Genomic DNA, 72,089 nt, shown 5'->3' with positions numbered 1-72,089 from the left:
GTTACACATGATGCATCACAACATTCAGAGGTGTAGGGAAGGAAAACACATGATGCATAAAACCTACATTCAGCTGTGTAAGAACAAGGCACATGATGCATCAAAAACACATTCAGAGGTACCGGAGAAAACACATGATGCCTAAAACATTCAGAGGTGTAAGGAAGGAAAAACATATGATGCATAAACCAACACATTCAGAGGTGTAAAATCAAGGAAGACACATGATGCATAAAAACATTCAGAGGTGCCAGAACATAACTCAATAGCGCAAAAACACATGATGCCTAAAACCATTCAGAGGTGTAAGATCAAGGTGCGTAATCATATTAAATGCATTACATTTCCTAGCACCGCACCACATTGCGCAAACTCACATTAGGCAATTACCATCACATAGATAATCACATTGCGCCTAAATAAGATCACATACCAGCCCCTATCTAATAAAGGGACTAAAGAGCCCTGTGTCCAGAATGTCAGGGCGCGCTGCCAATGGCAGCGCCAGTCAGGGGTGCACCACCGGCGCAAACCTAAACTTTGCAGGTGCCCACTACTTGCTGGGCACCTGAGGACAATCCCAAGCGCCTAAACGGTGCAGCTGCCCACTAATTGCTGGGCAGCTAGGAATTAAAATGGCGACAGGGTCCTCACTGACCCTAGAACAGAACTGCACCAAGATGTAGAAGCCACACAGGCTCTGGGCAACACTGCGCAGAACGTTAGAGCCACACAGACTCTGACCCTACACATAGCCAAACGTTGGAGCCACACAGGCTCTGGAGTCATTAAGGCCTGGGAGCAAACTGGCTCCTGAAATACTCTTGCGCTACTGCTGGGAGCCACACTGGGCTCTGCACCGGCCCTTCTGGGGCCTATCAAATAACCATGGCCCCTGGAGCCTCTCGCGACTCTGAAGAAATGTAAATGTAGATGTAAATGTATTTGAGCTTATATAGCGCACAGCTACCCACAAAGGGTTTCCCGGCGCTTGCTTAGGGAACCCGTTCTGGTATTACCCTGTGAGATAACCCCGGCAGGGTATCCACAAGGTGAAAGCCAGGCATCCCGCCGCGAGGGGCCGTTGTGGAGATTAAGCAAGCTATTGCCCAGAGTTGCAGAGTGTGAACCCGTGAATTGAGAAGGCACCGGAGCGAGAATTATCGAGTCCATGGAATTTTTTGAGCCCAAGACCCGCCGAGGCGGGGAATTGAACCCTGGTCCAGGGCCGATCTCAGCTTCCGGGTCTGCCGCCTCTAACCCCTGAGCCACACTTCTCCACAAGAAACACAAGCCCATCGTTGGAGCCCTGAGGCTCTGGGCACTGGTGGGGCCTGAAACTACCCCTGGGCCACTCTGGCCCTACAAATCACAGGTCTAATGTTGGGTCGGCCCACTGCCATCCGGGGCTGCCCTAGATGCACCTCTGCCTACTGGGTAGTGCCCTGGTGCCAGCACACGCCCCTACGGAGCCTCCCCCAGCCCGTTCACTCACCGGGCTGCTTCTTCTTTGGCTGGGCTCCTCCGGGCAGGCAGCACGACACCTTATGTGTTCGCGGTGGGGGCAGGCACCGGCAATATGCCTCGCGCCCCCTCCGCTCTTCACCCAGTGCTCCTCGTCGGCTGCAGGAACCGCGGGGATCTCCCAAGCGCATGGGGGCCCGCGCCATCACTCATGCGGCGTCTTCTGTCTCTTTATCGTCCCCTCCTCGCTGGGGGACAACAGCACTTTCCTTCTGCCACCCGGGGAGGCGGGGTGGTCTCCCGACCTCCCCACACAGCACCACCTTTTCCCGGGGCTCCCTCAGCACACGGGAGCCCCGCAACAGGCCACGCTTCCTCTTCCTTCCCTTCGGGCTGTAGGGGCGGGACTTCCGGCCCTTCTCCCGGGGCCGCGCAGTCATTGTCCAGCCTGCAAGCTGCTTCCGGGTCGCCGCGGGCAGCGCGGTGGCCTTGTTCCCACCATCACCAGCGGCGCTTTGGCAAGATGAGGGGTGGGCACCCTCGAGGCAGCAAAATAAAAGCGCTACTAAGCTCTTGGGTCAAAAAACAACCGGGGTCTTGACTCATAACTCAGCTAGGCTGAGCCTAATTTAACTAGAGAAACAACACAAGGGCCAATGCTGAGGGACTTCTTTAGGAGAGAAAGGCTGGAGGTTTGAGGGTGAGCAAAAACAACCAGCTAAATTAAATTTGCAACATAGAAAGGTTTAATTTCTTTTCAAATATTTCAAGTTTTGTTTATAACACATCTTTTTAGTGCATGGAGAAGGAACAATTTTTATGTACAAAATATACACCATATACAACAATATCCTGAAAAAAGCATATCCATACTTCAATCATGCATGGCCGTCCAGTCATACCATACCACATTCATACGCAAAAATTATAACAGTAACAAACAAAGAAAAATGCAAAAATGATGGATCCACGTATTGGTCAGATGTCAATTGGAACAATCCCTTTTGATTTTACAATTCTAGAATATTTTTAGTGAATCAACACCGAGAACCCATTTCTCTGGGTATTAATAAAGAGATTTAATTTTAAGAACAGAATGTATGGACCAAATACGGGGATGAGGTGGTCGACGCGTTTCAAACCCCATTCATTATTGGGGTTCTCCTCAGGACCAGTAGGTTCTGAAAAATTAATAAAGAAAAAGTGCTTAGTGGAGGGTTCCATATAAGGTAAAAAATGAGAGATAAAACCCCGTGTACACAACAGCCTACCTTGACCTTTAAACCAATCGTCAAGTAAATCCAAGGCGGCGAGTCACCAAAGGTTTCAGAATAGAGTGCACGTAGTAGCTGTGAATGAAAGGACAAAGTGTGCCACATTTAATACCAAGCGCTCGCTAACACTCATGCAGTCTAACCTAATACGCTCCTGGGGGTGGCTCTTACCTGTGAATAATCCAGCTAGTGGCTTGCCGTCGGGTACAAACTTTTCTTTCTTTTCCCGCGGAGCCGAAATTGCTTTAAGGCTAGAAAGGAAATGGAAAGCGGCAGTCATTAAACTGTCGGACTGGTTCTCCCTTAGCGCTGTAATCGACGTCCTCGTAACATCTGCTTTATACCGCTAAATAGAGAGGCATCCATCCTTGTCTCCGTAGTACAACTTCTGATAGAATCGCCGGTGGTCGGTGTTTGCCCTTCCTGGTTAAAAACCACCCAGGGGATTCTGGGATTTGTAGTTGGCAGACATAGACCAGATCGAATTACGGCGGAAATAAATGCCGGACCGGCATAGCTGCTGTGGAAAAGACTCTTAGGTTCTAGATGTTAGTTTTATATATTTCTGACATTTCGTTCAGACCTTTAAGTGCTGTGTTGAATTTCATTATAAGTAGAGCCTCACGTTGGGATAGTTTAGCGTCCACATCTCCTCCCCTAGGGTCTTTCTCAATTTTTGAAAGCACAGTCCATTTCAGGTCAGTCTGTTCGTGCTTCATCCTAGTCCAATGATTAACTAGTGGAGCATTTTCGACTCCTCTCCTGATTCTGGATTTATGTTGAGTAATCCTGCTTCTCACTTCTTGTGTGGTTTTCCCGATATATACCAAAGGGCACGGGCACACAATGGCATACACCACATTTTTGCTTTTGCAATTTGTGAATGTATCATGCTTCCAATTGATGTTATCAAAACTGAACAAGGATTCCTCGATCGTTTCGTTACAACAAGTGCAAGTACCGCACTTATGATGGCCCTTAGTGGGAGGAAGTCCAAAAAGCCTCTGTAAGGTTGGAATTTTAGCTTTCGATAGGGCAGCTCTGACAATGTGATTCGCTATGCTCTTTTCCTTCTTGTACGCGAACAATGGAGGGACAGAATAATCCTCATGGAGATCTTTCAATAGATGCCAATTGGACATGATCAATTTCTTGTATGAGTTGGCTGCTGGGCAGAATGTGGTAACGCAAACCAGTCTTTTTAAGTCTTGTTTGACTTTCTTTTCCAGTAAGGTCTCTCTGGGAGTCCACCAAGCTCTTTTGAGGGAGTTCTTAAGTAGTTTTTTCGGGTAACCTCTTTGCATGAGGCGATCTTTAAGAAGGCCTGCGTGTTTGAAGTATTCCTCCTTTCCCGAACAATTGCGGCGAATCCGAAGGATTTGTCCGTAAGGGAGGTTTTGTTTCAGGTTGCGCGGGTGGTTGCTGGTAAAATGCAATGCCTAAGGGTAGCTATGGGCTGCCCCTTTGCGCCAGAGCTGGCCATAATGTTTATGGGATTATATGAGGAGAAATTCATATATAATGACAACCCACACAGTTCCCGCATTACTAACTATATGCGGTACATCGACGATGTGTTCCTGATTTGGACAGGGAACCAGGAGGAACTGAATCAATTCGTGGAATGGCTTAACTCTAGAACTGTTGACATTCAGTTCTCGGCCACAGCATCCAACGAATCGATTACATTTCTGGACGTAAGAATAGATTCTACAGCACAGGGACTATGTACCACCTTATTCCGAAAACCATCTGACAGGAATAAGGCATTGCATTTTACCAGCAACCACCCGCGCAACCTGAAACAAAACCTCCCTTACGGACAATTCCTTCGGATTCGCCGCAATTGTTCGGGAAAGGAGGAATACTTCAAACACGCAGGCCTTCTTAAAGATCGCCTCATGCAAAGAGGTTACCTGAAAAAACTACTTAAGAACTCCCTCAAAAGAGCTTGGTGGACTCCCAGAGAGACCTTACTGGAAAAGAAAGTCAAACAAGACTTAAAAAGACTGGTTTGCGTTACCACATTCTGCCCAGCAGCCAACTCATACAAGAAATTGATCATGTCCAATTGGCATCTATTGAAAGATCTCCATGAGGATTTTTCTGTCCCTCCATTGTTCGCGTACAAGAAGGAAAAGAGCATAGCGAATCACATTGTCAGAGCTGCCCTACCGAAAGCTAAAATTCCAACCTTACAGAGCCTTTTTGGACTCCCTCCCACTAAGGGCCATCATAAGTGCGGTACTTGCACTTGTTGTAACGAAACGATCGAGGAATCCTTGTTCAGTTTTGATAACATCCATTGGAAGTATGATACATTCACAAATTGCAAAAGCAAAAATGTGGTGTATGCCATTGTGTGCCCGTGCCCTTTGGTATATATCGGGAAAACCACACAAGAAGTGAGAAGCAGGATTACTCAACATAAATCCAGAATCAGGAGAGGAGTCGAAAATGCTCCACTAGTTAATCATTGGACTAGGATGAAGCACGAACAGACTGACCTGAAATGGACTGTGCTTTCAAAAATTGAGAAAGACCCTAGGGGAGGAGATGTGGACGCTAAACTATCCCAACGTGAGGCTCTACTTATAATGAAATTCAACACAGCACTTAAAGGTCTGAACGAAATGTCAGAAATATATAAAACTAACATCTAGAACCTAAGAGCCTTTTCCACAGCAGCTATGCCGGTCCGGCATTTATTTCCGCCGTAATTCGATCTGGTCTATGTCTGCCAACTACAAATCCCAGAATCCCCTGGGCGGTTTTTAACCAGGAAGTGCAAACGCCGACCACCGGCGATTCTATCAGAAGTTGTACTACGGAGACAAGGACGGATGCCTCTCTATTTAGCGGTATGAAGCAGATGTTACGAGGACGTCGATTACAGCGCTAAGGGAGAACCAGTCCGACAGTTTAATGACTGCCGCTTTCCATTTCCTTTCTAGCCTTAAAGCAATTTCGGCTCCGCGGGAAAAGAAAGAAAAGTTTGTACCCGACGGCAAGCCACTAGCTGGATTATTCACAGGTAAGAGCCACCCCCAGGAGCGTATTAGGTTAGACTGCATGAGTGTTAGCGAGCGCCTGGTATTAAATGTGGCACACTTTGTCCTTTCATTCACAGCTACTACGTGCACTCTATTCTGAAACCTTTGTTGACTCGCCGCCTTGGATTTACTTGACGATTGGTTTAAAGGTCAAGGTAGGCTGTTGTGTACACGGGGTTTTATCTCTCATTTTTTACCTTATATGGAACCCTCCACTAAGCACTTTTTCTTTATTAATTTTTCAGAACCTACTGGTCCTGAGGAGAACCCCAATAATGAATGGGGTTTGAAACGCGTCGACCACCTCATCCCCGTATTTGGTCCATACATTCTGTTCTTAAAATTAAATCTCTTTATTAATACCCAGAGAAATGGGTTCTCGGTGTTGATTCACTAAAAATATTCTAGAATTGTAAAATCAAAAGGGATTGTTCCAATTGACATCTGACCAATACGTGGATCCGTCATTTTTGCATTTTTCTTTGTTTGTTACTGTTATAATTTTTGCGTATGAATGTGGTATGGTATGACTGGACGGCCATGCATGATTGAAGTATGGATATGCTTTTTTCAGGATATTGTTGTATATGGTGTATATTTTGTACATAAAAATTGTTCCTTCTCCATGAACTAAAAAGATGTGTTATAAACAAAACATGAAATATTTGAAAAGAAATTAAACCTTTCTATGTTGCAAATTTAATTTATCTGGTCGTTTTTGCTCACCCTCAAACCTCCAGCATTCCCCACTAAGCTCTTGGGGGCAGAGTAAAGCGCTCACAGCGCTATAAGTACAAAAATAAAGCGCTCTCAAGCGCTGGGGAAGAAATAAAGCGCTCCAAAGCGCTAGATGCCAAAATAAAGCAAAAAAAAAAGTCCTTCAAGAGTCCAGGACCTGAGCATTCCAGGACATAAGGTGGAGCACAGCAGCTCCCAGAGAAGGAAAGTCCATCAGGTGTCCAGGGGCTGGGCAGGGCTCGGGGAGGCAAGCCTTCCCCTGAGCCCAAGCAGCAGCATGCCCCTGGCAGGATTCAAGTCCAAAAACAAGAACAAATTGTAAGGGGACACAGCCCCTTTTTATACAGTAAATTCCTTGGTCTAGCAGGGTGCAGGCAGTGTGAAAACCAGCTAGAACTGGTTATTGGGAATTCCTTTCACTGGCCAGGATAGGGACATCAGACGTACCCCAGGGGGTGGAGCCAGCATTGTGTGGGGAAAACCCAGCCTCATTCAGGACCCTCAAACCAGATGGTCAATCCACAAGCAGTACCAGGCTCACTCCTCCCCTCACATCAGCATGTTAAACACTCCATTCACCACCGGGGCAGACCCTCCCAGACTCTTGGAGCCAGGCTCACCAGCCAGCCTCAGCGAATCACACGCCAGACACAAATTACACAAATATGCCAACTTCTAAAAGTGGCACTTCTCCACTAGACACAATCATGCCGCATATACCATTGCGCAGCATTCAATCTCACGAGTTCGCACATACCAAACCCGACCCTGCACTCCCCACACATCAGGAACTACCATGGGCATATATATTCCCCATTCATTCCTATGGGAGGGCAGGTCACTCTCACCACACACACAGAGAGCTCACGCACTTTACACTGTACCACAGTGAAAAAATGCGCATAGGCCTAAAATCACCAACACCAGGTCACAGAAACAGGCGAGGAAAAAGCAAAAAGACTCGGGGTGAACCTGCCAAAAGGGCCGGGTCCAACATGAACATACTTATGTCTTCCACTTATCAGCTGAGAGATGTCCAGCGTGTTCTTGTTGTTTTAGCAAATATCAATTTGCTATTTGCAATGTGCATCCCTGAACTTAAAGTGTAAGGCATCTAAGCTAAAAAAACAAATAAGGCCTTGCTGAGCAATTCTACTTTGACTTGTGCTTGGGCCATAATACCAACTCTGCAAAAAACCTTAAGTAACACCCCTACAGAAAGGAATGCTAAAATGCACATTGTGTGGTGAATACAAGATGCTGAAGATATACATTTCTAGACTAGAAATAAATCCCTGACTTATAGGAGGGTTATAGCTGCAGACATGCCCCCATGTCTTCTGCCAGTCGTGGCTTTACATCAACAACACTAAGCATGTTGGACTTGTAGTTTCAGTTACTCCATCACTCCGCTGTAGCTTAGTTTGAGTGTTTGAAAAATCAGAACTGTGTGAAAGTCACACACGTTGCAGTGAGGTCCATTAACTGCATATGTATATGCCTTTCTTAGAAGGTAACCACACAGAGCGATGTGGAATCTAATTAACAATGTCAAATAAATCACACCCCATGAGTTGTCAGTAGTGGAACTGTTCTGTGTTTCTTGAGCACAAGCAATTTTAATAGTGTAAAAACACAAAAATAACAAACATTGCCACAGCTACAAACTATTCTTCATGTTTACTATAAAATACTTTAATAAATGTAGATTTGATTAGTTTGTGCTTAACTTGAAGGTGATTTGAATTAGAATTTTCCTAATTCTAACAAAACTCACCAAGCTGCATATATCACAATAACTGATTGGACGCATAGCCTTAAATGGCCAATTCCACTGCATACTACTAAAGACTGATGTCCATAGTCTGTCTGTAACGCTTGTCTTTGAGTATCCACTGCCGGCTCAAGAACAGTTCTGGTGAACTTCAGAGCTGAGGTGGTGCTACGCTGATGCTGAGGTGACAGTGTTGAAGTGGTGTTGCACTGGTGCTGAGGTGGTGCTGAGGTGGTGCTGTGCTGGTGCTAAATTGGTGCTGTGCTGGCACTAAGGTGGAGCTGATGTAGTACCGAGGTGGTGCTGCAATGGTGCTGAGGTGGTGCCGCACTGGTGCTGAGTTGGTGTTGCACTGGGGCTGAGGTGGTGTTGCACTGGTGCTGAAGTGGTGCTGCGCTGATGCTGAAGTGGGGCTGCGCTGCTCCTGAGGTGGTGCTGAAGTGGTGCTGAGCAGTTTCTGCTGTGGTGCTGAGTTGTCCTGCGCTGGTGCTTAGGTAGTGCTGCGCTAGTGCTTAGGTTATGGTGCTGAGGTGGTTCTGCGCTGATACTGAGATGGTACTGCACTAGTGCTGAGGTTATAGTGCTGAAGTGGTGCTGCACTGCTGCTGAGGTGGTGCTGCTCTGGCACTACTGTGAGGTGATGGTGCTGAGTTGCTGTTGCACTGTTGCTGAGGTGGTGCTGCGCTAATACTGAGGTGGTGCTGCACTGATACTGAGTTGGTGCTAAAGTGGTTCTGAGGCGTTTCTGCGCTGGTGCTGAGGTGGTCCTGATCTAGTGCTGAGGTTATGGTGCTGAGGTGGTGCTGCACTGGTGCTGAGGTTGTACTGCACTGGTGCTGTGCTGATGTAGTGCTGGTGCTCAGGTGGTGCTGAGGTGGTGCTGTGCTGGTGCTGAAGAGGTGATGTGCTGGTGCTAAGGTGGTGCTGTGCAGGTGCTGAACTGGTGCTGAGGTTGTGCTGTGTTGGTGCTGAGGAGTTTCTACATTGGTGCTGAAGTGGTGCTGCCCTAGTGCTGAGGCCATGATGCTGAGGTGGTGCTGCACTGGTGCTGAAGTTGTGCTGCTCTGGTGCTGAGGTGATGCTGCTCTGGTGCTGAGGTGGTTCTGTGCTGATGCTAAGGTGGTGCTAACACTGGTGCTGATGTGGTGCTGAGGTTGTACTGCACTGGTGAGGCACTGGTGCTGAGGCAGTGCTGTTGTCAACTTCTGAACACATGTGAAGATTATTGATGAAGTTACTTTGTAAAGTGCTCATAAACCTTTCCCTTTTGACTAGGATGTGTCTCTGAGTCTAATTGGGGCACCTAAGCTCAGATGGCCAAGCGTGAACAGACTTTAGATGGGAGTGAAAAGGAAATTCTGTTGCATCCCTCACACCTCACCTACGACAAGCACTGCAGAGGGCACCAGACATGAGCAATGATGTCATTGTGCACACAGCACTCAAAGCATCACAATGCACAGCCTACAGATAGGATTTGGGCACCCTCCAAACACAAACATTTTAGACAGAACTCATACATTTTGCTCGAGTTAAACTTAGACTCTGGACTTCACAGCTTGTGTTTTCTCAGCGGACAGCAGATACTGTGTGAAGGAAGACAAATAAATATAAATAAGCTGGTGGATGTGAATAAGAACTCATCAGAACATGAGTCTGCTTTGGAGAAGTGAAGGAGCTAACCAAAGTGTAAATAAAGAACCAGCAGCCTGGCGAAAAGGAGCCTGCCCTTCCCACCAGACCTGAGAAGATAAGACGGCAGGACAGGGTAGGGAGAACAGGCAAGCAATGAAGCAGCATACCTCCTCCACTGTAAGGAACGGCGCTGCTCACGAGGAAGCCGTGCAGCAAGCTGATAGCTGGTGTTTGTGATTAGCTTCTTGACACAAAAACCAAGAAATCATTTGAAAGGGTTTTGTGTATCCGAGGAAAGGGAGTATTGGGTGATACTTACCCCAATTGACATGCCTAGTGTACCCCAGCTGGGAACTATGATGGCAGGGCAAATACTGTGATGATATTCCACAGGACCCAAACTCTGTGTTCCTGGATTCTTCCACTGTAGGCTGTCCCTTTGGTTTTACATTACTGAGGAAGACCCGCTAAGATATATAACCATTAACACGTTATCAGAGGGTCAAAACGTCAATGTCCTACGTCAGCTATCCCACAAATACAAAAAGGAACAATATAAGGATACCTTGAACTTCATAAGTGTGCACATTAGACTATATGTGTTCTATGTTTTTATGTTTTTATATGTGAACAATGTGAACTTTTGATTATTCACATGATATATGTCAGTTGAATCTATTGTATTATGTGTTTTCTGTGTGTTATGGACTGCTCACCAATACATGCACTTAATTGATTAATTACCTGTTGTATTGTGGTTTGTGAGCAATAAGAATTTCATTTTGCAAAGGCTTGTAATGCATGAGAATAGAAGCTCTCGTACTCTGCCTGATAGGGATCATTATTTGACCCGTAAGATTCATGCTTAGTTAATAGCACGTGTCACAATTCTTGCCACTATAGTGCCACCCAACAAAGCCACTGATAGTTTTATATTTTATGCCCAGGTTCTGAGGGACTCAGGGCAACCCCATTATATTTAATAGCCAATTAGGAGACTGAAAAGAAGAATGATCCAATTCCCACAGCTGCTAAGCAATGGGAGGGCTCCAAGCACTTTTTGTAAACAATAGTGTCTTACATAGACTTGACCCTAAAAAATAGTGGTGGGACTTATTAGCAAGTGTAAATTACAATGAAGCCCCAGGAAGTGAGTCAGAATACGTAGTCTAATGCCCTTATAACAGTTCTCAATTATTATGTGAAACAATAAGTGAATATAATCATATAAAAATTTGAAAAGAACATGTGGCTGCTGTTCAGCATGGCTAAAGGTTAGTGGCGTAGAGGAGAGTGGCAAGGAGTGTCATTGAGTAGAATGGCTGAAAAGTGGAGTACAGTGTCGTAGAGTGGAGTGGCATAGAGTGTCATGTATTGGAGTGGCATAGAGTGGAGTCGGATCGAGTGGCATAGAGTGGAGCGGCGTACAGTGAAGTAAACTTGTGTAGAGAGCATTGGTGTAGAGTATAGTGATGTATTGTGCAGAGGGATAGAGTGAAGCTGTATAGATTTTGGTGGTGTGCAAGCAGCGTCATAAGATGCAGTGGCATAGATTAGGGTGAAGAGGTGTAGACTGCAGTATTGCAGTGTGGCATAGAATGGAGTTGTGCAGTGTAGAGTGGGGTGACCTAGATTGGAGCGGTGTAGAGTGGAGTGGCGAAGAGTGCAGTGGTGTAGAGTAGAGTGCATTGGCAAGAGTAGAGTGATGCAGAGTAGAGTGCAATTGTGCAATTATGCAGAGTGCAGTGGCGTGGAGTGGTGTAAAGTGGAGTGGTGCAGAGTAGAGTGGAGTGGCATATATTGGATTATGCATGGGTGGTAGCAAACTGTCATTATAGACAACACATTTGAAATTGAAATTACCATTACATTTGCACAGATATACAGGTTTACTAACAAACCTATAAGTTTACAAATACTTGCACAGTTCATTAAAATTTTGCGTGCTACAAAAAAACATTTCTTCCCTTATAAACATAAATCCTCTCACTTTGAAGTGAGAGAAAGAAAAGTAAACACCAAGATCCTTGGGAGACAACGCCTGACATTTGACCTCTGTCTTTGAATGCACAGCAAATGTGACAAGATAGGAACAAGATTTTCTGGCATGCTTACAGAAAGGAGAACTCCTGGAAGAAAGCAAGGAGAGGTAGTGTGAAAAGGCCCTACTCTTTGGGCGAGGATGAACTCACTCTTGATAGCCTTTAACAAATATAGGCAGAAAATAGAAATCCAGAAAAAGATACAAACCACAAAGCCAATGGTAAGCAACCTGCGGAATGTGTTCCCAGGGAAGCTTTCTGCATGTCTCCATGATGTCTTTAGCAAACCAGACTGCTTCTGGTAAGCTCGGTCCTAATAGACGAGAAGACACCAAAAGGAAGGAGGGTTTGAAAACATTCTGAGGCTGTTAACCTTTTTCGATGCAACAGATTTGCGCATACGTCGGATTCGGCCGCGGCAAAGCGATTAAGCACACAATATTGGGGAATCTAGGAACTACTGTGGTGCTGGGGCACAAGATGACACCTCTTAGCCTCCTTCAGGTAATGGATGCAGGCCCCTCTCTAAAATTAGTGAGCAGGCCTCTGTTGAAGCGCTCAGCTGCCGACTTTAGCCTTGCATTACATATTTTCACAACTGAGTTCCTCCCATGTATCTTTTATTCAAGCCAAGGTGAACGAGATTTCTCTATGTTCACAAGTCGCCAAAGGGAAGTTCATCATTTCCTACACGCGCAAGGACACTACCGTCCATGCAGGTGGCAGGTGACAAAAAGAAAAAATACAAACACACAGGAAAAGCCGAAGCCAACTTCGAAATAAATACAAGAAAGCAGGCGAACAGAGCGACGGAGAGAGGTTGTACTGGCTCACCAGGGATACCGCAGACATGCTTCAGCACAGACTGCTCTCCCTATGGGCCACATCACCTCGTTAAATGGTACAGCCACACCTGCGCCCCTGGCTGGAAAGAAAGATAAGAGGCCGAATCATAAACAAGCTGGCAGGGTTGCGGAGGAAATATGAGAGAAAGTGAATGAAAACCCCGAAAAATAGATATATTCTGGCAATCATGACAGCTGATGGGCTAGCTAAATGCCTGAAGAAATGCATCTCTGAGTTCAATGCCTGGTCCAGAGTTCTAAGCCGCTTCTCTCATGGTTTGTTTTCCAAGAATTTTTCTTTCAAAGCAGTGACCTGTTTAAAACAATATATATATTAAATTGTTACTGACCGTTGGATCTAAATTATCAAGAATGTATGAGTGAAAATGTTACTCTTAATATGTACTTTACTAATACTTTTTTGGGAAGGTGCATATACACGCTGCATGATCATCCATATAATTTGGTGTTGACCTATTTTTTAACATCAGCTTACACCAATGTATCCAGGAGTATGCGGCATGGATTTTTTTCATGCTAATGGTGTACACAGCCTGCCAATGCGTTTTGCATCCTACTCGAGCATACAACCCTACAGTGGCTGTTGGCGACCTGTGTTTGAATTGAAAGAGTCCATGTTTTCTTAAACATAAAAGCATACTGGTAACGAAAACAGCATATGAATTTTAGGGTCGCTTGATTTCTTCACAACGGAAAACGTCTTGTAGCATGACGTTGTTGTTGCAAAAGGTAGACAATATACTAGCCAGAAAAAGCAGGTTCCATGGCAGTGGGCCCTATGCACAAAAAAAAGTTACTGGTGGAGCTTTGCACCTACACCTGAATGGACTTTAACAGTTTTTTCTATGCATAACAATTTCTAGATGGACAACTGGAAAGCTGGGACTGCAGATCCTTTCCAGGACCCACATTACACATGGGATGCACTGTTTCTGGTTGCACCATGGTGCACATTTCAAAAGGTGCGCCTGGCACAGACAGGGCAGGTGCAAATTCACGCAGCCTTGGGGGTAGCGCATTCTGTGAAATACAGAGCGGCTGCTTGAAAGCTGTCGGTGTTTCACAGTATAGTCGGCAATCTGCCTGCATTTAATAGAGGTTAGATATCCCCTTGCAGGCGAGTGCAGTGAGTGTCCGTCCCTGCCTGAAGAGGGATGTCTTAGGGGGTCTTTTGGACGCCTTTTAACCCTCAGAGAGGGCTGCCTCCAGGGGGCGCATTGCCACAGCACCACCCAATGGCATGTTTGTGCCAACATCTGTAGTACGGCACAGGTGCGGAGGCAAAGCACTTTTCTCATTTTCATGGGGCCACTATCTATGTAAATGAGGGGACATCCTATACTATTGCCTCTCTTCGAAGTCTTAACGAATCTTAGCTTACAGCCCCATGTCATCGGATTGACCCTCTAATAGAGCCCAAGTCATGCGCTGATTGCGACATTAAGTTTTGGTTCACAAAGACGAGGGCCTTCACAAAAATTGAACATGTCTCTCGTGAACACAAATCGGCTCCTAAAACATTTACAGGACTACTTATCAATACCCGCTCTTTGATAAAACATAATGTCGAATTTGCTGAACTAATGTCTGCCCACGAAGTGGACATGGCTTTTGTTACAGAAACCTGGGCTAATAGCACATCAGAAGTTGATCTGGCTCTAGCTATACCCCAAGGCTTCTCAATCATAAAAAATAACAGAACATCCAAACGGGGGGGGGGGGGCGGATTAGCAATCATAGTGAAAAACTCTTTGGATGTTAAAGGCTCCCCAGCAGGCAGCAGCTCAGACTGTGAACAGCTTTCCTTTCGCATCATTTTAAGTAACAACTACACCTTCCACGAAACACTACTATATAGACCCCCCTGCTCGACAAACAAGTGCAAATTCGAAGACATTTTAAGCCCAATATTAGAAGCTAGCACAGACTCTGAGGATTATTGTATACTAGGTGATTTTAATTATCATCTGGAAAATCTAGAAGACCACAATACACTATCACTTACAGAGGCAATGGCCAACGCAGCATTGGAGCAAAAAGTCATGCACCCGACACATGACGCTCGCCACACTTTGTATGGGATATTTACATCTAGCCCTCACCTCAAAATAACAGAAGTGCTGCCAGTGACGTGGTCAGATCACGTAGCCATCTTTTTCACGGGAACCACCTTAAACCACACTCCAAACCCTCACAACCCCCATAAAATACTCAAAAAACGCAAATTAAAGAACATTATTCCCGATTAGTTGCAACATACCTAAGCGTCCTCTTATCCCGACCTGAAACCAGAGTCAAACCTAGTGGCAAAATGTTTTCACAACTGGGTGAAGTCCACAATAGACCTGCTGGCACCGGAAAGGAGTGTCACTAGTAAGCTCACAAAGAAATCAGATGCCTGGTTCTGCAAGACCCTGCGCACACAGAAGCAGATTTGTAGAAAAGCCGAGCGGCGATGGAGAGGCAACTATACTACTGCAGACAGAGAAATATATGCCCAATCACTGAACACTTATAAAAAAATGATAATGGACAAAAAAAGTAAATACTACTCAGAAAAAAATAAAACAAGCGGGCAATTCCAGTAAAGAACTATTCTCAACATTAAAGGAACTTATCAAATTCCCAGAACCACTAGTAACAGACACCAGTGAGGCTTCCTGCAATCAACTTGCAGGATATTTCAAGGACAAGGTGCTCACCATCTTTAAGTCTCTCCCAGACGAACATGATGACATAACAACCATCTCCGCTTCAAAAACTCTACCCCCCAAACTCATCCTAGACTCCTTTGATACACCAAGCATTGAATTAACCACTCAATCTATCAAATTTATTAAATCTGGAGCACCATCAGACCCATGTCGACCCATGATTTTTCACATGGCACCAGAGAAGTTTAGCGAACAACTTAGCCCACTTTACAAAGAAGTAATAACCTCTGGCATCTTTCCTGATGCATGGAAAACAGTGTCAATCCTGCCTCTATTGAAAAAGGCCAACACAGATCCCAATGAACCCAGTAACTACAGGCTGATAGCCAGAATCACTTTACCAGCTAAAGTACTGGAAAAAGTGCTCAACTCTCAATTAACAGCCTTCATCTCCTTGGCAGACATACTGGACTCCTCCCAGTATGGCTTCCGACAAGGGCACGGCACAGAAACCGCCCTGGTCATGGCAACTGAAGAAATCCGGGCAATTCTAGACACAGGAGCCAGAGCCGCCCTAATCCTATTGGACTTGTCGGCGGCTTTCAACACCGTGAACCATGTTATACTAATCAAACGGATCGAAGAAGCAGGAGTCAAGAACTCTGCCTTAAAATTGGTCAAATCCTATCTGAACAACAGAAACCAATATGTCCGGATCGGCAATTTACGCTCCCTTGTGGAGTACCGCAGGGCTCCGCACTGATCCCTACGTTGTTCAATCCTTAGGTAATGCCTCTAGCCTACATCATCAGGAAACACAGGTTTAAATTAATATCTTATGCTGATGATACCCAAATTGTGGTATCAATCTCAAGCAGCCCTAAAGACACAGCAGATAACTTTAGACAATGTATGCACCACATAAACCTATGGATGGGATCGAATTGTCTGAAGCTAAACAGCTCTAAAACGGAGGTTCTGCTATTCGGATCAGACACTTCCTTTTGGGCTCAGAACTGGTGGCCACACAACATGGGTGCGCTCACCCCACCCCAATTTAAAAAGTGAGGAACCTGAGCGTCATCTTTGATGACAAACTGTCTTTTCAACATCAGGTCAACAAAGTCGTATCAACAACATTCCTGACGTTCCAATCCATACGAAAGATACGCACCTTTATTCCTCCAGAGGCAGTAAAAATGCTGGTCACAGTTTTAGCACTGGTTAAACTGGACTACGGAAATGCACTATATTTAGGCATCCAAAAACAACATCTGGCCAAGCTCCAGCGGGCTCAAAATGCAGCTGCCAGAGTAATACTGAACATCGCTAAATTTCAGCGCATCTCAGAAGGCTTAAAAAAACTCCATTGGCTTCCCATGAAAAAGAGAATAGAGGCTGTCTGCCTGGCATATAAGGCACTACATGATATGGGCCCAGTCTTTCTGAAACAATATCTTACCTGGTACCACTCCCCCAGACATCTCCGCTCAGCACAGAGCAAACTTCTTCAAACGCCAAAATACAGGAAAGCCAACTGGGGCAGAAGAAGCTTTGTCCTCGGGACAGCAAAACTATGGAATTCTCTTCCAATAAATATCAAGAGCTGTCCAACAATATTTGGATTCAGAAAACTGTTAAAGACATGGCTTTTCTCAAACTAACCTATTCAATCTAACTGACCCATTCCAGGAAATCAGGCCTTTCTTCTGCTGCTATGAGCACCTAGACGCCCTGGGGCATTCGTGCGCTATATACATCTCTCTCACATCACATCACATATTGAAGATGTACATGGATCTTAGCATAATATTAATTTTTACAACCTGGAATCTACCACACATAGACAGTTGCAATTTGGATCAGATGGTGAATTCTCTATTAACTTTATGCAAAATGGGGAGTAGGTTGTCCCAAACTGTTAGACCTGTCAGCCTTAAGTGATCTTCCCCTAAACCTTTTGCCTTGCTCCTCCAGTTTTGCTGATCTCGTTTTTCTTTTAAACATGGTGAAATTGGCTTACACCCAATGAGCACATTTAATTTGCTTGTAATTCCCTATTAAAGTGGTACAACATGTAACCAGGGTATGTAAATTAACTGCTACTAGTGGGCCTGCAGCAATACTTGTGCAACCCACTTGAGAAGCCTTTTAAACTTGTCTCTGGCCTGCCATTGCAGCCTTTGAGTACAGTCTTAAACTGCCATTTTGACCTGGCAAAATAAACCTTTTGCCAAGCCTTAACCTTTTTTTGATACATATATTTCATTCCTAGCGTAGGTCTGAAATAGCCAATAGGGAAGGCTGCAATGTATTTCAAAAGTTGGACTTTTTTTAACTTTTACGTATTCTGTGAATGAAAAACTCTTAAATTGTTTTCTCACTACTGCAAGGTCTACCTCTCCCTAATGATAACATTGGGATGCCTTAATACATATAATAAGTGATAACTCTCAATTGGGAGCAGATGGGGCTATAGAATGTGTTGCCTAAAAAAATTGTAATTTAAAACCATTGTAATGGTAAACTCAAATGTTCAGTCACTGTTCTGAAAAGGACACTTTTAGAAAGTTAGCATTTTCTTGTCCCAACCATTTGGTGCCTGTAGCCTGTGCCCTGGGTCATATGGCTAGGTGTAGCCAGCAGTTGGTATTTATGTACTTCTTCCAGACAGTGACACAAAGGGAGAATACATATTGGCAGAATGGGCCATCTCTGATTTGATAGGGGGAGCTGTCAGCTGCCACCCTTGCACATCACAAAGACCCTGCCCCAGCACACTAACAAAGGGTTTGACACCAGCCGATTGTGCTCCCAGACAAGCTGGGGCCTTGGCAGGGAGGCAGGAAATTCCAAATAGAACCTTCTCCCACTTCAAAGTGGACACCAGATATAAATAGTAGACCCTGAGACCCAACTATTCAGTACACTTCTGGACCAGTGGAAGACTCAGAAGGACTGCTGTGTAGCTCTGCAAGAAGGCCTCTGCGGCCCTGTGCCTGAATGAGAAGGACTGGAACTGCATCTTGAACCCAGGGCCACCAGAGGAATTCTAATGGCTAGTTTGCCTGCCTTCTGATCAGAGCATCAGGGACAGAAAAGGCTCCAACCACCTTGAGCCAAGCACTTGGATTCTGCCTGCTATACTATGAGTCTTGTCCCTCAAGTAGTGCCATGCCAGTCGTGGAAACTTGGAAGTAGGCCTGTATGTGATTTGCCAGCCCAGCTGAGGTCTCTTGGGCAGAATCGACACAAGGTGATGCATCTCCTAGAAGCCTCGCAGCTGAACTGCTACTGCCCAAAGCATACGCGATGCTCAACCTCGCATCACAGCCTGCAGCATAGTGCAGGACTTCATATCACAAGCCTCCATCAATGACACCCTCGAGGACGACGCAGAATCTCGCATCACAAGCCTCGTTGACAGCTCCAATAGAAACCACCACTGCACAATGCCTCCTCAACGCAGGACCATGCATCACTGCCCGCAGCTCATAGGCACTGCCGCTGCACAACATATCCTCAACACGTGATCTCCCAAACACCCCACAACCAGGATTTAAGGTACTTTATTCAGCTGGCCTACCTGGGTCCCAGTATCTGGCCTGCGCTCCATTGCGGTTGCCATGAATTTATGACTTTGGTCTGCCACGACTAGATAACCACAGTTGCCTTGCGATTTTAGGCACTATTTTCACTTAAATCTTCAACATTATTGCATATCTCTAGTTCTACTGATTGGATTTGTATCTTTTTGGTGTCAAAATGTTTATTATATTTTATATTTTATATTTTAGCGCAGAGTTTTTCTTGTGTTGTGTTTTCCTTTATTACTGTTGAAGTGCTGCTTAAATACTTTACACATTGCCTCTAAGTTAAGCCTGTCTGCTTATGTGCCAAGCTCTCAGAGGGCTAAGCACAGGTTAATTTTGAGTTTGCTTGGGACTTCACTTTGACAGGAATTGTGTATGCTGCTTGAGTAGGATTTCACCCCCCCACCTTGAAAAGAAACCCCATTTCCTACAGGAATCATGTTATGCAAAGCTTGATTGAAGAGGACCTACTAGGTATGTGAGATGGGATGCTAGCCATTGAAATGGTGAAGCTTTTGTTGCTGAAGAAGTCATCAGCATCACCTCACATTCAGGCCAATTTATTTTGTAAACTGAGAATGAGGAGAAGGACTTTATCACCTCCATTAGGTCATCAGGTTTGATAGGCTGACCAGAATATCATCGGCATAGTACATGGCCTCATGCTCTCCCACCACAGTGTTTTTGCCCTTAATATCAGGAGTCACTCGAATGCCAACCGCCAGAAGTTCCAGTGCAAAAAGAAATAGTAGGGGAGAGTTGGGGCAACCATGACTTGTGCCCTGGGTAATAATAAAGTATGGAGAAGCTGTAGTGTAGTTCCTATATTCCCAATAGGCTCTGTGCATTGGAATAATATATCCTATAGATTTGACGTAGGACTTAGGTCAACTAAGTCTCTATCAAATATATTAGACTTAATTGTGAGTGCCAGCTAGCTCAGAGGTCACTCGAAACATTTTTTGAATTCACAAGAAGGGATTAGTTTCTGACAACCGCATAAACATGACAACTTTGTTTCCCCAAGAATAAAACTGATCTTCAGAGTCATGGAAACAATAGATAGATATTTTACTCAGTCAATCATGCATGCTTCATTTCATCAGAGGTGCAGAGAAAATAGAGAGACGTGCGTTTTCAATAAAAGGGTTTATTGAACAGTCTTCTTTCTCATGCAAGTAAAGTGAACTGCTACAATCGTAATACTGGCTGCAAAGTATAATGCGTACAGTAAGAAGAGTATTATGAAATAATACCGTAAAAGCATTGTATGGTTTCTAAACCATAGATAAATACATACATAAATAACAAAGGCTAAAAGTACTCAACTGTTGCTTCTAAAATACGCCTACCCTAAAGTACCTAACCCAAGTCTAGTACGAGGGAAGAAGTAAGTGAGGTGTAGCATAGGTTTAGTTTTCTTTGTCAAGAATCTATCCAAGATTTCTCTTAGGGTCTAATCAACTCTGTACCTTGGTTTTGGAATGAAGGAGGTCTGGTATCTCTGTCTCGGGACTTGATTTCCCAACACCCCACGAGGGGAGCTTGGAAACACTGGAGCTGGATTCTCACCGAGAGAAATGCGCCCTCTCAATCAGATCGTCAGCTGGAGGGTCGGCTTCCTTCGGCTCTTGCTGTAGCGAGCTGCGTCGGGCAAGTAGATAGTCAACCTGCTCAGAACCACTGTGTGTTTGCTAGGGCAAGTGTAGGCATATTTATACTTGGAAGGTGTCTAGTTTGACGTAAAGTCGGACATAATATCATCAAAGAACCCCAAAGGAATGGTAGTTCTTTGAAAACTCCATGAATTCTTGAACAAATCAATATTCAAGCGAGGGGATGTCCCTGACTGCTGAAGACGAGTTTTCCAAGAAATCGTTGTGGCTGTTATGGAACGAGTGGAAGTAGCCATGCCTGTATTTGAACATAATTCCAAAAGATCATGCAATAACTAGTGAAAGAAGGGAGATATAAAGGCTGGTTAAAGGAAAAGAAAGAGGGAGATGGAAATTAAGATGAATTTAGAATATATACAAATAGATAGGGAAAGGAACCAGGGAAGAAATATGTAATCAAAAAAATAGAACAAAAAAGGATAGGAAAGAGAGAAAATGAAGAAAAAACAAAAAGACATACCACAAACATACAATGAAAACGGGAGTGGTGGAGCCACATAAGGAAGACTGCACAGCCAACGGGAAACTCCAGGGCGAGAACGGGAAAAAGGGGAAGACATCCAGGCTGGGTGAATGTCATAGATCAGGGAACCACAAAAACCATACCTAGTAGTAAAAAAGAGAGTACATTACATAAAAGAAAACATAACAATACCATTTTTAAAACATGACAGAAAAGGAGAGAGATAAATAACGACAAGGTTAACCAAAACAATCAAATCAGCGACAAAATGGGTAACTTCCATGTCCCTCTCTCTACAGACAATGCAACTTGAAAATATGAAACAAAAGAAGAGAAAAATAGATAATGACAATGTTAACACAGCAGTCAAATCAGCGCAGAATGAGTAACTTCCATGTCCTCTTCCTTACAAGTATCCAAAAAATGTTGCAATAGAACAGGATCTTCATAGTTAGTGGGTTTTTTTTTTTATCCTCATCTGCCCGACACAGGTCCCTTAGATGCGGAAGAAACCAACCAACCATCTCACTGCTTTTGGGAGCAAGGCCCTGAGAATTGAGCCGCTTCACAACTCAGCAGAGAATTTTATGAGGTGATAGGAACAACCATACATCTTGTGACGATGTCTCAAGACAACTTCGTGCCAAAATATTCAGTATATAAATGTCGAATGTCGAATTCTGGGCAGACCACAATACTGAACTGTTGAGTGGGTGGGCTTAATCATCGGATATTGGGGGAAAAAAAAAAAAAAGAACCCCAAGGAGAACTCACTTCCATTCTGTCAAAAGCTTCCAAAATGTGAGATTTTGGGCTATGCATGATCTTCTCAGATCTACCTTTGAGGTTTCATATAATGAGTTTAGCCATGCTGAGTGTGTGGGAGGGGTAGTGTCCACCCAGTGCATGCAAATCTGCCGTCTTGCCAGCAAAATGGCATAAAACAGAAAGGATCGTGCTGCCCCAGTTATGTTCTGGTCTAAACCGAGTATGACAAATGGTAAAGATATTGAGATGTCTATTTTGGTAATTGAGTCCAAAGTAGCTTTGATCTCTGTCCAGTAGGTAGCTAAATGGGGGCAATCCCAGAACATATGAGTGTCAGATGCTGAGGGCAGTTGGCATTTGTTACAGCATTTCCCCTCTTGAAATTTGGATAGACGTAAGGGAGTGAGATATGCCCGATGTAAAGTAAATAGATGGTTTCGTCTAAGCCAAACGGGTTTTACCAATTTATACAAAAGGGTGAAGGATTCTGACAAACTGTCCTCATCCATTACCTCAATTTCCCTGCCCCATAGCTGTTTTGGGAGGAGAAAATCCCCATCTACCTCCTCAAGTATAGACCAGTACCAACAAGCCACCTCTTTACCTCCAATCTGTTTTTCAACTAGTTGTTGTTCTAGAGGGTTAATACTTCCAGAATTAGGGACTTTCCTGATTAATTCTCTGACCCAACTACTAATTTGTATGTATTTAAATCTTGACAAAGTCGGGCCCACTTTATCCCTAAGGACTTCCCACGGTGTCAAGATACCTCTGCAAAGTAGGTCGCCCCATCTAGAAAGCCCAGCTGTTCTTAGGGGGGTTGCCAAAGAGTCCTGGAGGCATGGTGGAAGCCCGGGAGAGTCCCAAATTGGTGCGTGAATAGAGTAATACGCCAATCCCACTTTACGCTTAATTTGTGCCCATGTCTTCAGTTGCGTTAGTAGAGTCTTCAACCTCACTTTCTTGAAAAACTTTTGTTCTCCAAACTTGAAAAGAAACCCATCCAATGGAAGGTTTGCCCCGACCAACATAGCTTTAAATAGCTTCCCATTTGAGGTAAGGTCTGGTGACTTCAGAAGCATTCTTGAATGGGAAAGCTGAAACGCCCAGGAATAATACTGTAGATCTGGAAGGGCCAGTCCACCTTTTTCTCTCCTCCTCCTCAATTTTTTCCAAGCCAACCTCGTGGCTTTGTATCCCCATATGAAAGAGTTTATTTCTTGTTGGCACCTAAGAAGTTGTTTAGGGTCAAATGCAATGGGAATTGTGTTGAAGATAAAGGTCAATTTCGGAAGGATGGACATCTTTACGATGTTGACCCTCCCATAAATTGATAGTCTAAGCCCTACCCAGGATCTTAAAAGGGCCCTACACTCTTTGGCCACCAGGTCTAGGTTAGTTTTTACTAAAGCATCAATATCTTGTGTAATTTTGACTCCAAGATAACGTATTGAATGAATTGAGGGCGTCATCCCCACACCCGGATTGGCTATATTCCATGTCATCAACTCGGTCTTATCGGCGTTAATATCATAGCCAGAAATACCTCCAAATTCTTTAGCTTTATCGACCACTGTGCGGAAAGCATTTGCTGGATCACTGGTGTATATTACAATGTCATCGGCGTATAGCCCGACTTTCCTTTCCCACCCACCAAATTTAAATGGAGAAATTCTTGGGTCATCCCTAAAAGATTGTGCAAGTGGCTCGATGTATATATTAAATAGTAAGGGGGACAGGGGACACCCCTGTCTTGTCCCCCTAGTAATCAAAAATGGCTAGTTAGTGGTTTTATTTGTATAAGTCACCTTAAAGAGGCATGGGGGAAACAAACCATATCTGGTGTTCAAGCGTCGAAGTGCAGGCCTCATGTCTAGAAATTGCTTCTGACGATCTGCTGTAGCTTTTGCATAATCCTAAGCAAAAAACAGGTTAGATCCTTGCCAAGAAATATTTCCCTTAAGCTTGACCACCTGTCAGACCGTAAGTAAGTCAGTATATTCCAAAAAATATAGAATGCCTCATCTTGGTTTAGTTGATGAAGAAGAAGCTTGTGGGGCACGACCCAGACGATGTGCTCTTTGGATGTTTAGCGATGGAGATTCCGGGATACTAAGAAGCTTTGGGAGAAAACATTGAAAGAAGGTAATAGGGCCGAGGCCCTCAAGTCCTGCCACAAGGCCATAGATGTGTAGGTTGTTGCATCTATTTCTATTCTCAAGATTTTCCACTATTTGCTTTAGGCGGGAAATTTCCTAATGCATGCAAGGCACTTGGTTGAGAACAACTTGAACAGAGTCAACTCGATTTTCCAATGAGTAACTTTTTGCTCAGTATGAGCCTATTGTCTTTGAGACTTAGGAGGCGTGCATTTGTTTCTGTCATGTAAGGTTTGAGAGCACACATTTCTTCGAGAAGCAATTCCATAGATACAGATGATGGAGAACTGGTAGGAGAAGGTGGGTCTTTTTTAACATGTTTACTTGTTGCTGACGGTGATACAGAGGGTAATTTAGATACTAGTTTAGGCGTAATACGAGGGGTAAAAGATGGTGCACCCCCTGTTGCGGAGGAAGTACAGCTTGATACCAACTCATCCATATTGTCCTGTAGAATACTGAAAGGGTTATAATCCACCAATGTAGTAGGATCAGGAAGAGGAGCTCCACTACGAGTAACTCATGCTTTTGCCATAAACCATGTACCAATAACACTAACACCCTTGTGTATATATTAAGAGGAGCGACAAAAATTGATGAAGAAAAACAGGGAATAAAAAGAAATTCCCCCCAAGTCAGTCATTAGACTTCATAACATTTTGGAAAAAATCGAACAAGATTATGCCATGAAATGCCTGTAGAAAGATATCCCTTATCAAAAAATATTTTAAAAACGTGGTGGTGAGAGTTGCGCATTGAGGCGGTTGTGTCAGCAGGAGAAGTGGAATGATATGAAGACCGAGCGATAAAACGCCCAAAATGGTGGCCGCAAGCTGACTGGAAGAAGAAGCCGGCAAAAGGAGGACAAAGCATTCACCCCAGATGAACAGGAATGTCGCAAAATGCGAGGGAAAACCTAATCTTCACTCGCTGGTAGTTGGGGTCGCAAAACCCCAGGTGATGCCATCCCGCACTGCCATGGAGCCTCACGGAAAGGTGACCATCTTCATTGGCGCAGAAGCCATGCCCCTTAAAATAAATTTTTTATAATAAAACAATTTACAAAATATATTAAAATGTAATTACTTCCCAGCCTACTCCCCTATCAACCCACAACCTGCTCTTAAAAAAAATGACACAAATAACATAAGTAATAATTAATTAATAAGTATTAATAACCAATTAATAAGTAATTAAAAATAAATTATTTATCACAATTAACAATATAAAATCTTAAATACATAAATAATAAATAATATATATTAATTAATTATTATTAAATTACTTCACACCCTACTCCCCTATAAACTCAGAACCCACCCATAAAAAAATGACACAATTAACATGTTAACCAATTAATTATTAATTATTAAAAACAAATAATTACTAATTAATAATAAATTAATTTCCACAATTAACAATATAAAATCTTAAATACATAATATGAATTAATAAAAATAGTAATTCATTATAATTAAATTACTTCCCACCCTATTCCCCTAAAAACCCACAACCCACTCCTAAAAAAAGACACAATTATTTAATTTACCAAATAATTATTACTAATTAACAACCAATTAATAACTAATTAATAATACATTAATTACCACAATTAACAATGTAAAATGTTTAATATATAAATAGTAATTAATCAAAAATATTAATAAATTAATTATAATTAAATGATTCCCACCCTATTCCCCTATAAGCCCATGACCCGCTACGGAACAAAAACGCAAAAATTACTTAATAAAAAAATATTAACTTCTAAAAATGTAACACATATTAAAAAACAAATGCAATACTTACACAAAAAAATAGAACACATACATTTAAAATACACATGTGTTAGGCATGGAGAAGCTGTCTTTGACATTGGCAGGGGAGGGTGCTAAAAACTCAGAGCTTTGGCAGCCTTTCTTGTCCCTGCTTGCCTCAGAGTTCCGAGAGGTTACATGCCCTCGCTATTTGCGCTTGTTGCGCCTGTTGAATGTGGACCAGTAGGGGACAGATTAGTGAGATGCTATTCTTGATGGAGGGGGTAGTGGACTTGGAACACGGTGATAGGTGGGAGGTGGGGGGGGGTGGGGTGGTTGTGGGGGGATTGGGTTGTTTTGGTTTTCTTTGTTCTTGATAAGGTTTGTTCGCATCTACAGCGTGCCCAGCCTCGGATTTGGCTTTATAACAAGACATGGCTCTGTTTATTCTATTGTATGAGCTCCCTATCGTGCAGTGTACCAAGAATGAGAAGCCATATGGACATGTGTTGTTTATATATGCGTTCTAATATGCCAATAAAGAGATGTAATACTAAAATTCACACTAAAATGCAAAACACTAAATAAAACAACAATATTTTTAACAATAATATTTAAGCAAACAATATTAATTACTTCAATATTTTTAAAAATGATATTACTTACCTTCTACTCGATATTCTTGTCAACGATATTCTGGCAGTCCATATTTTTGTACTACGATGTTTTGCACTCGATATTAGTGCAAGTCAACATTTGCAACTCAATATTATTCCTGTTCACCCAAAAAACACCTCAGGAACATCAGGTGACAAGTCCAAATACATCCTCAAAAGCTGCATATAGAATAAATGTTAAAAATGTTCAACATAAATAGTCCAAATTATAGTCCTAATCTAAACTAAATTTTTGAATTAAAAGTTCAACAGAACAGTGAAGTCATTCTCCTTACACAGATGGGAGTAAAATATCCTGACCTTCTACAGGCTCAATCTTCACAACCACAACAAACCCCTCCTCAAATGATGACAAATGGCCTCCCAGGGCAGAACCAGACACGCCTTAATGTGCCCTAAGACATACTGGCAAGGTGTGGAATCAGTTGTAGCAGACATACTGGAAGACAGTATAACAAAATGTGTGTTGGGTAGGGATAGAATAGACAGCATATCTGCTATCCAAGATGTGAAGAGGCTACACAGTTTATATTGGTGATCAGTGTGTGCCTATCAAGTTTCACACAACCAAAATAACCTCTGAAATCCAAAGACAGTTGCACAAATGGTGTTTACTGTGGTGTGGTGGTTGAACTGCTATGTAAAGGCAATCAGTGTCACTGAATACCCAAGGAAAATGGGTAATACCATAGAAGTCATTTACCACCCATTGCTTTCTGCCACCGACTGTGTCATGGCAATAAACTGCTGCAGTGGACTGGTGATGCCTTTCAGTAATTATCACAAGCAACATAATTGGCTTGCCTGTAAGATGCCCTGGGTTTCCCCATTGGCACTCTGGCCAGGAAATGGAGAACAGACAGTATTTTGATATGTCTTTGGATGGCCTGTGAACTCACTCCTTCTCTCAGTATGCAACCATGTGAAGATCACATCCAGAGGAAACGATATGTAGCAATGACTGTTTTCATGGACATTCCAAAAATGTTTAGCATTACTGATAAATCCTCTCTCTCTTCCTCGAATAAATGTTCCTCAAAAATGTGGGCAAAGCAGCAAAGATATTCAACAACATGTTGAACCAACTTTTTGTATATGATTTGCTTACTTATACGGGCAGCTTCTTGTTGAACAATGCTGCAATTACTTTTTAAGTGTTGATGGATATTGCATAGTCCTGAATATTCACTCCCTTTCCCCAATGCTGTATCAGGTGTTTTGAATGTGATTTTATACTGGGTGCAATATGTTTTGTAAAATACCTATTATTCAAATTATGTCTATTTATAACATGGTAAATATATTTAAAATATTGTATTATGTACATATTTTTTTTAAAAATTACACATAGTTTATTTTGTGTATTTCCTCCTACGTGGGATTAGTGCTACTGCCTATCTACACTGTTTCAATGAGAGCAGGAAGACTATCTGGCTACAGTAATTGCTAATACTCCGAGGGCGAAAGAGTGACAGAGTGAGCAGCCTGTTGGCCTGGCAGTTGCAAGCGGATACTCTCAGAATCCCAATATTAGCCATTAAAATAGCCTACTCAGATTATTACACAACTTTGTCTGCAGCTGTTCATTAATTGGAGTTGTCCCCCTGCAAAGGTACCTACAAACTGGGCCTGTTCCCAGAGCAGAACTACATTGGCCGATCTTAGACGACCGATAATGATAGATGAAGTCTCCAGAACTATAGACAGATGGCATTATATAAAACCCTCGGAACTGATAGACTTGCCACAGAATTTTATATCACATACAAAGCCTAGAATGCCCTGAAGCTCTTAAAGATGGCTTGAGGCTGCTAAACAATCTAGGAAAATGCCTGGATCAATGAGGGAGGCACTGATAGTGGTACTTCCTAAGCAGGTCCTGGATCCTTGAATGTATGCTCATATAGACCCTTATCCCTTCTCGACCTGGATTACAAGATCTTAGAGAAAATACTTGCCAACAGACTGATACCAGTAAGTGGGATGTGATACACCAGACCAGGAAGGTTTCATTCCTGGTAGAAATACCTTCCTCAATCTGTGCTGTTTGTTCCACTTGATGGAAGGGGCGGCTTCAGAGGGCCCACTACAGCCAGCAATATCTTGTGGTACGGAAGGACTCAGACACCTTGTGATGTCTGTACCTATTGATAGGGTTTAAAAATATAGGCCTGGTCCGGATTTTAACAGGTGGGGTTAGTTGCTGTAAATGGAATTGATAGCAAGGGACAGGTAATCCTGGGCAAACTTCCTTACTATATCCCGGGGCGCAAAGTAAGGGTATGCACTGTTGCAGAGCATTTTACACCATTGAGCCTCTATCATTTCTACTCTGTAGGGAATGAGAGTAAGAGACATATGCCGTTGTACGCAGATGATGCTGTAATTTATCAGATGCTTCTCATGATTTGTCATAGATAATTAATATGCTTATGAATGTACTACCAAAGGTTTTGTACCTATTCAGGTCAATACCTTTGGAAATTTATAAAAAAAAGGTTACAGTACTAACAATCAATGTGTGGCAAATTCATCTGGAGCCCAGGTAGACCTAGACGGGCAATGACATTCATGACACTGCCCCTTGATAGGGGGGCCTGCCAGTGCCGGATTTTTTTTTCTATTATGTTACTTGTTTTTTGTTAAAAATGAGGGTAATGATCACGGGGGAGACGGCTGCTAATAGGGCTATTGCCCCTACTGTTTTTGAAATGTTATTAGGCCCAATAGCGAAGCAATGTTAATTTATTGAGTTGGATGGCAGTTATTATAAGCGCACGCGTTTTAAAGTATTGATTAGCGCATTTGAAGTTTGTAAATGAACTTTCAAAACAACTGCAATGCTGAAAATTTGTTACTATACACCCTTTAAGGCCTATAGGCTTCTACCAGGTATATTCTCAGAATGAAATGTCATTAAAGTGGCAGAGGAAAGGGGTTTTAATTTTGGGGGATTTCTATCTGGAAAATGGGGGTTGTAAATCATTCGAGGAAATAATGGCCCCGTTTGCTTTTCCTAGAACCTATTTTTTTAAGTTTCTTCAAATTCGCGATTTTCTGGCTCGCCTAAATGTGGGTATGCAAACAAATATGGTGGTAGAAGGGGTTAGAAGACAGATTAAAATTGGAGTTCTATATCAAATATTACTTTCGGGAAGACCAGATGATCTTGATAAAGTTAGGTTGAAGTGGGTTACTGCTTTAGGAGACGCGGACATTGAAATGGAGGATATGCTTATGTTGGTGACAGAATCATTAATGTCTGCAATTTTAAAAACCCTATTTTTAAAGACCTTATTTGATTTATAATATACCCCTGCACAGTGGCGTCACTAGGGGGGTGCGGGGGGTGCGGACCGCACCGGGTGACACCATAAAATGGGGGGACACCGTGGTCCATGTCAACAATAATCTTGGCCGGCGGCCAGGTTAGGTTGGACATACAGTAATATTATTTTGCATTTTGGTTTCACGGAGTCCGTGTCACCAGAATGCAAAATAATATTACTGTCTGTTGAACCTAACCCGGCCGCCGGCCAACATTATTGTCCCAAGTAGGCTAAGACGTCAGCGTCCAAACATCGATTACGTTTGAAACGTCACTCACGTGACGTGGCTTCCGGACCCGCCGTTTTTATCACTGCTCATGCCTGTCCCCTCCTGCAGTAGCCGGGCCGCGAGCCCCAACAGTTGCTTGTAATTAGAAACCCGTTCGATTGTTGGGGAGCGCCTGACTCGCCTCAGCCTCTGAAACCCTATCTGCTCCCCCATCAAAGCTCGGCTCGTGTCCCCGTGATCCGAGGTCCTGGCCAGCAGACCCCGCGCGGAAGGAAGAGGAAACATCCTCTGGCACACCAAGCCCCCTGGTGATGTGGCGTGGCGTGCCTGCCATAATGGGCAGGCTGCACCTTTCGCTTCGCTGCACAGTAAGAAACAGGATGTTGTCACTTATTTTATATAAGACAGTTCTGAAGGAGATGCGTGTATTTGATATTGTTACACACACACCCTGCAGTCGTTACACATGCGCACGTCAGAAGTATTGTAAAAATCAACACCACTGACAGCAAGGCAAAGGCACTGTTGTGATAATTTCACAATGAAAAAGTGACCACTACCAACTTTGATGTGGTTGCATCAGTGATGAAACGCCATCAGCAGTAGGTGCGTTGTCAGACTGTCCCACAGGTCCAAAGTCACACAAAAAACGCACTGGAATCTGTGACCTAAATATGGAAAACTTGAAAGCTTGTAATGCAGAATAATACCAAAGGGGGTGTATTACAATATCACTAGGAATATCGAGCTGCATAAATAAGCATATATATTGCTTACCTCAGCAATATCAACATATTGCTGAGGTAAGCATCTATTGGGAAGTTAACATGGATTTATTATTTGAACTCCACATATACATATACTTACCTAAGATGACATAGTGTAAGTCGACATTGTGGAGACAATATATATGCTGGTCGATATTGAAACTTGTAGTATACAATGAGTTCCGTGGCATGCTCAAAGGGCCGAAGATGTGACGACAAGACAGCACAAGAGCGTACGTGACAGGTGCAATGGGGCAACGTATCAGCGGCCAGAGGTTATATGACCAGAGTTGAGGTACACTGCCCGTGAGTCGTGACCTGAGGCCAGGTTTGACAGGGTTTCATGGGCCTTGGCAGTTTAGGAGATGAGGCAATGTTTAATATGTACAGGTGGTTACAGATTGTAGTCCTCGCTTTTTAGGGTATAGACTTATTTTGATCATAAGTTATACATCCATTTTAAAGCGCACTGAGGCCGAGGGCATTTAACTGCTAAACACTCCACGGCCTCAGAAATCTTACCAGACCCGACACCAAGAAAGGGGAGGATGGATTCCACCCTTGAGATCCATGCGATGCGGGCAAGAGGAATCATTTCAGGAAAACCAAAGGAACAAAGAAGTCCCTGCAGGCTGAACTCTGGCTAACTGACCGGGAAGTGAACCAGGGTTTTGCAGCGCCAGGTGCACGCTTGTCTTCCTCTGCAGCTGGTAAGTGGCACCCCCATTCTTCCCTTTGCTGTGTTTGAAAGTATGCCCTTTGGGGATTACAACCTATGCTCCTTGTGTCTGAGCCTGCGATATACCCAGTAAACTGCTTTGGTCTGTAGTTGCGCTATTGTGTGCAAGGTTAACGTACTGCCCACTGACTATGTGTTGCACGTGGGTGTCATGTTTCCATAAGTTACTGTGCGCATCTTTCCGAGTCCGTGCAGACGTATCATGCTATGCCCGGAAACAGTGTAGCCCTGAACGGGCATGTAGGGTTCTTGTGCTGCCAGTAAACCTGTGTCTAACTGGGCATGGGTAGACTGGTGCCATGCGTTGTGTGTATGCACATGACACGCAGGTGCCATGTGCATTTTAGTCCCAGTGTAAAGCCTTGTATGGGTATCTGGGGGGCATCATGGATTCATGGGGTAAGTTGTGAGGGGGTGACACCATGAGTTACCCGCACTGGGTGACACCAACCCTAGTGACGCCACTGCCCCTGCACAAATGGCAAAATGGGGGGGTGGTTATGAGGGTAAATGCTTTTGTTGTAGGGATGATGACGCAGATAGTTTACATATTTTTTTGGGGTGTGTTAAACTTCAAAGTTTTATTGCGGATATTGAAAAGTTCTTGTCATTAGTTATTAAAACGCCTTTAGTTATTACACCGACTATGATGTTACTGGGGAAAATTCCTACAGACAGGGCGGTGGATGTATTATATCAACATCGCCATTTTTTTTTTTTCTTCAATGACAGTAGCCCGGTTGTGTATAGCAACTGAGTGGTTACAGGAAAATCCACCTGTCTTTCAACAATGGCGAGCCAAAATGTATAGTTTATACAAACTGGAATAGAGTCGCTTTTCAGTTAAGGGATCTAGGAGAAAACAACTGGGTCGGAAAATTTGGGGTGTTTTACGTAATTATTATGAGGATTGATATTTGTGGATATGAATGAATTATGTAGAATATGATTGAAAGCCTACATATTTCTGTATTTGCTTCTCTCCCCTTTTTTCTGCTTGTCCCTGCCCATGTATGCTTAGTGATATTTATTATGATGATCAGTGCTGATCTATTTATTTATTTTTTCTTGCTGTATTTTTAATGCCTATGAACTGCAATTAATATCTTTCTTCTGTATATTTGTTTTTTTCGCTGTGAAATTATAAATAAAAAAATTAAAATTAAAAAAATAATAATTAATATGCTTGTTGAATTCGGTGAAGTGTCAGGCCTAAAAATAAATTTGGACTAAAAATAAATTGGATTGTGCCTGTTCCAGCTAAAATATAGCGATATATCATAAGCCTAGGCCATAGTCACGAGGTTGGAATGGAGGTTTGATCCCTTGGAATACCTACAAATAAACATATACCATGCAGATGATAATCTCATTATTCTAAATGGGATATGACAATCTATATCATTTCTGAAAACCCAATGATTTATTGCTGAGTTTTATTTCCTTGTACGTCAACTGCCGTCTGACTTAACTGGAGATGGCTGGCCCAAAATCTGTGGCATGGCACAGGTGCTGCCTACTTATTCTAATTTTATGGTTTTGCTTTCTCATAATTGCTTTGCTTTAGTTTTGATTTACCAGTAGGTCACCAGAGTTCAAGTGAGCATGAACTGGCGATCGGGTTTGCTGGACCCCGGTTTGCCTTCATGTTTGCCCAATCATTGTTTCTCAGCCAGCACTGACTCGCGTGGCTGCTATTGAATAACAACATGGCCACGCCCCAAGCTGGAACTCAAATTGATGCACAGAACGGGTACACGAACAGCAGGCAAGCCAATGGCACGCCAAAGACAAACCACGTCAAAGGTAACCCCATCTGTGGCCAGACAGCGGCCAGTGCCAGAACCCGTGGTCAATTTTTTAGCTATCCCAGAGACCGACTGTTACAGCTCACGCCCGAAGGTAGGAACCCTGCCTGTAAGATATTTGATTTTAATCTAACAGACTCCATACATGGTTCCCTATTTGTATACTCATTTGCTCACCTGAAGGAATTCTTGGGGAAACTTCCCCCCAACCCTAACTGTTTTCCAGAGCAATCTGCTAACACAGCTACCACATTAAGCGGCTCATTGTTGAACACAAATTCCGTGATAAAACATAAGTATGCCATCTTTTAATATCTGGACGACCATAGCACATATATTTGTTTCTGAAGAGAAACTTGGGCTAATAAGTCATCAGGCCCAGATATAGCAGCCTCCCTTCCACCAGGATGCGCAGCCTTTAGATTGGACAGGGGCGAGAAATGGGGTGGGGGCCTGCCTATTTTGCATAAAACTAACCATGATATTAAATATAAAACGTTTGATCTAGCAGAGGCAGAGGCTCTCAGATTTGACTGTAAACTGAATGATCAAACTAGATTTCACTGATTTTGTTCTAACAACCACAAGGTCCTAAAGCAAAATTCTTGGAAGCTATTTGTGAGCTGTTAGACAATTGTGTTCAGCTCTCACATTTTACAAGTTTAGAAGCCTTCAATTTTCATTTGGATGAGACTAACAATAACGAGGCAAGACAACTAATTCACAATATATCTAAACTTGATCTCAAATAACTTATCACCCCTCCAACAGATAATGCTGGTCACACTTTAGAAGCAATCTTTACTAACTAAGCAGACTTTCAATAGAAAGCATCTTACCTATCGCATGCTCAGATCACTCACGGATCTCTGCCAAGAGGAAGACGATGGACAGAGGATCAGTAAAAAAATGTCCATCCCTGGCATAAATTAGATAAACATGAGTTTGCTGTAATTCTTGGCACATCCTCGCCGAAATATGAGTGGGAAGATTAACGTGCCTGCAGATAAATTTTCCAGCTGGATTGAGAAAGCAGTAACAGTGCTGACTCCTATCAAACTGTTTAGAAGCCATATAAGGATTCCAACAACAGGAAGGTATTCCCCTCAACTCAAGGAGCTAAAGAAACTTTGCAGGAAACAAGAAAAATATGGAGGATTCATTACCTGGAGGCGGAGAAAGCAAAATATAAGAAGCTTACGGAGTAGGCAGATGAAATAATAGCCGCAAAAAAAAATTTATTTACAAAGAAGATCCAAACTTCCAGTAATTCGACGAAGGAATTATTTAAAACTGTTAAACAGATCTCCTGTCAGCCAAATGCAAGTTTCTACTCCAATTTTCTGCGACAACCTAGCAGACATTTTTTAAGAATTAGGTATAGGATGTTTATTGTATCTTCAATGTAGAAATTCAGGAAAACAATCCTAGCCTGAGCACCATACTCCCCGCTAACAATTCCCCATCCTTAAGTAACTTTCCCCCATGACAACCAATGTGGTGGCTCAGATGATCAAACTCACCAAATCAGGTGCTCCTACAGACCCCTACCCGGTAACCATTTTCCATATGGCCCACAGCCTAGCCCCTACACTTACTATTCTAATTAATAATATTCTGACCACAGGTTTCTTACCTACAAATTTGAAAAAAGTTTCAGTCCTTCCTCAAATAAAAATACCTTAGAATCCAGTATGCCGAAGATGAACCACCCTATTGCCAGACTGCCTTTTCCAGCAAAAAGTCTTGAAAGCATCTCAATACAGTGCTCTGCAACTTCTTCGAGCAGAATGGGATTCTGGATGGCTCACAGCGTGGCTTCAGGAAGTGTCATAGTACTGAATCATCCCTAGTAGCAGTAACAGAGGAAATTGGGGGGGATAATGGATTCAGATGGCAAGGTAGCAGTGTCCCTTTTAGACCTATACCTAGCTTTTAACACCGTTAGTGACCTGATTTGATCTTTCGGTTTCAACACAGTCTCATATGCTGATGAATGCAACTTGTAATCTCCATCCATAACAACATGGTATAAGTAGCCATGAGATTCTGAAACTGTATGTCAACCACCGTCAGCTGGATGAATAATCAGTGTACTCCTTTTTGGGGCAGACACACCGTTTTGGAACTCATCATGGTGGCATGTCAACTTTGGCCCCCTTCCTTCTCCTGTTTCCAAAGTAAGAAACCTTGGAGTGAATATGGATTTGAAAATCACCTTCGAGGAATTGACCAACCATCTGATCTCATCCTACTTCTATCGTTTGAAAGTCTTTAAAAAAGTGCTACCTTTTATTGCCCCCAGACCTTCAGACTTTGGTGGTGGTTTCTATAATACTATCATATTTAGACTATTGCAACGCTATCTACCTAGGCATATAACAAGGACTGTTAACTGAGATTCAAAGACTGCAAAACGCAGCCACTCGACTGCTGAAAACTAAAGAAAAACGAATCCGTGGCTAAGGTGCTCAAGGAACTACACTGGATGCCATCAAGAGCAGAGTGGCTTTTAAAGCATTGGTCATGCTACCTCCATTCTTTGGAACCAAATGCCTTTTTATCTTAGATCAAAGGCAACTTTCAGAAAGCAGCTAAATACCTGGCTGCTTTCATCGACTGTGTAAACTACTCTTGTATTGTCCTACAATTGTTTCTCCAGTTGGTAATGAAGTGCAGACCTAGCGCCAAGACACCTTAGGGCTTCCGCCGTCCTTTAAAAATATAAACCAAATCAAATCTACCTTTTGTATCCACTGAGAAAGGTTGCAATAACTAAGATGCTGGTTCTGCAGAGGTTTGTGTATATTTATGAGCAGTATTCCTTGTTAGGATAACTAAGGGGTTTTTAGAGATCTGAACAGTGCCAGTTAATCAATCAAAATGTCTTTATTCGTCAGGAGCTATGAAAGCAAAGCAGCAACAAAAAAATACAAAAATGTAACATTTCATCAAAGGTATAGTCTCCTTCAATGGGAGATAAAATGCACATGTACAATTCACAGTGCAAATGTGTCGCAGATATTGAAATTAATAGTGTTTCCTAATAGTAAAAGTCACTCTAATAAAATGTAAAATTGCGCGGCAAATTTCTAATGATCCTAAACACTGCAAAAACACAAGCCAATCCTTATAGCGTCTCAATTTTGTCTTTTGTAAAATGGGAAGCAGAAAGGAAAACGTCAGGGCTTACTGCAAAGTGCAACTCAATATGAAGTGACTTATGCTTTGCATAGAAACGTTGTTGCAACAACATGGAAGTAGATAGTGTTGCCAGGCCCCTGACTGAGGAAAAGCAAATTTAAAGTGCAATGTGTAAGATAGTAGCGACAACTAGGGTTCATAGTCTATTCTAGGCAGGATTCCACACTCCTTGTTGTTGACACTAAAGAGTATCTAACTAGTGATTCTGTGGTCTTGGAGTTCTCAAAGCATAAGTTTATGCAATGATCCAATTAGCGCTGTTTGACCAATTCATTGTATTGAAGCCCAATTTTCAGGGTATTTTTGTATAATTCTGAGAAACCTATAATCGCGAAAGTTTCCCTCAAATAAGAAAGCCAAGGAATCAGGTCTGCCCTGTCGAGCGGCAAACAGTCAGTAAGACAAGTTCTCTCAAGACCAGACTATGGAGCTCCCCAACATTTAATCCACAGTAACAGTGGTGCAAGCCCAATCAAATCCTCCAAACATGACATTCCAAGCTCCTCATGACAATCGAGTGTAGCAATGACCCAAAAGTCTATGAATGAAAAGTTTTTCGACTCGTTGAAGGACCCCCGCATTGCAATGGCCCCATTGCACTGTGGCATCTACCCTTACAGAAATAAATTTGCTTTTATAAATATGAACTCAACATTTCTTCAATTGGTTTATGCTTTAACCTATGTAAAAATCGGCTTATGGACTCAATAGCGCCCAGTACAATTTGATCTGGGGACGGGCAGTAAGAGAGTAGCTCTGCACAAAAAAGCTTTGGGGGGACTTGGACCCCAAATTATGAGCTATTTTACACAGCAACCCAATTACAGTGGTCCGAGGAGATGGCTGTCTACCACTCTTAACTTTGAGAGAGGAGAAATCCTACATGAGTTACAAGGGTGTTGAGGGACTGGCTGGTGGACCCAGCAGCCACAGGTCCTGACCTAAATAAATGAATGGAGGCAGTCACATTTTGCTGGCATAATATACATACATCTGAAGTGGCAACCCTCTCCATAATCAGCGCACATGCCGATGTGGACTTTGCCTGAGTTTGGGAAAATAGCTTCTAAACATCCAAAGAGATAAAAAAGACGATAAAAACATTGGGATAAATACAGTTAAAAAAGAATTAAATTGATACAGAAAGCCTATTTGAACGAATCAACCAAGACCATTTTAAATATTTTGAGATGCCACAAGCTACAAGGGCGGAAGTGTCTGTTAATAGAATACGTAGGGCCACTGAATATTGGCGGGTGCCAAATGATCTGCACACTGGTTTGATCCAATGCTTCCTTGGGTTACAATAGTCTGGACATTCAAAAAGGATGTGAGCAACCGTCTCCACCCGCGTGGAACATAGGGCACAATAGGGGGAATGCTGGAGGTCGATTTCCATCTCGATAGCAAATTGCCTACTGGTAGGGTGCCCACCCTAAACCTAAAGTACAATGACTTATCAAATGCGATGGAAACCAAATCAAGATAGGGTTCGTAGGCCACCACGTCCTTGATTCATAAGAAAGCTGCGGTGGAATTGCAGTGTCGTGGGTTGCTAATGAGTTTGGAAGAGACCCAGTCCCAGTACAGTTTCTTCAGGGTGGCTTTGGGTGGGGCCGAGCGAGTGACCCATACTTCGCCCAATCCCAGCTCCCCCAAGAGGCTTTTGACATCCCTCAACCACTTTACCGTGTGCCAACCCCCCATGGCCATCACCTCGGACAGGCCCTCAGCGTATGAGGCAAGTTCGGGGACCCTCCACAAACAAGCTCACAACAACAGGGGCCGTAGTCGTGCCTGATCCACAATCGATCTACATCCCAGGTCCAATAGTACGGGAACTGTGGGATTGCTCAAGGGGCGAGCCATCAGTTCTTTCAAAAATGTGCTCTCCACTGTGGCTAATACCTCCAAATTACAAGTGCCCCACAGCTCTGCCCCATATAGTTCAGCGGAGACCCCTCTAGCTTTATAGATATCAATAACAGGGGCCATGCAATGTTTTGGGGAAGAGCAGTGTTCCCTGAGTAACGCACCGCCCACCCTTTTATGGCTGAGAAGCATTTTATTAATATGCGGAGTCCAACTCATGGAGTCACTAAGCCGGATTCCCAGGTAATCAAACTCTGCTACCTTCTCCAGTTGTCAGTCATTCAGGACCGGTGGACGCCCTAATTTCCTAGGGGGATTCATGACCAAATATTTGGTCTTATCAATATTGATCACCAGTCCCCTCAGGGAACAGAACTCCTGGAAGCGGTTGAGAAGCTTTTGCAGGCCTTGGGGGTTCTTCGAAATGAGGAGAGTATCATCTGCAAAAAGCAGAGTAGGGATCCGGATGCCCACAGGGAGGGTGCATCGGCCGGTTGTTTTTGTAAGTGCTCCACCACCCCATTCACATACAAAGAGAACAGGGTGGGGGCTAGCACACATCCCTGGCGGACACCCCTGCACACCGGGATCCTATCGGTCTTTTCCCCCCCGTACCCCACCGCACCTGCGCATAATTCCCTGTGTGTAGTTTAATTAGGAGCGACAGAATATAGGGGGGCAACCCCATGTTCTGCAGGACCCTCCACAATTCCTCCCTAGGTACCAGGTCAAAGGCAGCCTTCAGGTCTATAAAGGCCAAGTAAAGACTGCCTTTGCCCAGCACCACCACCTTCCAGTGCAGGAGCATTAGTCTGAAGGCCTGTTCAATAGTTCCAGTTCCCGACCGGAAGCCCGCCTGGAAGTCTGACAGAATCTTATTTTCATCCACCCATTGGAGAACCCTCCCCAGGATCGCCTTCCCTGCCACCTTCTGGGAGGAGTCAATAAGACTTATGGGCCTATAGTTGGCAGGGCTGTCCCGACATCCCTTTTTGAATATCGGGACAACCTCCGCCCCTTTCCAAGAGTCGGGTACAGGATCTCCCCCCAAAATTGCGTTCAATAGAGAAGCAACCAACTGGCCCCATTCTTTGGGGTAGGCTCGTAGCAGGTCGCCGGGAATCCCATCTGGGCCTGCAGGTTTTAGTGGGACCAGGGTCTTTATTACGGTTTCAACCACCCTGGCGTTGAAGGCATCGGGGAGACCAACCATTGCCTTGACCACCGGGGATAAGGAATCGCTGATGACCCCATCAGGCAGGGAATAAAGAGCCTCAAAGTGGTTATACCAACTCTGAGCTGGAATATTACAAGTGACCAGCGTGGCAACCGGCCTATCCCTGTTCCTGACCAGGCTCCAGAAACCCCTGGCGTCCCTCCCTATGCTAGCTGCCAAGAGGTCCGCCCAGAACTTCTCCTCCCACTCCTTTTTCGCTGCCCTCAAGGTCCGGTAATAATCCTTCCTTGCAAGCCTGGTAGCTACTGGAGATTTAGATTTAACTGCTCCCACCAAGGCTTTTTTCATAGCCCTGCATTTTTTTGTGTGCCATCCCTGTTTGATAGGCGGTTTCTCCCTGATGTTAGCTCCCGAACACCTACCAGGTAGGATAAATAAATTACTTAATTCCCTGGTTAGGTTACAGAAGGTCAACGAGACCTCCTCAAACACTTGGGAAGACAAATCTTGTTTATTCGAAGCTGCAAGCAGGAGAGACCCTACGGCTGCCACTTTCTCTGGGGATAAGGTAAATTTAGCCTACTTCAACCGTCTGCCACAGTTAGAAATAGTAACTGCCTGGGGGTTGGGGGCCATATGGGGGAGGGGTTTCTCCCTACGCTTAAGCCACTGAGGGGAGAGGACAAGAGAGGGGAGATTGTGGTCACTCTCAATTGTCGACTTGATCTCCATATCCCTTAGGACACCCCATAATCATACATCAAGCAGAATATAATCTATTCTAGATGTATGATTTGGCCTATTGTAGGCGTGGGCCCCTTTCAGATCTGATTTGGACCTCCCATTGACTGCCCTTAAGTCGAATTCCATATTGAGGGAGTTAATCTGTAGAGCCAATTGAGTCCACCTCTTAATGGGGGGCAAGGCCAGAGCGGGGATCCCCCTCCTTGAGTCCTCCTCATCTGTGTCTAGTACATCGTCCGTATCAAGGGGCTCGAACGTACAATTGAGGTCACCCGCCACCAAGATATGGGATTTAAGAGGGCGCTGCCTAAGCAGTCCTTCCGAGAGAGCAATGGTGGCCAATTGTGTGCCACCCTTCGTTCCTCTAGCGTAGATGTTAAAGATGTCCAAAAGCAGGACACCCCGGGAATCCTTTAAGGTGATGTTAAGGAGGTCGGCAGAGTTGGTGGGGTGCTCCTCCACCTTACACTCTAAGGAGATCTCGACCCAGATAAGGAGGCCACCCGAAGCGCGTCCCTTCCCTGCCACCGGGGAAACAGCTGGGACAAAGTGGATTGAATATCCCACCTTGTGACGAGGCTCCCTGCACCAAGTTTCCTGGAAGATACAGATGGAGTAACCCTCCACAAGGGTATTCCAATCCGGCAGGCCCAACTTCCTATCAATACCCGCGACGTTCCAGCTGCAGATCCTAAGGACTGGATCCGCCACAGCTAGCTCGCGGCGGAGTACGGGACCATCTCCACCCTCCAACTGATCCAGGGCTCCTATTACACTGCCCCTGCTTAATCTCCCATGGGACACGTTATCTCCCAACACAATAATAGGGGCCACCGGGCTGGCGAACGGGATGTCGCCGACTACTAATGGCTGAAGGGCTGTGCCAACGACACCTGTACTCTGTGCCCGGGTAGCCTCCCTATGGTGGACATTGGTTCAATATCCTGGAGGGCTCCAGTCAAACCCAGGCCAGGGAGCACATGGGTGAAACTGGGGATCAACAGGATTATCGGGAAAAGATGGACTATTACTCCAACCCCTGCCAGAATATGGACAAATGAAGATTGCAACAGGCCTTGGGTAGAAGTAGGTCAAATCTACTACACCAATGCTGGAACCCCCAATTATATCCCTGTGGTTGCAAATAACTTGTGCTACTCTACTGTCTTTGAAATTAACTATCAGACAGTCCCCTTCAAATTGCTTGTTGCCGTAACCCAGCCACCCTACTCTTCTTACTCCCAAGATCAGCCTGTCAACACCCCTAGGAAGTGGTCTGTTGGTCTTTAACCAATGTAAGGTTTTGTTTTTGAGTGCTTGGTGAGATTCGTATTGTTCATCCTTCAAGATTGGTACATTTGTAAGGATGGCGACATACGAATGGCAATCAGGGGGCAGATTAACCGGGGGGCACTTTGGGGCAGTTTTTGGCACAGAAACTTCAGAATTAGTGGCTCTGGATATACTAGTGGAGGTTGAGACTGGACGTGCCCGATCAGGACCCTTGCCAATACCCTTCCCCTTCGATGTGCTCATGATATTGCCAGAGCCCTTCCCTCCCGGCGGCTTGGCCTTACTAGACTTCGTCGCCGGTGCTTCAGGGGGTTTGGGGATACTCATAGGTGCATGGGAAATCAGGGTAGTGCTCACTGGGGTATCCAAAACGCATACTGCAGGAGCATTATTAGTCGCCTGCAGAATTACTGTATTTGCTGTGGGTGTTGTTGAGGCAATTGTCTGCGGGGAATCCGGGATCGCCCATTTGCCAACTACCCCTCCCTGTCCATCCTCCCTCATCCTAGAATGCAATTTGATGAGGGTTTTCAATGAAAAAAGTTGTCCAGGGTTACCTGTTCAAACCTATCCACCCTTTCCCCTAACCCCTTTATTCTGTCAGCTATCGGGGACAGTAGTGTTTTCATCAAGTTTTCAATTTATGCTAGTGTTACCGGATCGTGACTTGCAGCCAGTTGGCAATTAGAAGGGGGGACTACACATGCTTCCTTAACTTTAGTACCGGAATGGTGGCCCCTTTTTTCGGTGATGTTATCCGTAACTAAACCCTCCCCCATTGTGTTTCCTGTACCCCTACTTCCAAGCTTCTTTGGTCTCTTGTATAGTTTGAAGAAGCTACCTTTACGCGGGCTAGCAATCTTTTCCTTTTAGCAAGTGACGGGTTCTTGGTTGCCAACACCGGTAAGGCCAATGGGTGTGGAGAACCAGAACCACTTGGAGAGGATACAGGGCATGGTGAAGGGGCTGGGACATCCTGAGAACACAAGTCCAGTCCACTACCAACTACTGGAGTGGGAATGGATGGTGCTACCAGGTTCTCCAGCCTGTCGATACTATCCCTCAGAGAAGCAATTTGTAGCTGGTCAGATGTAGAGGGGGTGGGGTAGAGGGGAACTGAGCTGCATACTGGTGACTTAACCTGGGCTAGTGAGCCCAGAGAAGAGCGCTTGGGTGGGAATTGTTCATGTGAAAGGTGGCGCTCTGTCATTACAATCTCTTTCTCAATAACTGCAGCTACTCCTGTGATAAACTGGTCCATAGTTCCTATAATAGTACTGGGCCCCACCTCTCCCCCTCCCCTCAAGATTTTCCCCGAGCGTGTGGACATTAGTAGTAACTGTGGGGGTATAGCGACACCCTATACCTGATAAAGTCCAAGCCTTGCAGCCAGGAGTAGCAGATGACAGGGGGGTGTCCCTGCCCAGCCTTGGCCAGCCCCGGACTGCCACAGACTGCCCGCCCTTTTCCCGGGCTTCACCCGGCGTCCCGTGAGCCGTTGAAATAGGGGGCGTTGCAGGCAGGGGGCGTGGCTACCAGGGGGCGGGCCGCGATGTTCCTGGTTGTGCAGGGACTCCTGGGCAACAGAGTCCCTGCCGCGCACCACCCCTGAGGCTACTGCTGGCGCCCCGGCTCCACAAGGTTCGCAGGCACAGGTTTCAAGTTCAGCCCTCTGTCCTCAACCTCGAAGCGGCACCCGCGAAGCGGGTGCAGCGAGATACAACGGCGACCCTCGCAGGAAGGCAAACAGAAGGGTCCAAGGTCAGTATCCTTATTCCGCCTTACAGCCAGTAATGTTCGTACATAGTAAACAGCTTACATTTCAGGGAATCATGAAGGAATACAGGATAGGCCCGGGCCAGTTTTTGATGTCCAGAGCTCTAATGCACACAATATGACACGACTCTGGGCATTAGCACACTAAACCACATGTTTAAGAGGTTTTGCAACTACTACTGATACACAATCTGTGGAGCGACCTTACACTCTATCCGCCTTTCGCACAGCCAAATCCAGGAAGTACTCAACAGACTTCATTCTCAGTTAAATCATCAATTTTTAATCCTTGTTTAATCCATATAAATCCCTGTTGTTGGATACATTTCAACACGTTTCTTAAATTCATACAACTGCTACTGAGCGACAGCTGTGGCAGAAAATTGGCTACCCTACTTAACAACACACTTACTACAACACAACACATAACTAAATATGCAGCTCAAAAATCTAAGTGGTCAGAATGCGTCAGTCGGGCACTGACAGACAAACAATGAGTGTCTTCACTGGAATATATCCCTAAACTCCAGATTCAAATACACACTTTACTCACCTACACCAGACGTATCCTACCCCAAAACCAAGAAGCCAAAAAGGAAGTCAGTATACTGCCACTGGTGCTTTCTTGCAGAGGGTGACTTCTACCATATGGCACAGTTGTGTCCAGTAACACATGTTATATTTCACCCTGGCACTCAGGGGTTACTGGGTTCAGACTGTATCAATCAGAGCTGTTTACCACTGGTGACCATGGACTTATCATTACTTTGACTTTTCAGATTTGGACTCAAAACTGAGCACTACGTACACCCCGTTAACCCATAACCATCGCTGTAACAAATTTGGTCAGTCAAAGACTTAACTCATGGAGGTGGGATGGGGTTAGTGACTCAGATATTAATATCAGAACAGTAGAAGCCAATAAAGGAATTTTCAGCCAATGCCTATTCTTTAGAAAAATACATTTTCTTAGTTCACACACCTACAATCTAAGCAGAATATCGCAGGGAGGGGGACATTGCTTGTGCTCATAATGCTTATGCGAGGAAAAGAAGAGGTTGTTTCCATGAGAGAGCCTTAACCAATGTTTCTTAGTGGAACAGTCCTCATTTTGGTTGTGGGGGATCTTCTCTGTGGAGCACAGGAAGCGGAAATGCGTCTTGGAGCTAGGGGCTTGGTCGAAGATCTGTGGATGATGGTATGTCTTCCATGCGAGCATAGGTTTCATTCCTTGCCCACTTTGTTTGGCTTTCCCCGTATTTTTCAGAACTTTTAAAATATTATGGTTGGTCATGGCTGGCAGCGCCTGCATTTCCAGAGTCTCGGCAGGCAAAGCCCACCAAGAGTAGGAGACCAGGACCCCACTCTAGCTGGAGCGACAGGAGTGTGTCTGATGTGCTGTCAGAGTTTACCCTAGGTACCCCAAATACTAGTTCAGGAGGCAGCCGTAGAGTTTCAGTGTACTCAGCCAAGCAGGTCTTGCAGCTTGGGGCCTTCACTGGCCCACATACAAACCCACCACACAAAGAATCTACCTGCAGATCCCCAGATGGTCAACACCAGGTGCACTAAGTCATGGTTGGAAACCCCCAGTCAATGTGGTGCACTTTGGACAATCTTGTTTCTTATTTCAGGCATCAGATCTTTCTGCTTTTGGTGCATGAATAGGGCTTACACCACTATAAGCCCTCTACAGACCGACGAGGTGGCTGCAGTCACTTTCTCCAAAAGTAAGGCAGCATAGTGTGCACCTCTGACTACAGAGTCCAGCTCTGAGTCGACCTCCACGTCACTGAAAAGCCACAGTGAACACGCATGATCATCATGCCGTAATGAAAGTTGAGGAGAGCTCCCCCTGCAAGTACATGGACTACACTCAGGCCATGGTACTGTGCTGAGGGCCCCCCTGGAGCTTGTCCCCACCCCGCCAATCGGGAGGGCTGCGGAGAGGGGGCGCTTTGTTACACCCATGGATCATGCTGAGGTGGGTGGGGTCTGTGGTCCAAAATACTGCATTTTGGTCACGCACTGCAGATTCACGCAGGGAGATGTCGTTATCTGCCCAAACACACCGTTTTCATCCAGATACTTCGACTACGGAAACTATTCAGAAAATTAGAAATTACCAGAGGAATCAAATAGCCTATTTCTGATACCACCTTGACTCCTCATTTTAATGACGTCCTAAGAGTATACCTGGCAGTCCGTTAGATTTACTAAAGTCCTGTGTATCGGTAATTCCAAGTTGGGTGGGAATTAAAGTGCCCACTACCGGGGCACTTGTAAGGATACCTTAAGTAGATTGCTGTTTTCTCACATTTCCACGATCAGCAGCTGAACCATCGTGTAGGTGATTTCTGAAAGATAATGCCAAGTGCAGGTTCAATATTCCAATGTTAGGAAGATTTCTCTAATGTAAGAATTATGGACAGCAATGTAAAAAACAATGCATTTTTATTACAGTTATAAAAACTCCACATAAAAATTTCCCATCACCGGCGTGCAGGCAAAAAAATAAAAAGGCTACTGGCAATTCCTGATAACGCTATGATGTCAAGGAAACAACAGACAGCTGGAAGGTGGGCAGAGAACGATTATTTCCCGTAAATGGCCTACTAATGCCTAATGGAACTGTGGGAGCCTGGGCGTGTTGCGTAATTGCTATAATGTGTTTGAGGCCAAGGAAATGTCTGACAACCACCGTGGCCAGATTGCGTACATGTAATTACTCTTCGAGCGACCCTTTGCAACTAGAGAGGTTTCGTTTGTTTCGGAGACAACTGTGTACAGGGCAGTAGCTACAGAACAAACAAAACGACATTATACTGATAAGCATGAAACCTAGGGTAAAATCAACACTTGGTATCTCGTAAAATCAATACGAGCAGCCATGCACTTTTCTGAAGGTAAAGTAGCTGCAGTTATTGCAATTTTAAAATCAATGAATATAAGATCAATAGCTGTGCACCCTTTCTTCCTGTCCGGCAAGCCCGCGCTCCTGGTGCTTTATGGTGGAAACCAGTGTTTGGCACTGATTACAAGCTAATGTTTCCTAACAACAAAGATTAACATGAAAACGTATTCACGGACGGCAGGCAATGACATGCAGAGCCCACGTCAGACTCAGGCGTGTTTCTTGCCTTCACAGATTAGTGGCCAGCAAACAAGGAAGCCGCACACGGCTTCATGGAAAAATCTATGCAAGAGCCATAAACCGCGCGCGTGGAACAGCTGCTCCGAGAACGCAACGCACTGACTGTCCGCGTGGCGCAGTATGGCGGTTAGATGAGGTAGCAAAAAAAACCAAGAGTAACCTGCTGTGTGTAGGGGAACAGGAGCATACAGTTACAACACGGATGACATCTGCATTGATACGTGTCTTATACGTGCTGTGTTCCTGCAAGGCTGTTAGGATAAAAAAAACACGTTTATGACTAAGGAGAAAAATATGTTTCTGAGACTGTAGGGGTCTGCTGTGCCTCGTCTAGGCCCCAGTATCATTGGCAGTAACACACACTGGACAGCAGTTACATTGCATGGGCGGGAAGACCCCGAGCGGTCTCCCGCGGGTTTATTTATCCCCTCGGCGCGGCCCGCCCCGAGGGGTGTAGGGATGCGTGACAAATGGATACAGAGTAGGGGAGAGCCCGAGTGGCTCTCTACATCCCTCCTTCATTTTAGTCCGACATCAGGACACCAGGGTCTTCTTCATGGAGATGCGCAAGCAAAGTCTCGGAGTCTCTGACTGGGACCCGGCTTGGGTCGGACACAGTAGCGTTGGCTGCGACTGTTAGGAGATGCCACAATCCCAGTTGGGCGTTCTGGAGTCTCCTCGCCGTCTCCGGGCGGGCAAGTTGCACTTGTGCCTCCCCATGCCCCCGGGCTCGATGGCGGATATCCTTCCGCTGCCGGACTCCGAGCCGGTGATGACCCCGAGGGATCTGCTCTTGGTGTCATGTCTTGAGAGGCGCCAATCCCAGAATCAGCCTCCGGTTCAGCAGCTCTTTTGAAGCTGGAGACATTGCGTGTGACTCGTTGATTTTCTATTCGGGCCGTCACCATTGTCCCCTTGACCCTTTCCACAGTCCAGACCTCAGGTTCGTAGGGTGTTGTAAATTTCCACCCGGGATGTCGGTCTTTGATCACCACCGAGTCCCCTACTGCGATCGTTGGTTCTTGCGCGCGACAAGCCTTACTCGGCTTCCGATTGGTTGTTTCTCTTCTTGCCTGGATCGCCTCGTCGTTCCTCGGTTCCGGAGCCCATGCTGGGCCCGCCGGTATGCTGTCTCTTGGTGCCCTTTTGAACAACAGGTGTGCGGGGGCACATTTCGTGGTGCTGTGAGACGTTTGGCGATATGCCCCCAGAAAATGGTCAAGAGCGGCTTCCGTACTCTCTCCGTTGTCAACGGCGATGCGCAATGCCCGATTAAGAGTCCTCATCAGTCTCTCCACCTCCCCGTTGGCTTGAGGCCACAGAGGGGTAATCTTTCTGTGTCGTATGGTGAGGTTCCCCAGGTATTCTTGGAATTCCCGCCCTTGAAAAGGGGATCCGTTGTCTGACTTGACCTCGGCAGGCAGGCCCATTAATGCAAAAATCCGGTCCAGAGCTGTCTTCACCTGTGGAAATGCTGTCGACGAGATGACCTCCACAATTGGGAATTTTGAGAATGAGTCCACGACTACCATCATCTGGCGGCCATCGGGGAAGCTACCGAAATCCACGCTCAGGTGCGTCCACGGGGTGTTAAATGGTTCCTTGGTAATCACGGGTGTGGGCGCGGGGTCTCCTCCAGTGATTGTGCAGGCATGGCATGACCTTACCATCTCGTCCACCATTGCGTCCATGGCCGGAAACCAGACCTTGTTTCTCAGCCTCGCTTTGGTCTTAGCCATTCCTTGATGTCCCACGTGAGCCAAGGCGAGGATTCTCTTCTGTAGACTTTCGGGTACCACGATCAGGTGACCCCTAAAAACGACTCCTTCCCTCACGCTTAGCTTGTGCCTCACCTGCCATATCTATTGTCGAGCGGGACCGACCTCCAGCCAGATGGTTCGGGCTCCGTCCATGAAGTGAGCCCAGCTGTTGCCTTCAAGTGCTTCTTTGACCCTGGACAGGGTGTCGTCCTCTTGGGTCGCTTGAGTGAACTGAACCGTCTGCTTCAGAGTGTCGTGACAAGTAGTCTGCAGGATTGTGGGCCCCAGGACGAAAAACGACTTTGAAGTTGTAGCCTTGTAGTTGCACAGCCCATCGCTCGATGCGCGGGGGAGCCAGTCGGGTCGAGCTTGCGAACAGTGGTATAAGTGGCTTGTGGTCGGTGACCACGGTGAACTCTTGACCGCACAGGTATAGATGAAAATGCTGACACGCCCATTTAATGGCTAGCGCTTCAAGTTCAATTTGCGCGTAGTGCGTCTCAGTGTCGGTCAGCGCTTTGCTGGCGTAGGCAACTGGCTTCCACACCTCGGACCCATGGTGTTGCATGAGCACTGCTCCGAGCCCTACCGGACTCGCATCGACGACAAGCTCTGTTTTGCGTTGGGGCTGGTAGTACGCCATCACTGTCTTGTCGAGCAGGCTGGTCTTAATGTCATTGAAAGCTTTGTTGGCTGCCACCGACCATTCCCACTTCCGGTCTTGGCGCGTGAGGGTCCTCAGGGGCTCGGACATCACCGCCAGGTTCAGGATAAATCGGCCGCAGTAAGTGGCCATGCCTAGAAAACTCCTCACTTCGGTGGGGTTCCGTGGGGTGCTCGCTGCCCGGATCGCCTCAGCTTTCTTCGGGTCTACCTTGAGTCCTTCTCGTATGAATGTGTACCCAAAGAAGTCTATGCTTTCTTGATAGAAGGAGCACTTTGATTTGCCCCAGGTCAAACCGCAGTCCACCAGCCATTGCAGTGTCGCCCGTAGGTGTGTGTGATGTTCCTCAAGCGTGTCCGAATATACCAGAATATCGTCGCTGAGGTTTATGACGCCGCGCAGCCCCGACAACACCTCACGAATTACGTTCTGGAAAACCTCGGCTGCAGAGGATACTCCAAAGCTGATTCTTCGTTAGCGACGTAGCCCTATGTGAGTCGAGAAGGTGGTTATGTATCGACTTTCTGGCTCCAATTCTAGCTGATGGTAGCCCGCATTCAGATCGAGCTTGGAGAACCACTTTGCGCCGTTCAGGTCGGCCACTATGTCGTCCATGGTCGGGGTGATGTGTCACTCCCGCTTCACCGCCATGTTGGGCAGCCTCATGTCGACACACAGTCGAATCGCTCCAGGTTGTTTGGGTTTGGGGGCCACGACAAGGGGAGATACCCACGGTGTGGGTCCGGATACCTTCTCTATTACTCCCAGTTCTTCCAACTTCCTGAGCTCTTCCTCCACTTGCGGTCTGAGATTGAAGGGCACGCGCCGGTGCCGGAGGGCTATAGGTCGTACTGATGTATCAATGTGAAGTCGGAATTTCTTCTCTTTGAGTTTTCCCAATCCTTGGAAGAGCTCTGGAAATTCTCCCAGTAGAGCCTCGGCATGGGACTCGTGCACCTGGTTTGCGAAGAAAACGAGCTTTATATCTTCTGCCGTGTGACAGCTGAGCAGGGTTCCTTTCTTGCCTTCCGTCACGTGGAATCTTGCCTCTGTGGAGAGCTTCCCGCTCACAATGGTAGTTTGGATTACACCTCGCAGTGGCAAGGGGTCAGTGCCTCCGTAGGTATAGATTCTTGCGCTTGAGGGTGCGAGGGGTGGTTTTGGCGATAGTTGACCATATTGTTCGGAGTCCATCACATTTACTGAGGCTCCAGTGTCTATTAGAGCCTGTACGTCGGTGCCATCTATGGTGACGGAGCACATGGGCGGTGGCCTTCTCTTAGTTCCTGCCCGGTTGACATACGAGATGACGAACACCTCCTCATCGTCGTCGTCTTCGTACATTGGACGTCTCCCCTGAGCCTGATCGTCAGGTGGTGGTGCCTGTTCGTCCAGTGATACCTGACGGACGCGCTGTGACAGGCCTCTGGACCTGGGCGCCGTCACTCAAAAACATCCTCCTCGGCATACTCTTGCGTAGTGGTTTAGCCGCCCCCAATGGGAGCATGTCTTCCCTTTTGCTCTGCACGTGGCCTCCGCCGGGTGATCCTCCCCACAATATCCGCACTGGTTCTTCTGCGTGGACTTTGGCGCTTGGCATGGCTGGGCGGGCCTTCTCTGGATGGCGTCCACCTTTTCTTCCTTGATCTGGTTGACAACGGAGTGGCCACAGGGGTGTGCAGGGCCGCTTCCATCACTTCCGCTCGAGCGTCGGGCAGCTCGTGGGATCGGGCCAGGACTAAGATTTCGTCCATGGAGATCCCTGGTTGTCGTAGGATCAGTTTTCTCAGTAGCTTTGAGCGGCAACCTACGATGATCTGGTCTCTGATCTCTTCCCTTGGCTCAGTGAAGGGGCACGTGCTAGCCAGCCGGCGGAGTCTGGCATAAAACATGTCGACGGACTCTGATTTGGTTTGCCATGATCTTTTGATTTTGAACTTTTCAAAGTCATTGTTGAGCTGTGGGTCAAAATGTGCGTTGAGCGCAGCGACTGCTGCATCATAGTCGTCCTCCTCTCCTGTGTTTGGGAGTGTCTCAAACAGATCGTAGATTTCTTCTCCCCCGTAGTATATGAGGAGCGACCTCTTGACGGTTCCGTCGGTTTCACGTGTCCCCTTAAAGTAGTGGTTGAGTCTCCCAAACCAGGCTTTCCATCTGGGACCTGCTGTCGCCGGGTCGGCGGATTCGCTGAATGGAGGCAGTGGTGCTAGAGCGGTGTAAGTGTTCCCTGGAGGTGGGGGTCTCAGCGCAGGACCAGGGTTGCCTCCTGCTCCCTGCTGTGCAGCCACTGCTGCTCCTGGCACCGGGTTGCTCATTGTGGCGTTGTGGCCAGCTTAGGTGTCGCCCTGTGGTTGCCTGCGTCGACGCCTTTCTCTGGCCGCCAAGCTGGACGCACGTGGTTTCATTGCTTTGCCACTTGTCTCCTGTGGGCGTGCAGGGTCCTCGTTCTCTCTGACGCCTCAGTAAGGCCACAATGGCCAAAAGGGATACAGTGCTTGCCCATGAGTGATTTTGCCAATGCTTTATATATTTTTTCTTTTGATGTTCGGTGTGGCCAATGCTTGTTTTTCTTTCTTCAGTGTGCGAGCTAGCCAAGGCTTGATTGCGGCCCCGTCTTTCCCTCGTGTGTGAGAGGTGTCTTTGAATTCCTCGAGTGTCTCTCTCTGGTGCCGTGCACGTGGGAGGCTTTTCCTCTGTGCTGGCATGAATGGTGCAGGCACCGTGAGAGGCAGCCTTGCCTCGGGGCCTTTGACCCGTGTCTCGTCTTTCCCAGGCTTCTTGTGGCCTTGCGGAGCAGCTGTGGGGCGTTGGACGCCCTAGGAGGCGCCAGGCTTGCAGGTAGGCCTCGGACGGGATACTCGGCAGCTCCGGGGCGGGGAGGGACACGTGTCGCACTCACCCCAGCACCAGGCCGCCTCCGGGAGCTCCGCCAGCTAAAGAAGCTCCCTCGGGAGGGAGACGCGTGGGCGGGCTCAGACCGGCCCGCAGGCAAACAACAGCGGGCCGCGTCAGGTGTGCACTGCAAGTCTGTTCTTCTTCCCCTCACGCAAACAGCGCACCGGAGCAGGTCAGCCGCGGGTGGGCACTGCGCGCTCCGGTGTAGGCAGGCACGTGTGGCTCGGTACCGGCCTCGTCGCCGGTGTAGGGGTCTGCTGTGCCCCGTCTAGGCCCCAGTATCATTGACAGTAACACACACTGGACAGCAGTTACATTGCATGGGCGGGAAGACCCTGAGCGGTCTCCCGCGGGTTTATTTATCCCCTCGGTGCGGCCCGCCCCGAGGGGTGTAGGGATGCATGACAAATGGATACAGAGTAGGGGAGAGCCCGAGTGGCTCTCTACAGAGACCCCATGCCGTTAACGCGCATCGCTGTATTACGTAATGAAAATATTGTGAAAAAATAGAGTGTTTATTGATATATGATAAAAGTAGTAAGGTAGTCAATTAATTGCTGGTATGAGTACTACAATCATTATTATTGCTAATGATAACAATCACGATATGGCAATTACTATTTCAAATATTATTAGATGCACAGCCAAAAGGGCTAAGTTTTTCTATCCTCCCTTTCTCTTCTTAAGTACAAAGAGCGCATTTGACGGCATTCACTACAGATAAGATTTTGGTACGCAACAATAAAAGGGTAGGGGTACAAAGTTAAATCTCACACGATTATGCAACCGACATTATACCTTCAATGACACCGTGTAGCATAGATTAATTCAAGTCATATGCACTATGACAGCATTGAGAGGGCATTGAGTTTTTGTACTGTAATGGAAATATTCCCACAAATGTCACAGGAGGTTTTGATTCTAGTAAAGACACAAATGCAAAGATAATGACACTAAGTCTTTGTTGGACTTGGCCCTTTTTGCAGGGTTATCCCTGAACGTTTTGCCTTCCTCCTCTATTTTTTCTGACCTGTTGTTGGCTGTTTTATGACTCTGGGCACTTTACCACTGCTGATCATTGCTAAAGTGCAAATGCTCTCCCTATTGTAAATTGATGTATGGATTAGTGATTCCATGATTTGCTTATTTGGTTTACTGGTCAGACCCCAGTACAGTGCAGTGAGTGTGCCCAGGGCTTGTAAATCAAAATGCTGCTGGTGGGCTTGAGGCACTGGTTAAGCCACCCACAGAAGCAGCCTTGTAAAATGTGTCTAAGGCCTGCCATTGCAGAGCCTGTGTGCAGTCTGGTATTGTAATGCTGACTGGGCAAGTGCACCCACTTGCCAGTCCCAAAACCTTCGCGTTTCTTCATATCAGACACCCCTATGGTAGTGCAGGGTGCATTGTAAATATAAGGTAGCACAAGCCCTGATGTGTGTGGCATGTTCTATTAGTGAATTACAGCCATTTTCGTTTTTCACCTTTGCAAGGCTATCTGTTCTCCATAGGCCAGAATGGGAAGTTAGATTATTACATCTTATAAACAGAAGGGGGATGGGAGCACACTGCTTCACCTCCCAGCACAGTTCGCCCCTTTTGCATCCTGGTAAATGCAGTTCAATTTAAATGCTTACCTGAAAGTTTGCAGAGTGTTTCACCAAAGTTGGTGCAGGTTAGTGCTGGTAATCTCTAGACACATGTGTGTCTGGATTTTATCCTTCATCAGTAGAGATAAAAATAAATTCCTCTGGGGTTTGCTGAGAAAGCTGCCATAATCCTCTCAGGTCTCTGTACCTCTCCCTGGCACACAGGTGCATCTCCAAGAGCTCGTCATCTCAGTGGCTCAAGGGAGCCTTTTTAAACAGAAGGGGGATGGGAGCACACTGCTTCACCTCCCAGCACAGTTCGCCCCTTTGCATCCTGGTAAATGCAGTTCAATTTAAATGCTTACTTGAAAGTTTGCAGAGTGGTTCACTAAAGTTAGTGCAGGTTTGTGCTGTTAATCTCTAGTCACATGTCTTTCTGGATTTTATCCTTCATCAGTAGAGATAAAAGAAATTCATCTGGGGTTTGCTGAGAAAGCTGTCACAATCCTCTCAGGTCTCTGTACCTCTCCCTGGCGCAGTGTGCTCCCATCCCCCTTCTGTTTGAAAAGGCTGCCTTGAGCCTCTGAGCTGACGAGCTCTTGGAGATGCATCTGTCCTCCAGTGAGAGGTACAGAGACCTGAGAGGAATGTGGCAGCTTTCTCAGCAAACCCCAGATGAATTTTCGTTTTATCTCTACTGATGAAGGATAAAATCCAGAAACACATATGTGTCTAGACATTAACAGCACTAACCTGCACCAACTTTGGTGAAACACTCTGCAAAACGTCAAGTAAGCATGTAAATTGAACTGCATTTACCAGGATGCAAAGGGGCGAACTGTGCTGGGAGGTGAAGCAGTGTGCTCCCCTCCACCTTCTGTTTGAAAAGGCTCCCTTGAGCCTCTGAGCTGACGAGCTCTTGGAGATGCACCTGTCCTCCAGTGAGAGGTACAGAGACCTGAGAGGAATGTGGCAGCTTTCTCAGCAAACCCCAGATGAATGTTTGTTTTATCTCTTCTGATGAAGGATACAATCCAGAAACACATGTGTCTAGAGATTAACAGCACTAACCTGCACCAACTTTGGTGAAACACTCTGCAAAACGTAAAGTAAGCATGTAAATTGAACTGCATTTACCAGGATGCAAAGGGGCGACCTGTGCTAGGAGGTGAAGCAGTGTGCTCCCATCCCCCTTCTGTTTGAAAAGGCTCCCTTAAGCTTCTGAGCTGACAAGCTCTTAGAGATGCACTTGTGCGCCAGTGAGAGGTACAGAGACCTGAGAAGAATGTGGCAACTTTCTCAGCAAACCCCAGATGAATTTTTGTTTTATCTCTACTGATAAAGGATAAAATCCAGAAACACATGTGTCCAGATATTAACAGCAAGTCAAGTCAAGTCAAGTCAGAGAATTTATATAGCGCACTACATACCCGGAGGGTCTCAAGGCGCTTAGAAAGGGGAGGAGGATTACTTGTCAAATATCCACGTTTTAAGTTGCTTTCTGAATGCTAGGTGGTTCTGGGTAAGGCGAAGGTAAGCGGGGAGTGAGTTCCATGTTTTAGCAGCCAGGTATGAGAAGGATCTGCCTCCCATGGTGGTCTTATTGATGCAACTTACTTATTGTTTTGTTAAATTTATCATTATTGCAGAGAAGAAACTAAAAGTAATAGAACGGGTAAATAACTGTATTGCGATATAAAATACTTAAGAAACATAATTTAAGATTCATTGGAGGCAAAGTGTTAAGCTAGCTTAAGGAACTATGAGTATCATTTAATATAGGCACGCACATTGCACTTTATTATCGCTTGTAAATGAAAAATAGAAAAAAAATGTGTATTTGTAATTCCAACTGCTAACATAAGTCACTTTAGGTAAATGCTGCTATAATAGTTCTTGCTGCAAATTAAAAGTCATTTTAGTAAGTTTTATGTATTTTAAGTATTGTGTAATGTTTTAATGTTTTTATGGAATAGTCATCTATTATCGTATTATTGGTGGATCACTTTAAGATGTTAATAACTCTGTGTCTGGTATATGCTTGTTTTTCTTGGTGGCTCTTATTTTTCTTTGCTTGTAATGATTTTTATTAATCAACAAATAAAATGCTTACTTACTTACTCTTGGAGATGCACCTGTGCGCCAGTGAGAGGTACGGAGACCTGAGAGGAATGTGGCAACTTTCTCAGAAAACCCCAGATGAATTTTCGTTTTATCTCTACTGATGAAGGATAACATCGAGAAACACCTGTGTCTAGAGATTAACAGCACTAACCTGCACCAAGTTTGGTGAAACACTCTGCAAAACTTCAAGTAAGCATGTAAATTGAACTGCATTTACCAGGATGCAAAGGCGCGAACTGTGCTGGGAGGTGAAGCAGTGTGCTCCCATCCACCTTCTGTTTGAAAAGGCTCCCTTGAGCCTCTGAGCTGACGAGCTCTTGGAGATGCACCTGTGCGCCAGTGAGAGGCACAGAGACCTGAGAGGAATGTGGCAGCTTTCTCAGCAAACCCCAGATTAATTTTCGTTTTATCTCTACTGATGAAGGATAAAATCCAGAAACAGATGTGTCTAGAGATTAACAGCACTAACCTGCACTGACTTTGGTGAAACACTCTGCAAAACCTCAAGTAAGCATTTAAATTGAACTGCATTTACCAGGATGCAAAGGGGCAAACTGTGCTGGGAGGTGAAGCACTGTGCTCCCATCCCCCTTCTGTTTGAAAAAGCTCCCTTGAGCTTCTGAGCTGACGAGCTCTTGGAGATGCACCTGTGCGCCAGTGAGAGGTACAGAGACCTGAGAGGACTGTGGCAACTTTCTCAGCAAACCCCAGATGAATTTTCGTTTTATCTCTACTGATGAAGGATAAAATCCAGAAACACATGTGTCTACAGATTAACAGAACTAACCTGCACCAACTTTGGTGAAACACTCTGCAAAACTTCAAGTAAGCATGTAAATTGAACTGCATTTACCAGGATGCAAAGGGGCGAACTGTGCTGGGAGGTGAAGCAGTGTGCTCCTATCCCCCTCCTGTTTGAAAAGGCTCTCTTAAGCCACTGAGCGGCCGAGCTCTTGGAGATGCACCTGTGCGCCAGTGAGAGGCACAGAGACCTGAGCAGAATGTGGCAGCTTTCTCAGCAAACCCGAAATGAATTTTCGTTTTATCTCTACTTCAAGTAAGCATTTAAATTGAACTACATTTACCAGGATGCAAAGGGGCGAACTGTGCTGTGAGGTGAAGCAGTGTGCTCCCACCCCCTTCTATTACATCCTATAATCCTAATGACTCAGAGAGCATGGTAGAAATTCGAATTTAGTATGCCTGAACTCAGAATGATAAAATACATCTTTTAGTGAAGTCGGTTTTAACCTCCTGTGTTTGAAAATACCACTTTAGAAAGTAGGTATTTTCTTGTCTAACTATCCAAAGCCTGCCTCTGCTTGGTTGTGTATTCCTTGTCTGGCGTTTGAGTGAAAGGGCTGGGGGATTCCAGGAGACAGAATGAGTCAGGCCAGTGGTGAATAGAGAGATCTGCATCTAGATGGGTGGGAGGAGTTGCACCTGGGACCTGAATAGGACTGTGCCTGCCCCCCACAGTGCTGGCTACACCCCCTGTGGTGCGTCTGATGTCTCTGCCCTGCACAGTGAAAGTGCTCCAGGGCTGTGCTTTCCCTCCACAATGCTGGCTCCACCTCCTGTGGGGTATCTGATGTTTCTGCCCTGTACTGTGAAAGGAAAGAAGGAGTCTTGTAAACAGAGTGCTCCAGAACTGGTTTGGACTGGCCAAAGGCCCCTCTGCCCTCAGAGGACAAAGGATTTTGGGGTATAAATATTGGGACCCTGATCCCAAGAAATTAGATCACTTTTGGACAGACAAGAAGAAACCTTTGCTGAGGAGAGGAACCTGAAGAAAATGAGGAGAGACTATCCCTAAGCTGAAGTGCTGCTTGGGGGACTGGCCTGCAGTGGCTGCCTGACTGCCAAAGAAATGAGAAAGAACTTTGTGTGCTTTATTTTCAACTTGTGAAGGATCTCCAAGGGCTTGGAACAGAGCTTGCCTCCTGCTGAAGTCTTAGGGACAACAGACTTTAAACCCCAGCTCCCCAGAGTTCTTTGGAAGTGCCTGCTGCTGTTTTGGGGCCTTCTGAGGGACTAAGTGTCGCAAGGAGCTGGAAGCGCGACTCAAGAGGAAGAAGCGTGTCGCGGTCGCAGCCGCTCTCGTCCGACTCCGAAGGAGGATGTCGCCGTTGTAGCTGATGCATTGCACCGCATCAAGAGAAGCGCCTCGCAACGAAGAGGAAGAGTGTTGCCGTCACAGCAGCTGCCATCGCAACTCCGAAGGAGGATGTCACCACTGTAGCTGACGCATTGCAACACATCGAGAGAAGTGTCTCGCAACAAGGAAGAAGTGTGTCACCGTCGCTGCTGCTGCCATCGCATGGTGGATGTCGCCGCTGTAGCTGTCGTATTGCACGGCATCAAGAAAAGCGCCTCGCATCCACGGTGAAGTGCGCTGCCATCGGAGCTGCTGCCGTTGCATCTTTGAAAGCCTCTCGCAACATCGGAGAAGAGTGTCGCAGCCAAAGCTGTTGCCGTCGCATCGCTGAACAAGGGTGTTGCATAGCTGAACAAGGGTGTCGCCGCTGCAGTTGACGCATCGAACCGAGACTTCACACATCATCGTAGAAGCGTGCCGCATCTGGAAGATCTTCACGTCTTTATTTCTTTGCACCGGAACTTTGCCACATTTCCATCGCTGCAACACTGTTTGTTGTGGAAGCGTCCAGCATTGAAAGGTACATTGACTTAAAGTATTGCATCTTAGGAACTGAACTAAACTAAGCTAAAACTACCATCTTAAGTATAGTATTGTGGATTTTTGTTGTGTATGGTCTTGTGTTAAGTCTATATCAAGAATACTTTTTTTTAATGTACAACTGTGTGGTGTCCATCTGTAGTGTTGTCACTGGGTTACTGTATGTGGTCACACTGCCTCTGAGATAAGCCTGCCTGATCGTGCCAAGCTACCAAGGGGGTGAGCAGAGGTTATTTTAGGTGTGTACACCCTTACCCTGACTAGAGGCAAGGGTCCCTATTTGTCACAAGTACCTACCTGTGCCAACTAGAGACCCCCAAATCTAACAGTCTTCTTTACTGTAACTCTAGCACCAAGAAGTTATGTATATAGACAATATGGATGAAGAAAAGAAATAACATATGTAGATCGAGGTCAGTGGTCTGAAGAATTAAATTACCTTACCATACAGTCACCAATCAGCAGCCAGTCATAGTATAACCATTTCTAAAGAGCATCAAATCGTCCTATTCTTTGCCAATCATGTACAATAATCTGCTGAACTACTGCAAATTGACAGTCTCTTGTAACAACCAGAAAGATAAAGCTGGAGTTAACACATTCCCAGAGAATCATCCACCAGGCAGAGAAGTAAAACACATCCTCTTTACATTGGTTACAATATCCAGGTCAACATCTAGGTCACAACTGAAAAATAAAACACATGGTAACATCTGAAAGTCTGGGAGAGGGGGTCTTTAAGAGAATCCCAACCTCATGCCACATTATTGGGGAAGATTTCCATTCTGTTACAATACCAGAGAATCAATTATGACAAGTTTAATGTTGTGCAATGACATTGCGGAATACGTGATCAATACGTTTGTAGCAGAAAGTTTTGAAGATAGATTCTCTTGATTAATCTGTTGCTTGTAGAATGTCTTATGGTGCCAGTGGAAACCTAAGCTTTGGACGCCATCACCCCTCTAGCTGAGTGAGTACCAAAGAGGGAAGTACCAATATCAGCTTCATGATCCACCTGATCTATCTCGTCAAAGCCTTGTGCCATGTCCAGTGGCGCAGAGGAACCGCTATCCATACAAGTCTTATAAGGGTAATTTTATTTGGTTTGAGGAGAGTTTAAATCTCCTTCATATCAAATTGATCTGCTTTCAAGGGAGGAAAGTGCTGAATGTAAGGAATCTATCACAAAACTGATAAACTGAATTGTTTGAGATGGGACTAGAACTGATTTCATCTGATTTATCACGAAACCCAAATACTGGAGGAGGGATACTATCCACTAAATCTGAGTAAATAACAGTTGTTTGGAATAAGCCATTGGTAATATGTTGTCTAGACATATGACAAGTCTGACCACATGCCATTTGAGCAGTGCTACCACCGGCTTTCGTAGCTTGGCAAAGCACCAAGAGGCTGAACAAAGGTGGAAAGGGAGATATTTGAATTGGAAATTGATGGTTTTTAAATTTTTAACCGAATAAAGCGAAATTTTGACTTGACTTGACTTGACTTGAATTGGAAATTTACATTGTTCCACAGATATTAAATATAATGTCTGTGAGAATGATAAATCGGAACTGATAGATAAGCATCTTTCAGAAATATATTTACCAATTAGCTCCCTTCTTGTAAGTAAACAATGTTTCCCATTCGTCTTGAAGTATCTGTGGAGTACAACGTTTTTCAAACATTTTAAATTTATGACTGGCGATATCTGTCCTCCGCTTTCTGTACCAAGAAAATGTTGGTGAGGAAGCCCTGGGAAGACAAAGGAACCTTCTGAATGGGTTCGCAGCAACTTAACTTTTGAATCTCTTGTGATATTAACTCTGTTTCTACAACATTGAAAATCATAAGTGAGGATGTATAATATGCATTGGATGTGAACACAATTCTAATTTGTACCTTTGAATAGTTTGCAAAACCAATTGATGTGATGCAAGTAACCTCCGATTGTGGACAAAGAAGGTGAGTTTACCACCCAACCTTCACAGGATAAACAGTTTTAAAGTAATTTAACCCACCTGAAGTGGCACTTCCTCGTCCTATGCCACATTGTCATATTCCTCTGTAGAGAGATCCTCTTTGCAGGAATAATGGGATATACCCTGTTCTGTCACTGAAGCCAGCAGAATAGGCTCATTCAGGGTAGTAAAATAATGGCTTTATTGAGCTCTGCTGGGGGATGCTGGAAGAGCGAGCTCTTCCTTGAACCACTCATCAAAAAACACATGTGGAGAATACCTTCCACACATTTTGATGTGGCTTATCCAGTGAAGTGAATGTTTGTACATAAGAGGAAATACATTTGACAAACTTATCTCCATCTAGATAACCTTTTGCCTCTGAGCCCAATTCCTGATCGGGCATGTCTGCCAATTTGGGGCCAAATCTCATAAGGAGAGTTTTTCATTTTTCTGCTGAAATCTCCACTTTGGTATTGCCAAGAAGGCAAACATATCTTTGACTTCAACCTGTGAGAACTGGAATATTCACTGTATCCCCAGCAAGAGCTGCATCTTAAGTAGTTTTCATATTTTAGTGTAGTGGACTCAACACCTCAAGGAGTTTACCTTGACAAAGGCTGAGAGCCTTGTCAATTCCCTTCTTAGGGTTTTGCCTTTTTCTGAAAGTAATGCAACAATGGCCAGAGCTATGTTTTTAGTAACTGCAAGCTTACTGGGGAGAAAAGGTCTGGGACATTCCGCATTGGGGTCATTTCTGTTAACCTTCTCTATAGATTTGGTAATATAAAGTCCCATGCTCTCCACACCACTGGAGTCAAGCTATCCTGGCTGAAGACGACTGATAGCCAGAAACCGGTCCTAGGATGCTTGATTCCATTCCAGCAAAGACATGGCTTGGCAGTTCAGGCTGGACTGTTCCCATGAGGCACAGGGTCAAGGCTGATTTGCATATGGCCATGTCTGAACTGGGGTGGTGTGGTGTGCAAAAAAACGATGGATTTAGGCCCAGATCTCTGTACTGGGGTGAATGTATGACATTGTTCTGCATTCTGTCCATCACCTGTTGTTTTGCATTTGTCACCCCGAGTGGGATGGGTATGCTCAGACGTGAGTCCCATGCTCTCCACACCACTGGAGTCAAGCTATCCTGGTTGAGGACGGCTGATAGCCAGAAACCGGTCCTAGGATGCTTGATTCCGGTCCAGGAAAGACATGGCTTGGCAGTTCGGGCTGGACTGTTCCCATGAGGAACAGGGTCAAGGCTGATTTGCATATGGCCATGTCTGAACTGGGGTGGTGTGGAGTGCAAAAAAACGATGGGTCTAGGCCCAGATCTCTGTACTGGGGTGAATGTATGACATTGTTCTTCATTCTGTTCATCAACTGTTGTTTTGCATTTGTCTCCCCTCCCTCCGAGGCATATGTGTGGCCTCCCTTGCACCCCGACCTTGAGAGCAGATAGCGGCGGCGAGCAGCGCCACCTGACTCCATGACACACAACTGGTGGGTAAGTTGGGATCTTTATCTCCCCTTAATATTCCTTCTCAATGTATGGGGTGCGCGGCACACAGGGACATGTGGGGGAGGTGCTTGAGGGGAGAACCTCATCTAGGCTGGGTGGCTTGTGCTCGCTGTTGTCACTGTGACTGTTTATGTGCACGCAGGAGCGAGTGGCGCTGGGCACTGTGGGTAGCGTGAGGTGCAGCCTGCTGTCAAATGGCAGAAGGTAGAATAAAGGAGGGGAGGGCTGTGCGCCGCAAGTAATCCTGGCAGGTGCAGGCTCTCAGGATACACGTGGAATGCTGTTTTCACATCTCAGCCCAACATTCTCATCAGTCCTCTATTCATGGCTAGGGAAGACGTGAAATGCGATGGAGGCATGTTAGTTCTTGAGTTACCTTGCTGCGGTGATACTATTGTAGCTGTGTTTTCTGTGACAGATTGGTGAAAAGCTTTAGTTAGATTTAGATCCATTTGGTAGGTTAATTTCCTTTCCTGTGGCCACATTGGTTATAGATCTATTTGGTACTATATCATTATGAACGTAGCTGCATATATTTCCTGTCCGTGTTGATGTCCGTTTGAACCGCCATGGATACGTTTTCTTTGTATCACTTGCAAACTCTGTGATCTTATGACTAATTGAAACATGATACCTCTTCAACAATGTTGCTCACTAGTCTAACTTGCATTTCTTGAAACTACAACATCATGTTGCACATTCATTTTCTGCAACAGTTTGATGGGATGCTCTGTGCATTTATATACCATATAGTTTCCCTTTAATTGAGTATATAAACCCAGAGGTTATCAAACCCTGATTGTATGTTTTCCCTCACTTTCTTGCCCTATTCTCTATCGCTTGTTCTTGTTACTGCTTTATAGAAACTGTACACATTGCCGTTAAGTGTGGGACTGGATAACACGCTACCAGCGATAGATACATAAGGAAGAGATTGGTAAACAAATCTGAGATACACACAATAAAAACAATATGAGACAATGTACAAAGTGTGAGAGTGGGTGAACATGGATGTCGTAATATGCCGTGAAATGAGCATCCTGCAGAAGCCTGAAGGGTCCTTATCTGCTGTGAATATCCGTGAATCTCTAGTTAATTTAGAAATTCCTGGGCACCTGCTAACGATTAAAGTAGTAGTCTCCCACAGTGTGCTTGAAAAACTACTTGTTGTTTTGCATCCATCTCTGTGTAACATGCTAGGTACCGGTTCTCATCCAGGAAGGGCACACATGGCCTTTCAGCTGCTCGATGCTGATAAAGTGGGTCGTTATACATTTGATATTTATAGCACCTTTTGTTTAGAACATTAAGCTAGTATGAGTAAAGCTATCTGCACAGTTTTGTTGGCCTTTTTGTCTCTGTTTTAATCAACTTCGGTTCTGTGCTTCATTTTTTAAAATTTTAATTTCCGAAAGTTTTTATTGTTATTGTGTACAGAACATATAGGAAAATAGATACAAATAAAGCAATCTATCCAGTGGATGATACCGATATTCTAAGTGAGAGATAACATTATAATGCATAACAAGTAAAAGTTATGTCTCTGAGGGTATGAGGTGTAAGTGAATCGGTTTGAAGTATAGTTAATTGGCGTGGTGAATGGGTTGAGTTGGTTACTAAGAGAGGACTGTATGGTATCTTGTTTGTCTATTAATGGCTGTGGAGTGGGAAAGTATAGAGAGGCAGAAATAAAGAGGAATTTAGCAGGGTGTGTCAGGAAATGTCAGGGTGAGGGGTGGGGCACTGGGGGTAGGGAGGGAGGTGTATAGGAAATAAGAGGGAAGGAGAGAGAGGGTGGGGAGTGGGTGGGTGGGAGTGTCCTCTAACTTGGATGGCTGGGATAATTCGATATATTAACTTGCCTAGTTTGGTCCATGTTTTTTTAGGTCTCGGCTAGCGTGCGTAGGCTGCGGACATGCGCAGTCTCGCGAGCGAGATTTAATGACTCTGAGTAGCGAGGGTAAACCCCGCCCCTGTTCTCTATTGGCTGGCCTCCTAAACGGCGGCCAGCCATTGGAGAAGAGGTCTCAGAGATGTCATTCTTCCTATCTAAGACCAGTCTTTTTCGGATTGAGGGGTGCGTTTTTTCGTTTCTTTCTCTCCTCTTTCCATTGGCTGGAATGTAAACAACAGTCAAAAACATGCCCGTTGTTTACATTCTAGCCAATGGAGAAGAGGTGAGAAAGAAAAACACGCCCCCCAATCGCAAAAGGGCGGGGCTTACAGACTCCTCCTGCCCGTCTGCATTAAAAGTAGTTAATCTGAAGTGGAGTTTGTATTGTTTTTCCTGGCAGTCCCGGATTACCCCGGCAGTGGTGGGAGCCTTGGAGCAAAGCACAAACTTATTTTTTCTTCGGAGCTTCAGATGCCGGCTCAAACGCTATTTGGGGTGCCATGCTAACTAACTGAAGCCCGACTCCTCCCATCCACCCGAATCCAGGCGTGTGTATGTGCCCAGAGGGCTGAGGCTTGCTCGCTCCAGACCCGGCGTACACACCTCGACGGGAGTTCAGCTGTGCGCTCACATCTGACTCTGCCATGAATCCACTGCTCACTCCTTTTTAACCACCCCAACGTCCCCGCCCCTCCCAGCTCAGAGTCTCTGCCCCCTCGCTGCACAGCATCAGTACCTCCACATGCTCCGCTATGCAGCGCACCCCTGTGGCGTTGAGCCCCCTCTCGTGCATGCAGCCTGTCCCAGCTCGAGCTCTGCCTGTGCCCCGGGCCTCTGCACACTGTGAATGGCGCACCGGCAGGGAGCCTGGCCGCTACCTCCGCACCTAAGCTTAGAAAGAACGAGCGGCTGCCGGGAGGAAGGGAGTGAGGGCTAGGAGAGGAGGAGGAGGAGGAGGGGCAGTGAGAGGCAGCGGGGCCGCGCACAGGAGAACTCTCCATCCAGCAGCAGCACCTCCAGCAGCACCCAGCCTCCTGCCAGGGCATGGACAGCCGCCACCCCCGGGCACCGCTGCTGCCCCTGCTACTGACCCTGGTGGCCGACCTGCTCCTGGTGAGTACATGCCTTCTCTTACAGTGCTGCTCGCCGCTTCTAGGAGCTGTGCCCCCTAACACCCCCACTGAAAGATGAACGGTACTAGAAACATTTCTGAGCCTAACAAACAGAACCTAGACAGGCGATAATGGCTGCCTAAAATGGGAATTGGTAGAGTAGAATAAAATCAACACATTTCATGGAAAACACAATACAGTTCGTATTACCATCTTGCTGTAGCTAGTTGTGATGAACGATACAAAAAAAGGTGATACCACTGTTAAGCAATCATTGTTTGTGTCAGCATTCTTACATGTACACCTTTTAAGGCACATGAATAGTTGCTGATAAGATTTAGTATAACATGAATTTTCTTTACGTTTCTAACACATGTACGAAAGTGCGAAGATGGCCGCCAGATTTTACTGGGACTGAAGGTGGCTTTGGTTATGTTTCTGTCACGCGCGTCCTTCTTTAGTTTCAATGCTGGGGGATGTCGATGCTGGCAGCAACAGCCTGAGCTTCAGGAACAATAGTGAGGAAGCGGCAGCAACAGCAGTGGGCAGCTGTGCCCGAAAAGAGGGATGTAACAAAGAGCACCATTGGACCAGCTGCCACATAACAACACATGTAGGTTTTTTGTATGTAATTACACTTCGGCACTTTTGTTGTATTAGCTGTTCTCTTTATATTCTCCGCCCCTGGCTGACATTTCTGCATGTGGTACCCCCACTGTTCATTTTCCTAAAACGGAGATGTAAACATTCAACCGTTCCCTGTGGGTTTCAGTGGGATGTTTCAGGAACCTGACAGCTCCTGCGAGATTGATGTTTTGTCCCCCCTAAACGCGCATCTTAAAACGAGCCCTCAAGCTCGAGCTGTGGTGGGTGCCAGGGGGCAGCCAGCCGCCCAGCAGCAGTGTTTACTGAGCGAAGGGGGCAGCACAGCGGCTCCCGAACACACTCACTGGCCTCGATCTAGGGACCGACATGACAGCAGGCCCATCCAGGTCAGCGGCGGTATCAGAGATGTGTTAGGTTTGTCTGTAGCGTGTTTTTTTCCCCACCGATGTCTCTATCCTGTCCTGACTGTTCCTGTCTTATATCTATGAATCTGACCCTGATCTTCCATGATTTGGGATCTATGCGTCTGCTGCCCTTGTTGCACGGCCGGCGCCAGTTTCCGCTGTTACGAAGTCTGATCTGCGCTAGTCATCTTTCCAGCGAGAGTTTCCATAGTATACAGACCGAGGTCCTGCTGTGGTTAATGGCATTGATCCTCCGGGCCAGAGTCTTGCTGTCTGCTGTCCTTGTCCTATTCTGGAATGTTTGTTTTTGCTGCCCCCATTCTCCCTGACTGTTTATGTATTTGAGTGCTGATCCAGGCCAAAGGTTGTGTGCGTTCAGATCCAGAATAACAAGCTGGCCCACAACCAATTCGACATTGAAAGGAAAGGACATCGTTTGGGTGTAACGGTAGCTACCCCTGTTTTGCCCTTTAATTTGATACCCCTGACTTTATCTGTCACTGCCCAAGACACCCCAGGTCTCAGGAGAAAATGAACTAAGTCTTAAAAAATGAAGTTTTTTCAATGTTTTTAATGCTCTGTGTGTGTGGCTCTGTGTGTGTGTGGCTCTGTGTGTGTCTGTGTGGCTCTGTGTGTGTATGGCTCTGTGTGTGTGTGTGGCTCAGTGTGTGTGTGTCTGTGGCTGTGTGTGTGTGTGTGTGTGGGGGGGTGGCTGCGTGTGTGTGTGTGTGTGTCTCTGTGTGTGTGTGGTTGCAAATGCAATAGGGCTCGTATTTGCGAGAGATTAAGCTATTGGGTTTGTAATTGACAATGCCATTTATGTATCTGTTTTCAAAACCAACACATAAATAAAAAGTTTGTCATTTACAATGCCAATAGCTCTAACTTTTCCGAAGGCGAGGCCAATAGCTCTAACTTTTCCGAAGGCGAGACCGTTGCATTGTAAATGCTTGTTGTGGTTTGGTATGGGTCAGCAAACCCATTTCGCGGATCAGAAATTGATTTTTCCTATTGCAAAATGGGTTTAATTTATACCAAAAGCCATTTTATGGTGCAAACATGGGGATTCCCTTAACTGCAGGGGCTGTGGCAGCAAAATGGTTGGATACATCAGGTCCCTATATTCCTCTCATTTCACCATTTCTTTCTAGGGAGAAGCACCGCTCCCACTTTTGTTACAGGGGTTTGATATTTCAACACTGCTGCAAAACCGGCCCCAGTATCAAAAAAGGCCCCCAATGGTACAAAACCGGCTCCCACCCCTTTGGCCCACCGGGTATACGCACAGTACCCCCTACGGCCAATCCCACCCTGGAAGCAGGTTGGAGCACTAAGAGTGGGGCATTGCCATTCACCTTTGGCCTTACAATCCTTCTGCATTAGGTAGAATGGACAGTCAATAAGTGAGCATTCCTGCAGCTTTTAATAATTGGCTGATACGATCAGGTCTGAGTCACTTCTGGTTCAGGGACTAGGTTGCTCTAGCCATAATTTTCTTGTCTTACTGGGCAGCTCCGTGTCACTCCCGAGTGCCTCCTGTAGCAGCACCTGAAAGGCAATGAGTGTGATGTTTACACCTTCAACCTTTAGCAATAACCCAAAACAACTCTGGGTGCTGACTGGAGGGAAGGTTGTCAATTTGTACGGATCATGACTTCTGAATATGTGGTGACCCTTTGGCAATGCATCTCACCCATCTGGTTCCTGACTATCAGGGTATCACAGTAGCACCTTTAAAGAACACACCAGTTGCAAGTGGTGAAATCAATTTCTGTAGTTCCTGAGCCTTGGAGTCCTTTTGGGTTTAGACTGGGGCCCAACTGGCAGCCTCACTGTAGGATGGGGGAGTTCTGACAGGCATGGTTTGTTTGTGATATTGGGGAATCACACTGTTCTGGCATCATTGTATCATATATGCATCACTCCTCTTGACCAAAGCTGGCAGACGTATGGTGAGACTACATGAGGTTGACCTATCTACCTCATTAGTTATTTCACTGATTGTTTAATGAGGGCTCAATGAGTTCAACGCTCACTTCTAACACCTGCAAGGCAAATACAGGCAAAGCCCATTCATAGGTTCATTCTTTCAGGGTCAAGTAGAGCACCAATACGTTGTGTGGTTGTAACATTGCTGAATATAATAGGAAAGAGAAGAAACACTCTATAACATACATATTGCTATTGACTACTTGCTTTCCAATGGAACAGTTACCATTTTCTCCAGTTGCTTTAAGTTCTGGTGCTTCCTGCCAGTGGGACGTAGGTATAGCTTTAGTAGTTCTGGGAGCTGTGGATTTGCTGATTTCTTTCCTTGTAAGAACTGTCCCCAGAAGCATATTCCGTGATTAAGCTGGACCTATATCTAAGGATAAGGGTGATATTGTTTTATTGGCAGATGTATATTTGTAAACTTTGTAGATTCACACCTGTACTGTTTTTTGTCATCAGAGTGCTATACAGCTTTCATCAATGCATCTATGCATTTGTGCAGCCTGTTAACCATCGCTTTTGTACTGCAATGAAGGCTGCTGTAGAATGTTGAATTTGCAGGTACACACAGATGAATATAGATGTGTGATGTCATTCTCTGTCTGTGGCGTAGTCATCTACGAGTACCCCTGCTGGGAAGACGCTACACATAGTAACTAGATAGGGGATAAGTAACCCAAACATTGACAGTGCTTTCTCAGAGGGTTTGTCTTTGTCCGGGCACATTGCTCGTGCGGGCCACGCATTCGGAGTCAAAGTGCAGTTCCTGCCACTGTGAAGCAGTTGAAAATGAAAGCATTTACAGAGAATCTACCAGTCGTTGGTTGAGAACCTATTGATCAGGAGATACATAAAGGTACCTCACCACTGTGCATCATCGAGCCATACATAGTACATAGTGATTAACATGGCGATTACAAGTGCTGCTAGGTGGAGATCACCCATGTGTTAAGAAAAGTACAAAGCGACAGCCAAGTGCATGCAAACACTGTGAATGGAAGCAGACAATCACATACTGTTAATGTACTTACCAAAGCCTCTAAAAGGAATAGCTCTAAGACTCCGGGGGGGGGGGGGCAAAGTCCCAAAAATAAGTACAGGAGTTGTGCTTACGGGTGTCCAATACCAGTAGTGGCACACCATTAAAGCAGAGAGGTTGCGGCTCAGAACAATGTCAGTGGTCTCAGAGAAAGTGAAGAGGTCCAATGGCAACCAAGAGAGAGGTCACCATTCCACAGACTGTCCATGATGACCCAGAGGTCAGAACATCACAGGGCCTTAGAGATGGTACGAAAGACCCGGTTCGACAGATAGTGTTGAAGAGAACTCCACTCTCAGTGTCAGCCACTCCTACAAATGGTTACAATGATGCTGCTTTCTAGAAACCACCTTATTCGATACCACTAAAAGGCAAACTACGCAACGAACGTACTACATGGATAGAGCCATTTGAAGATTTCATTGATGCACTTGAAGAGACTGATAACAAAAAGATTATGAAATACCTCATAAATCTGGATGGTGATGGCGTGAAGGAAGTCATAAAGCAAATGCCATGAACTGATTGGCAAATCACATACCATCTGATTAAAGAAACCTTGAATCTCAAGTTCAATGCAATGCCCAATGTTGACTATGAGAGATATATTTTCAGTCAAGAACGACAAAAGGTTGGCAAAACCATCAATGAATTTGTAGAAAGATTTGACACATTTATCAAACACTGTAAGCCAGATGAATTTAATGATGAAGAAGCCATACGTCTCAGGGTCATTGATGGATGCTTGTCTGAGTCATTCAGATGGCAAATGCGGAGAGAAACTTTGAGTCGGGAGCGTGTGTTAATGGCAGCTAGAGTTGAAGAGGATGTATGATGTTACAACGCATACTTTTACAACGCCTACCTTTACAACGCGTAACATTACATTGCATGTAAGGTAAGTATTGGATAGTGTAGGGGTAAAAATTAATATTCTAACTCCAGGGGGTCCAACAGTAGGGTTAGTGTTGGATAGTGTAGAGTTTAAAATTACTATTCTAACTCAAGGGGGTGCAACAGTAGGGTAAGTGCTGGATAGTGTAGGGGTAAAAATTACTATTCTAACTCCAGGGTGTGCAACAGTAGGGTAAGTGTTGGATAGTGTAAGAGTACTATGTGTTGTAATGCTATGCGTTGTAATGGCATGCTTTGTAATGACTGCGTTGTAATGGCATGCATTGTAGTGTTGTGCGTTGTAGTGTCATGTGTTGTAATGGTTGCGTTGTAATGGATGTTGCGTTGTAAAAGTTTCGTTGTAATGGTATAAAAGTTGCGTTGTAAAGGTTGTTTCCCGTTGAAGCGCCTGCTGATCAGCATGCTGCTGACACAGAGGCCAGAGATGCCCAGAAGGAATCAATCAAAAAGCAAATGATTGGCCAAGAGCACCTTCCTCCACACGGTTTGGGAAGGCACAGTCCTGTCTCGATTTTGGCAAGGGGTGCTGACCTGCCTTTCTGAGGTCCTGGGATGGAACATCCCACAGTCTCCACGCTTAACCATGCTCCACATCACTGATGAAATTGCAGGGAATATGTACAAACGGCACCTGCTATTTTTAGGGCTTGCCCTTGGTAAGCGAGACATTGCCAGGGCATGGAAGGCGACCTCGCCGCCTTCGGTTGGGGCCTGGAAGCGTGGCCTTGATTCTCTATGGGGCTAGAAATTCCAATTTTAAAGGCACGTGGATGACCCCAGAAACACCAGAAAATATGGAATCGATGGGCCGATTATCGCGGTCTTTCCCTTGAACCAGTTCCCCCGGTGCGAGGTATTGAAGATTTGCCATGTTGATTTCATATTGGGTGCAGGTTTAAGGACCGATTGTACATTTACTGTTCTATCGCGACTGGAATTATTCATAAATGTTGGATGTGTAGATCAGGTGACACCTTTGCTTTCTGTTTTCAATGTATATTTTCCACAGATTTTGCCTGATGTATCCTCATGTTTCAGATGGACTCATTGTAAAATGTTGACATCTGTACCAATGCCATATTATACATGCGAAGTATTGTCCTGGACCCTCCTGGGCTTTCTACTGTCTGCCAACAATAAAATCTGTTGGGAAAAAAAAGCAAAAGACTGAAGGGCACAAGGTGATGTCTACATGCAAAAAGAAGTTATGCTTTAGATGTGGATTTTCGTTTTCACAGGACAGCAAAAGTCCCGCTATTGGACAGATATGTAAGGGCTATAGGAAGGAAACCATTTTGTGATGGTGTGTAAAGTGTAGGGAAAAATAAGTGTGCCACAGAGCAAAGACCTCTTACCAGTGAGGGTGAATATAAAAAATATGGAAATGCCAAAGATAAACTGTCCATAACTCAAGAGGGAGTTATATTGCGAGAGTCGAGAATCTTGATTACGGAGAGTCTGCAGCAGAAATTATTGAAGTGGCCCACATATAGGGGAATCATTTCCACAAAACAAGCTCTCCAAGACGTGTCTGGTTTACGTACCTCAACGAGTGGGTTGAGAGGGAATTAAAGGCCTGACATCTATGCAACTGCCTATCTACCAAGGTTACTCAACACATCTTAAACACGTCAGAACTCCGAAGCATGCCTGGGAGAGAATAGCCATTGACTTTTTTGGTCCACTTAACAATGGACATCACCTGATGGTGTCTGTGAACGAATACGTTAATTGAGGATCTCTCATCCACCACTCAAGACCGAGTAATTGAGAGACTGGGTGGCATCTTTGAGACATGGGGTGTTTTAGCCATACTAACATCTAACAATGGCAAGCTTTTTAATAGTCAGGAGTTCAAAGACTTCTTAAAGAATCTGAATATAAACTAAAGCATAAAAGAAGCACTCCTCTGTGGCAGCAGGCCAACAGACTGGTTGAAAGATCTATAGGCACACCAAAGAAAGCTGTGCAATGTACTTCCTTTGAGAAGCTCAATTTACAAACTGTGTTAAACTCTACATCGAGAGCTTACCGTTTAACACCTCACACGTTCACCTGTGAAAGTCCGACAGCATTGAAGTTAAAGAGAGCAGTGACAGCTAAGTTACCTCAGTGGACCAATCAGAGACAAAAAGATGCGAATGCAACTTGCACATGGGACTTGGTTAAAAAACAAATGATGAAGACATATGCTGACCGAAGGTGACATGCGAAAGACATTGT

Source organism: Lissotriton vulgaris, chromosome 2_1, assembly GCF_964263255.1.
Source record: "Lissotriton vulgaris chromosome 2_1, aLisVul1.2, whole genome shotgun sequence".
NCBI classification, from domain to species: Eukaryota; Metazoa; Chordata; class Amphibia; order Caudata; family Salamandridae; genus Lissotriton; species Lissotriton vulgaris.
This window is presented reverse-complemented; position numbering follows the sequence as displayed.